General features: G+C 42.9%; 3 protein-coding genes across 3 annotated transcripts; 2 read left to right on the top strand and 1 right to left on the bottom strand.

Annotated features, from left to right (window-relative positions):
• Positions 1-1,207: 1,207 nt before the first annotated feature.
• On the top strand, positions 1,208-4,884 carry sult5a1 (sulfotransferase family 5A, member 1). The gene is made up of 6 exons (XM_035417221.1): positions 1,208-1,439; positions 2,903-3,111; positions 3,568-3,694; positions 3,812-3,909; positions 4,095-4,275; positions 4,494-4,884. The coding sequence occupies exons 1-6, from the start codon at positions 1,301-1,303 to the stop codon at positions 4,676-4,678; spliced, it is 939 nt and encodes a 312-aa protein (XP_035273112.1). The 5' UTR covers positions 1,208-1,300; the 3' UTR covers positions 4,679-4,884.
• A 24,850-nt stretch (positions 4,885-29,734) lies between these two features.
• hp (haptoglobin) lies at positions 29,735-32,284 on the bottom strand. The gene is made up of 4 exons (XM_035416948.1): positions 32,156-32,284; positions 31,923-31,978; positions 31,105-31,379; positions 29,735-30,614 (listed from the first exon to the last, which is right to left on the bottom strand). Exons 1-4 carry the CDS (start codon positions 32,158-32,160, stop codon positions 30,042-30,044), a joined length of 909 nt encoding a protein of 302 aa, XP_035272839.1. The 5' UTR covers positions 32,161-32,284; the 3' UTR covers positions 29,735-30,041.
• A 9,711-nt stretch (positions 32,285-41,995) lies between these two features.
• LOC118227204 (beta-2 adrenergic receptor-like) lies at positions 41,996-57,511 on the top strand. Its single transcript, XM_035417408.1, has 3 exons — positions 41,996-42,396; positions 52,782-53,187; positions 55,057-57,511. Exons 2-3 carry the CDS (start codon positions 52,896-52,898, stop codon positions 55,929-55,931), a joined length of 1,167 nt encoding a protein of 388 aa, XP_035273299.1. The 5' UTR covers positions 41,996-42,396; positions 52,782-52,895; the 3' UTR covers positions 55,932-57,511.
• The last annotated feature ends 14,578 nt before the right edge of the window (positions 57,512-72,089 follow it).

Raw genomic sequence — 72,089 nt, 5'->3', positions numbered from 1 at the left:
CGGAGCCGCAATGTCAAGGCCAAGAGACGCCACCTCCCACCCAGTAACCACAGATTGTACCCCCTACTGTAGCTCAGTCCTCCGCAGTAATCCGGAAGTGACGCAAGCTGTACCTCATTGGTCCAGAACAAATATTGGCACTGTGCCCAAATGACGCAATAAATCATGAAATCGACCCATGGACAGTCATAAGACGAATAAAATACACCTATTATGACTATTTGTTCTTGTGAGAAAAAATTATTGACTTTGTATTTTGATCGCATTTGTACCGTAGACTTACATGGAAACCGGATATGAAAACACCTATACTGGAGCCATCCGTAGTGGCGCTAGTGAGCAACCAGGAACTACAACACCAGGAAATGAGCTTCAAAAACGAAGTCTGGTTTTGGCCGCTTGGTAGCAGTCAGTAAAGGATGTTATCTTTAGCAGGAAAAACCATATTGAGTCGTCCGTCATAGAGGAAGGAAGGAGAGTGCAGACAGCAGAGGGTCGCCACAATGGCCATATTTTTAACTTTTATACTTCCTATAAATCGACACGTAGCCATTGTAAAATTAGCCATGAACTCATCCCTTTCTAAATGTCCCGTGATTTCACTCCCTTCAGACAGACTGAACTCCAGTTTTATTGTCATTGGAATAATAATTATGCAGAGACCCTATGCAAGCATACATATAGAAATGATAAAAGTGTCAAATAAAAATGAAGCGTTGTATAGCATCCTCTGTAGGGATAAAATGCACAAAAGAAACCTGATCTTTCATCACAATACAATGGTTCACAATTTCTATGCCGACATTTTTTATATTTCATGGGACTATTGATAATGCTAACAGACTGTTGGAAACTATTGTAAAGTATGCTATTTGTTAAACTGAAGTATGCTAAAGGCTTTCCGTTGTTGGGGAGACAAATAACTTTGTAAGAATGGCTTAGTGATGACTGGGTGGATAATGTCACTCCAAGGTCAAAAATATGTTTATTTGTGTAAAATGAGCCGTGTTGTGCCCTTACTGTAAAAGTGAATTCCCACTGAATTCTACTGAAAGGAAACAATGAAAATTATTTTAGGGGAATTACTGTCAGAGACTGAATACTTTATTGTATTTATGAGAAAAATTTGCCTGTGGAGGCGTGCACACACACACGCACACACACACACGCACGCATGCATCTAAAGGGCACGGGGTGGCCCCATGAAAACACCCACATCCTCTTCATCGTATTTAAACCTTAGGCCATTCCTCTTTTAACCACAGTTTCCTCCCCCTGCGAGCTTGCCGCGCCATCAGCCATGGCCAGACTGGATGTCACCGAGACCTTCCGCCAGATCACCTTTCCTGGGCACCTGCACACCCAGGAGTCCCTGCGCTATGCCACGGACTTCCAGTTCCAGGACACAGACACACTCGTCGTCACCTACCCCAAATCCGGTAAGTCACGGGTGGTTAAAAAAAAAAAAAAAAGAAAAAAGAAAAAAAGGAGGGAGCCGGTTGAGACCATTCTCAAGTCGTCGGGTGCTCTGCCCTTTCCTTTCCAGAATTTTCAAAAGAGTCGGATTATTTTATGTCGGTCAGCACTTGATCTTCCCAGAGACTGTTCAGCAGGGAGCTGGCTGTGTGTGAGTCGTGACGTGCAGGTCCCGTCCTGTTTCTCGCGCAGTCAAGATGACAAATAACCAGAGGTTGCCTTTACAGACAAGCTAAATGGAGAATGACCTGGAAGAAAAAAAATAATTCTTGTAAACAGCGCAAAAAGTAATGACATCACATTGGATGCTGATGAGTAAGAGAGGGATTGGCTGCTGAATGTGATAAAAAGTGTCATTTTGGTTGTTTTTCCCATGTGAAAAAGTCATAAATGTGTATAGATTTCACCTGTGCGGTTAAAAAAAAAACTGCCTTTTGAAGCGAAGTCAGGTCCTCTCTCTCTTTCATACTCTCTGATGTCTCTCTTCACAGAGTGCCCCGAAATTACATCTTCCTGCTTTCAAGTCTCTTTCTCTCTCTGTGATGAAAAAGCGAATATGAAGACGCGTCTTAAAATGATCTCCCTCTGTGCAAAAAATACAACGTTTTTTTTTCTTCACACTGTGTTGTGTACATGAATAGGTTGACATGCTGTGTCACAGTAGAGGCAGAGACGGTTGAGGTTAATTGGTACTATTATTTAATATAAGGTTGAATGCTTTCAGTACTGTAGGGTATAATGGACACTTCTTGTCACCAGTGTAAGAGGGGAGTCAAACTGGGACCCAGAAAAGGCTGGCATTTGAACGAGCCTGCATGCTGGGACTCATCCTGTACTTCAAAGGACCCGAGAGCCTTGTGATAAAACAATAGGTTACTCGGACTTCCTCTGGATGAGCAGGCCAACATCTCCGGTTTTGAATCACACCAGCCAAGGGAAAACACCCGGCGCCTTCCGCTCCAGCTACAAACCCTCATCGGTCTAGCTGTGAGGTGTTTACACCAGGAAGGATATAAGTGAAACTGTGTCTTTTAAATAAGTCATACAACACAGTTACCATGGCTGCGTACCAAAGTATGCAGAAGGAAAATAAGGACTTGCAATCCACTTCACATAAGAGTTAGACATCCCCAAAAAGGAAAGAATGCTGGTATAAAAACATACACATCCCTTTATCCATGCAGTAGAGGGATGAAATAAATAATATTGTACCACTTGGTGTTGTGCGAACATTGTGCTAATGTGCAAAGATAAAAACGTTTCCATCATATATTACCTTTTTTGGTACTTTTCAGAAATTGAAAATGTGAATGCGTGCTATTTCATAATAAAGGCAGCTAGGTAATTCAAAATCAATAAGAGGTTATTGGATTCTGGTCATCAAACGTTTCTCTCTCGTCCTGTGTGTGTGTGTGTGTGTGTGCAGGGACAACCTGGATGCAGCAGGCCCTTACATTGCTGATGAACCGGGGGGATGCTACCCTGGCTCAGACTGTACCCAACTGGGCCCGTGCCCCCTGGCTGGAACAGTACTACTGCCCCGAGGTGCTGAAGGGCTCCCAGGGACCCCGAATCATCACCACCCACCTGCCTTACCACCTGCTGGCCCCCGCCCTCCAGGGCTCCAAGGCCAAGGTGAGACCCCGCACCAGGACAGGAGACCCCTGTGGATGAGCAGAACTCATCTGAATCATATTCTCCTCCGTGCCCCTGCTAAGCTCAAAGGGTCTGAATATGCTTGCATTTATACATTTCATTCCTTGCATACTTTGGAGATTTAAAAAAAAGAAGTGGTGACTGGTTTACACATGCTTGGCAATACTGTGATCCCTGCAATTGTGTGGTAGTTATACAGTAAATTGCCACATCTTGTGTGGATCTGTGATGCAATGATGGCATGACAATGTAAATAGAGCAGTACAGCTGTATAGCCTTGCAGTGCTTGGTATATTTTGGGTGAAAGAGTCACAGAGTCATAAAAAGACTCGTAAAACCTTAGGAATGCCCTTTTATTTTATTTATTTATGTATTTATTTATGTATTCATTTATTTATTTATTTTGTGTGTTCAACACTATTTCTCCTTTCTCAGATAATCTACGTGGCCAGAAACCCAAAGGATGTCGCTGTGTCATATTACTACTTCCACAAAATGGCCAACTTCCTTCCCCAACCCGGCACCTTTGACGAGTTTCTCAATAACTTCCTGGATGGAACGCGTAGGTGGACTCATTTCTAAATGTTTTGTGTGACGTAGTTTTTGATTCCTGGTGATTCACTCTGTGCTGAGATAAAACCCAAGGAATTTGAGCTTAACACTCACGTCTCTTCTGCAGTGCATTATGGGTCTTGGTTTGATCACGTGAGAGGATGGACCAGTCAAGCAGAAGACAATTTGAACTTTTTTTACATTACCTATGAGGACATGTGGCAGGTGAGACATTTCAGTAGTACACACTTACAGTTTCTATATGGGTCTTCTTTCAGAACAGGTAGCCTTGGGAGACAGAGCTTAGCTTTGACTGTGGAACATATCCTTGACTTGAGATGTATTTATATAACACGGGACAGTGTAAAATGCTCTTTGTTTTTTTGTTGTTGTTGTTTTTTCCTGCAAAGGACCTGAGAGGCTCGCTGGAGAGGATCAGTGCTTTCCTACAGTGCCCCCTGCAGGCGGAAGAGTTAAACAGCACCCAGAGGCACTGCACTTTCAGCAGAATGAAGGAGAACGCCATGGTCAACTACACTCAGATTCCAGATGAGATCATGGACCACAGCAAGGGCCAGTTCATGAGAAAAGGTGAGGCAGCGCTCTGTTTGCCTTGGGGAGAAGTGCTCAGGTAACTGGGTCTGTGACCAGAAGACTTCAGGTGCAAATTCTGGGTGGTACAGTGTTTCTTGTCTTTAAGAGTTTTTTTTAAGCTTGTGTAAAGATGAAGATGTTCTTGTTTTTCTTCTAAAAAGAAGCCCCACAGAACCTGTCCAACTCATGAACATCTCTGTGTGTGTGAATTTCAGGTAAAATTGGGGACTGGAAGAACATGTTCACGGAGGAGCAAAGCCAGCGTTTTGACCAAGTCTTTGAGTCCGAGATGCAGAGTTCACAGCTGAGGTTTGTGTGGGAGTGTCTGGGGGACTTTGTGCCTGTTGAGCCCCTGGAAACAAGGACAACCGCGGAGAAACCCGTCCTCTCAGTAGCCTGATCCTCCTGCTGCATCTCACTTTCCACCATTTTGTTTCTGTTTGCATCCATGTAAAACAGCAAATAATTTTTTTATTGTATTTTTCTCCTAGTTTTTTTCATTATATTTTTTGTAAAATACCTTCTATAATACTTGTATAATTTTGTATGCTGTCGTTTATTCTCTGTTGAAATATGGTCCAGTAAATGTTTGATAAAATGATAAAACACACCTACTTGTAATTTTAATTTTACATTTTGTCACATATTGACTATTTATGACTGTTTGACTGTAAGTATGTAATAAATAAGATTTTAAAAAAATAGAATTTAAAAACACGTTGAATTTAATAAATATGACATTTTTAACTGTGAAATTAATATACAGCTATCAGAGGAGGCGGGGGTTAGGTCCCAGGAGTGTAAAACACAGGAAACTCAAAAGGAAAGTTCAAACAAAGACTCCAAAACAGGGGGCAAAAACCAGGAAACCAAAAACGAGGCCACACAGGGCAACTCTCAAAAATACGAAAATACCTGAGAACAGAAAACAGAAGAAAATTTAAAAATCCAAAAACAGGGCAGGGCAGAACTCACAGGCAGATATTCACAGGCGGAAACACAAGGAACCAGCACCCGAGTCAGGGAAACAAAGAACTCAAATAGACACGAAGGCAACAAGACACTTCTCAAACCAGAGAAGGAAAGGAAAACAAGACACGAACAAAAGCACTGATTAAATAATTTAAAACAATAATGCAATTAAACACCAAAGAGGGAGAAAGAACTGAAACACAAAACCGAAGTGCCGCCAGCAAAACAAAGGAAAAACAGAAATAAAGGCAGAATCCTGACAACAGTATTTGAATTGTTTAACTGACACATTGAGCAGCTCTCTAATGTTAAAAAGCAAGGCATAACAGGTGAGTGCAGTCAGTTGTATTTTTGAGCACTTTTGTAGCTAGTCAGGAAAGTTTCCTTGTCTATCAGTCAATTGCTAGAATGAACACTAGCTAGCTACTTTTGCTATGCTGGTTTAACCCCTCAACCCCCACTTAAAATTGAGGGCTTGTTGTAAGAAGGGGCTGAGGTGAAGGAGCAACGGTTTTGTATTTTTATTGGGGTAAAAAAGATTGACTCTGTTTTAACTTTTGAGTCAATTTGTGTAGTATTTGCATGGCCCAGAAGTTGTGGATATACTTTTATGGATTATACCACCATACCATCCCCACCGACATACATTTATTATATGGCTCCATTCTCTCGAATGTTGCCTACGTTTTAAAAAATTTTAATTCCTTTTTATTTAAGCAACCTTAACCTAGTTTTGCTTTACTAGTGTTTGAGAGTCAGGTACATTTGAAAAATATTTGAAAATAATCAAAATAATGTAATAATGTAAACATTAAGCCAATACCTTGTCATCCCCAAGGCGTATTACTCAACTCATGAAAACATTTATTTTAATATTTCATAGAAGAAGCTGTCATTTATATAACATAATACCTACATGCACCGCATAAAAAGCACACACAAATGGCAAGGTTGTTGTGTTTGGAGAATGAAAACAGACCTTCATAATCCATGTCATAATTACAATAGTCCAAAGCCTTATCTGGTGTCACAGTCTTGTGTTATATATTTCTCACATTCTCTGGGCACTTAGGTATATTGATTTTAAGAGATTTTCATTTTTCCATCTATCACAGAATCAGCTTATAATTATTATACAGGGACATGGCCAGAGCCTTTCCACAGCATGCACTGGGCGAGAGGCAGGAATACACCATGGACAGGTCTCCAGTCCATCGCAGGACACACACATCCTTCACTATGGACAATTATGAACCTCCAATTAGCCCGACCTGCATGTCTTTGGACTGTGGAGAACGCACAGGCACGGGAAGAACAATCCCTCAGCAGGGGGTTGAACCTGGGACCTCCTTGCTGTGAGCTGATAGCCCTATTTACTGCACCACTGTGCTGCTGCATTTTGATTTTGAATACTGGAAAAGGAGGCTACAAACTAATAGACAGCTGACCCACACTGTTCTAAGCCCCCCCCCAATGTGGTTATTTATTTATATGTATATATACACTCACCGGCCACTTCATTAGGTGACAGGAGTGTCACCCGGTGTGGTCTTCTGCTGCTGTAGCCCAACTGCTTCAAGGTACGACGTGTTGTGCATTCAGAGATGCTCTTCTGCATACTTCGGTTGTAATGAGTGGTTATTGTATAGTGAGTTACTGTTGCCTTTCTATCAGCTTGAACTAGTCTGGCCATTCTCCTCTGACCTCTGCCATCAACAAGGCATTTTTGCCCAGAGAACTGCCACTCACTGGATATTTTCTCTTTTTCAGACCATTCTCTGTAAACCCTAGATATGGTAGTGTGTGAAAATTCCAGTAGATTAGCAGTTTCTGAAATACTCAAACCAGCTCGTCTGGCACCAACAACCATGCCACGTTCAAAGTCACTTAAATCACCTTTCTTTCCCATTCTGATGCTTGGTTTGAACTTCAGCAGATCGTCTTGACCATGTCTACATGCCTAAACACATTGAGTTGCTGCCACGTGATTGGCTGATGAGATATTTGCGTTCACGGGTGCAGTTTGCAGTTGAACAGGTGTATCTAATGAAGTGACCGGTGAGTGTATATATCAGTTCTAGGCCATATCACCCAGAACTTCCATCCCCCCTGATTAAAATTCCATCCATCTTACATTTTGTGTAAAGTGTGGCATGACCTGCTCCATCATTTTCAGTCGTTTTGACCCAGAAACACATATGGCTGTGAAGTAAATCTCAGCTTACTTATGACATTAATAATGTCTTTCTACTCCAATTTTTCAGTGAAAAATGCTCATTTATATCATAACTGTCACCAAACTGTTTTAGAGAAAAAAGGCTCCACAGTCCAACTGTCCATGTCTGATTCTCGACAAAAATGACATTTTTGTCCAAACAAACCATTGCGACCCACGATTCGAAATGATTGAATATTTTACCTCATAACAAAGATTGAAACATTGCAGACACTGTCATCACTGATTATAGAACGCGATGGGATTTCACCTGCCACCTGGCGCATCCCGTCACCGTTCTGATTAGTGGTTGGCAATGGCAACAAGCCAAGTGCCCCTGCGTGTGATAGTCCAGGTCACAGAGCCCATGTGTGTGCTGTCTGGCTACCATCTCTTTCTCTCTCACACACTCTCTCTCTCTCTCTCTCTCTTTCTCTCTCTCACACTCTCTCTCTCTCTCTGCTCTTTCTCCAGTTATCAGAGGGCTGTGTTGTACTGCCAAATAAGTAATTTTCAAGTTTTAATCGCCTGTTCCCCACCCCCCGCCTTGTTTATCATATGGTTGTGGCACCTCTTCCTCTTTTGACGTCCCCGTGAAACCGTGTCATGTCTGGTTGGCATGACTTATTTTTGACACTTCTTCATGCCGCTTCCTCATGTCTGGTCTCATGCAGCTGTTTTGACAGTTGCATAGCAATATTAGCTCCCAGTGGGGACGACACGGTCCCATCATGCTTGACCGAGTCTCAGTGGCCGAGATTAAGAGGTACGTGATGTCACCGCCTCTGTGTGAGATGGCAGCTGGCCACGCACTTGACATCGCTTTGCTGCTCCCTCCCATTCTTTTCGACTTTCATGACAGGGTTTATTTTGTAAGTAAGATCAAAATCAGATTTTTATCATGCCATCTACTGCATGGAACATGAGTACCTCAGACCTGGATTGTTCGGTATGGTCGACTGAACACTTTCATCACAAATGAACCGAGCTGCAGTGGTGATTTTCTTATATATACTTTACAGGTACATCGAAATTTTATCACACAAGAATATTGGATAGTTCTACCATGTTTCAGATCTTGTTTCTCCAAACAGCTGGGACATCGATTTGGGAAGCTTGTCTGACTTTTTTGTTTTTGTTCCTCTGTCCTCATACATTGCAGCTACTATATCACTATATTACATTCACTTCCCACACTATATAGTGTGGGAAGTGAAACTTGTTAACAATGGCTAAATAATCTGAGTGTCAAAAGGTCAATGACTCACTAAAACATGTGAAGTCAGCACATACACAGAAGATGATTGTACCACATGTTTAAGTTTTTTTACAGTTATCTATAAATATCCAAAACACACCTTATCCACTCCCTTACACAAAAAAGATAATTTTAATGCATCAAGACTGTTCCGGGATCCCTGAAATGAACTGTAGCATTTTTTGAGTAGTGTTTCATTGAATTTCGTGAAAAAAATGACACTGGGAAATGAATAGTTCATTCATGTACAGAAAAGAACTCCCTTGCACATTCACATCACAGATTCCCCAATAGGCAGTTTTCAGGAATCCGCCGCAAAGCTTCACTTTCCTGTGAATCGAGTCACTGACACTTTTTTTGCAGCGCAAGTGGAAGGACTAGACTGATGGGTGAGAATCAGGACTGAGGATTATGTGTGTCAGATGCTTCCTGAGGATCCTCTCCCGTTGATTTTGAGTGCTTGGCGCTGTGTTGCCTGAAGGGGCCGCAGGTAAAGGTGCTTCACCTTCACAGCGCCGTGACAAAGTGTTTGCCCCCTTCCTGATTTCCTCCATTACTGTGTACGTCTCACGCTGAACGGTTTCAGACCTTTTTTATTTTATTTTTATATTTGACAAAAGGGAACCTGAGTGAACAAAAAAAATAAAGCATTTTTAAAATTATTATTTATAAGCCATTTATTTAATTTATTCAATGAAAAAAGGCACCGCGTGTACAGATTGATGGAACGCAGCCACACACCACCACCGAATGAATATTTGTACATTGAACACGTAATCAAATTTTCCGTCGAAGGCGAATTTCTAATAGTGACGCTTTGGCTATTGGACGCCATAGTCTTTTTCACAGATTTGGCTGGGGGGGCAGATTCGTTCATGAGCCTGAATTCTGAAGAAACTGACGAAAGGAAGAATTGTGAGTCACTGAGTGGCTTGCTCCCGTAAGCGGACCTGGAAATGAGACGTCGCGGCGCCCCGATGACGCCATGAAACGTGCGGCTTCCTCTTTTCAGACGCGCGTAATTCCCAGACGCGTTAGTAGCGTCCGCGTCACTCCTCCCCTCCTCATCCCCTTTTCATTCATTCATGAGCCTTTGTATTTTCCCAGCCTTGTTTTGATCAGATTTCAAAGGATTATCAGTCTTTTGTCTTTAAAAAAATATATATGTATGTATATATATATATTTTTTTTTTAAAATGCTGGCACGTGCTGAAGTTGCAGAAGCTGGCATCACCCTGCCTTTCAACACCGAGACGCTGACCTCATTTGAGCTCCACAATAATTTATGTTTCACCAGAGAACCTCCAAGAACATGAGTGGAAAGGGTGAGGTGGGGGTGTGGTGGGGGGAGGGGGGGCACACTTTTATGATGAAAGAAGAGGTGTGATGAAAGACAGTCCAGGCACTGATGTCCTGTTTTATGTGTGTGTGACTCGTACACACATCCCCCTCCCCCTGGCTTTGAAACTCCTGGTCTCGTCGTGACAACCAAGTCCACATGGCGCGTACATACTTGTGTCTTCACAGAGATGCCCCAATACGTAAATGCTAAGCACTTTTGGGCATACCTTATAAACATATAGGGTAAAAAAAATGTGTCTGATGTTGCATTCTTGACCACGAGCCAAAATGACCTTACAGTATGTCAAGGCACTCCGATTAGTTCTTTTTAAAATAGTGTAGGTCAAAAATAAGAATTACTTGACATTTATTATTGTCACAACAGTTAAAATAAAATGCATTCACTTCCAGACCAAAGTGGTATAATGCAGAAGCAATTATGGCAAAGGGAAATGAATTCAGATTTTTTCTATTTATTTATTATTTATTTTTAAATAGCTGCTTAAAATGAGTTGGATTTATTTACATTTTGTTACAACAAGGTCTGCCAAAAAAAAAAAAAAAAAAAAAAATCTTGGTGTAGTCCTGGATAATAAACTGTCCTCTCACGGAGAACATCACAACAGTTAAGATCCCCACAGTTGGTCAGGACCCCGCTGACCTGCTGTAGCAACGGCGCTGTTTGCGTAAGCTTTGCCTGCGCTATAGCACGTTTGCTTTCGTGCAATGGAACGGTGACGTAGGAAATGCAGCAACGCGGTGAGTCACACTCCCTTGTGCAACGAGGTACTGCAGCTGACAGTCGCCGACTGTGCTGAGCTCATGAGAGGAGCTCATGAGTGTCACGCTTTGAGTGTGTGTGTGTGTGTGTGTGTGCGCGTGTGTGCGTGTGTGCGTGTGTGGGGTTTTTTTTATAGCCAAAATCAAGTGCTGAGAGTGTTGTAATGGTCCTGAATCGTAGGATGGCGGCAGTGAGTGAAAAAAGGCCGGGGGCGGGGGGGGGGGGGACTTGTTTACCGGGCAAAACGAGAGAGCTCCTTGTCAGAGAGAAGGGAAGGAAAAAGAGAGAACGGAGGAGAATAAACAAAATTTGCTGAGGAGCCCAGAGGGAGGGAGAGAGGGCTTGCGAATGGGGTGGTGGACAGTGGAAGGCGTGAACTGTCAGGCGGGAACGCCTACCCTTTGCTCACCTATACCCCCTTAAACACCCAGCCATCACTCCTAAAGCTCAAGCTGACACAAGCCAAGGAGAGCCCTGCCGTGATTGGCTACTGCTGCAGAGGGAGGCCTGCCGTGATTGGCTACTGCTGCAGAGGGAGGCCTGCCGTGATTGGCTACTGCCGGAGAGGGAGGCCTGCCGTGAGACATGTGGAATTCTCATGGCTTTTTAAATGCTGCCCCCTCTTGTTCGTGATCGTTTGCAAAAACAATGAGTCACTCGCTCTGTCAGAACCTGAAAAAGCACTTAGCCCCATGATAGACCCAATAAGTGGCGTGTGTTTTGAGCACACATCAGCCCTGCCTGTGCGCTGTTTTCTGAATGGATCCTTTCCCCCCGTGGCAGTTCGTCGGCGTGGAAGATATTTTTTAAAATTAAAGTGGCCGTGGCTCACCAGTAATGGAGAGAATTGGATGCGTGCCGCGTGAGCTGAGCTGATGTGTCAGCGTGCACACATGGCAGGCCCAGTCCTGTCCAATATGTGTCTCAGCGATGGACGGGGGGGGAAGGCTCTCTCTCTCTCTCCCACGCACGTGGCTCCCCATGTGAATGCAAGAGTGTCCTTTTGGTGCTTAGGCCCGGAAGATCATTAAAATATTCATCGCAGGCTTCCTGATACACACACACACACACACACAGATGTCCAATGGACACCCCTCATCCTCCGACACATTCGCACTTGCACAAATGTACACACACAGCACTGCCCCCTAAGTACACATACCCACAAAAAAAATGTTGTGCAAAAACACACATGTGTGTGGATGCACACACAAATACCGCCCACAAACACTACAACTAAAAAAAAAGAAAACAGTATGTATCGTAGTCAAAGGCGGAACTGGTCTTTTTTTTTTTTTTTTTTTTTTCCAGGTAACCTCATAGCTATATATCATATATCACTGCGGTATCACTGCGGTATCTCACTTCTGCTCTTAACTGTGTATCCAGCACTCTGGCAGCACTGGTTGAACATGAAACCTGATTGACAGGCAGGTAGGCAAGCCTCCTTGTGGAGAGGCTGTCCTGATTGGCTGTTAAGATTCAGACGATTCAGGCAATTTAATGCGGCTGATTTCAGATCACGGGGCAGTCATAAAGACCAGATTTTTTTTTCTTTGAGCTTATCTTTTATTTATATCTGTCGGTACGTGAAGGACATTTGACCAAATATGAACAAAAGCGTTCTAAAAAAAACATAGATACTGCACTTTTAAATCTCTATAAAAGGGGAAACTGAATTATGCATCATAATCTCCGAAGGCCAATTTCCAAGAGCTGTTTTATTTTTTCCAGGAGCATACACTGGGATAATTTTTCAACAAAAGAAATAAACCTGCTAGCATTCCCTTTGACAAACGCACACTCTCACAGGCTTACCTTTGTTCAGTGACAAACATTTCTGAGGATGAAATGCAGCTTGTGGAAAGAGGAGAACAAAATAAAGGTTCAGCATGTTTGCAAACATTTTTTTTTCACCAGAGACAAGAATGAAGAGTAAAACATTTCGGTTGAAAAATTGTCTTCAGTGCTGAAATCACGCTATGCCATTTTTAATACCTGAACTATAAACCAGTACAGGTGAACAGGTGAAATAGTGGGATGCTTTGTTCTTGCCATACTAATTCTGGCCGAGGCATAAAAACAGCGTGTGGATCTGGATTAAATCCAAACCATTTTGTGGCGTAATTATTCTCAATTTCCTGCTCCTTCAGTGACCTTCCTCTCGTGTGCGTGGCAACCGCATTTCCTCACCTAAGGAAGGAAGCGGGCAGGCCTCTGTTCTGACAGCAGAGCAAGCTGGGCAGATGGCCTGTGTCTGTACACAGCACGGTGGAGACTGGACATCGCTCTTTCCACAGCCAGGCTAACCTCAGGAGGCACAAAATCATTTGTTCGTTTCCATTTGTGGAAGAACCGAAGGGCCGTTTCCCCCCCTTGCTGTACGAGGCATCAATCTCAGCTCTGCGGTCAGAAGCTGTCTTTGTCGACTTTTTTTTTTTTTTTCCCTCTGAAATTGCATTGGAAATCTAGAACTGCGAAACAGGTTTGCCATCACTGCTCATTTTAATATAGTGAATGCACGCATATTTATCCTATGTTGTAAGTTGCGCTTTATAAGAACGTCTTCTACATTGATGTCATGTAATGTAAGCTAGCCTGAACCTGAAAAAACAATGCTTAAACAGGAGGAAAAAGCTTTTATCTACACTTATACATTATCTGTTTTTTTTTGCCTGAAAATATAATAATACAATGTGATGCACAATGTTGAAGAAATAAAACATTACATTCATTATGTCAGAAATAGCTGTGTGTGCCACGAATAGATTTTCCATATTCACATCAGATTAACTAATGCTTTCATCTATTGTGCCGTATGGGAAATGTTTCCACGGTAGATGGTGTTGAGTAATGGGAAATGTAGTTTCTGAATTAGCCAAATAGTTCCCCAGGGTTCCCCTGTGTTTCACACACACACACACACACACACACACACCTGCGCACACAGACACTCCCACACACACACTCAAACAAATATTTACACACGCAAACTCACACACACACACACACACACACACACACACACACACACACGCTACATTTTAAAATTTTACTTATTGACTGACAAGTGAAATGACAATAAATAGCAATATGTAATTCGCTATAAGTGCTATAAACGTGAACATCTGACCTCTGAAAGAAAACTGTAGAAAATGAGGTTCAAAGCAAAACCAAAACAGATTGCAACGAGCCAAACGTGCGATACGTTTAGCAGAATTCGTAATGGAAGATCATAAGCATATTTTCAACAGCCTCATCAAAAAAACCAGCACACACAGGGGAGCCCCAGGGCTGAGATTGCGAACCTCTGCATTTACGGACTAAGCACTGCTATCAGCCGAAATGTAATCAGTCAACATCTAGGCACAGATGACACGGTAGAGGTGAGACAAATTGCGAAAAAATCATTCTCTTAAAATTCATATGCACGTTTGTTTCATGTCTACGTGTTTGAATGTGCGCTCAGTCTGCATGCCGGTTGTTGTAAGATTAAACTTGTGTACACAGCGGCGTACAGTGTGCTATCTCTCTTGCCCACAGAACCAGGCCTGATAACTGACTGTCACACGTGTGGAATGACTCTAACTCCCGCCTTATGTGAGTGAATAACAACGTTTATAAGATGCATCAAAACACACATTTATTGTCATTGACTGGCAAGGTGTGGACTTTTCTCAGATCCTCTTCCCAGTGTCCTGTTCAGACAAAACTCATATTAACTTCATGTTAAGACAGAAGCAAAAATATCAAGTTTTGGGCTGAAAAGATGGAAAGAGCGGTTGCATCTTGTAAAGCTGCATTTCACAATTTTTTTATTTATTTAACCTTTCTTTACCCAGGGTAGGTTCACTGAGCACAGATGCTCTTTTGCAGGAACTCCCTGCTTCACACCTGGGAGCTGCCCAGTACCACAATCCTCTATCGTTGGCCAATGAGCAGCTCCACAGCTCCATTTTGATTCCAGATTCACAGAATTGGCGTGTCTTTAATTTTCTCAAGTGTTTTTAACAAATGACCAAAACTACACTTGAGCCACTCAGTCATCCTGAGAAAAGCAGCTACTAATAATTTCACGCAATTTCCCTGACATCTGTTAATTCCTAACATTTGGTGTTTTTTCTTTTTTCTTTAAAAAAAAAAAATCAAATCTATTGAAAGCGGCCAACTACCAGTTCTCCGGTGTTACCAACCGAAAATAAACAGCAATGATAGCTTACGCTGGTGGAGTGTATATTTATTAGATAGGTCAATGATCAATATTAATGTGACAGATGTTCCAGCTCAGCTGATTTGTGATGGGTGCAGGGGGGAAGGTGGGGGCGGGGGGGTGGGGGGTACGGGCAGTGTGCAGCCCCCAAAGCCTAGCTCTTGTACAAGCTATTCAAGCATAATTGAGTACCCATAGTCACCATTCACTGAGCTCCTTACCTTTGGATTAGTAACAAAAACACAATCAGTCTGCTGACAGCCACATTCAATGTGTAAGGGTGCAAATCTCTATGGAAAGCACTTTGTATAGAGCACCTGGATCCCTCTTTTTTCAGTCTGCTGCATAATGTGGGAAAAAGCACAGTTGCTGTGACCCATTCTCTATATATAAATCTTTGACTAGTGTACGTTTTTTTTCACCCGTGTGAGATCCTCCACCCTGATCAGTCAGTTGTGCGTCATGTGAAAATGACCTCAACAGACTTTGAGGTCATTTTCAGTATGCTTAGCTGGAGTTTAAACATCAGGTTTAAACCCCCTAAGACCACAGAACTGCATTAGAACTGGAACGGCTACTCCTGATTTCACAGATTTGTAGAGCTGCTCCATTTGCTATGCAAATCTGTGCTCCAGGGGTTTAAACTGCTAAGCAACAATTGGCCCATGGAATGTTTCAGGAGAGAGTAGTGCATTGCAGATGCACTGATGCGGGGTGGAGCATCTTCATTTGAAATGTGATGCTGAACACGGCTGCCTTCCACCAATAGGGGGATCTGTTCATTTGTACCCTGCAAACTGTCATTCTGCTGGCTGTGTCCTACCCAGTGGCACAAATTCAGCTTCCAATAGCCACAAAAAAAAAAAAAAAGAGAACAAAGGGTTTTCAGAAATTTTGTCAAACATCTTCAACTGTCTTGGAGAGCAGGACTATGCCACACGTTATTCTTTTTCATACGGGTATTGTTACCACTTTTTTCAGTTTTCAAGTTAGATGAACATTAATTAATGAACATTAGCTGGATTAACATTCATTAATTACAAGGTGGGCGGCACGGTGGCGCAAGAAGGTCGTGGGTTCGAATCTCAGCTTGGGGCCTTTCTGTGTGGAGTTTGCATGTTTGAGGTTCTTGACAGAGCCTCAGCAGGTATGCCTCGTCGTGTGATGCTAATACACAGCTTTAATTGAAGCCCCTTTTCTCTGCCATTTTCTCCCCAGTCATTATACCAATTCCCTGTGTGTATCACGGTCCTGGTCGATGCGCTATCCTTCTGTTGGTCTAGGGAGGGTGTAGACTACCACATGCCTCCTCCGATACATGTGGAGTCGCCAGCCGCTTCTTTTTCACCTGACAGCGAGGAGTTTCACTGGGAGAGCGTAACGCGTGCGGAGGTTCACGCTATCTCCCCCAGATCCCCTCCCTGCTGAACAGCCTCTGCGGTGGTAGGCGAGTGCTTTTGCCTCTTACACTACCCAGATGAGCCCTAAGCCCCTTTACTCTTTGTAGTTTTATTTGGCAACCCGCTTCAGAAGACACCAGATACAAAGCGTTTCCTTGGCAGACCAGCTTCCCCTGCTTCCAGGCGCTGGAACAGAGACAGAGATTGCGCTCATCTGTTGCCATGCTGAATTACAAATGCATGAGCTTTTCCGACGAAGCTCCCGAACGTACCTCCGAGCGGTCGCGCGCAACGAGAAGGCGCGCTGCCACGCTCTTCTGCGCCGGCAGCGAAATCAATTGGTCTTGGTTTCGAGGATCCAAATCACGCTTAGGGCAGGATTCAAAACTGACTGCGCTGACTGGCGTCATTTCTTTTCATCCTCGGTCGTGAACACACAGATTCATTTCCCAGAGGCAAAGTAAGTTCCTGGAAAGCCGCAGCTCTGACGATTTCGATTCGCCCTTCCCCTGGTCCCGATCTCGCCATTTATGTCTTCACATAATTGAATGTCATGGAGAAGATGCGGACGAGATGTACATCCGCAGCAGTATTAGGCAAAAACATGTGTTTTCCTGTGATAGCGCAAATGTCAAATATATATTCTGAGATGACTGGCTACATGCGTGTGGATATTAATTACAAAAACACTCATTATCAAAGAGGCACCAGGGGAAATCAGTATTTGTTGCGCTTAAGAAATGATCCATCCTCATATTTTCAAATCAATCTTGTATATTCATCTTTTCGCTGATGAACTTTACAGAAAAGTAAACAATAAAAAAGCAGTTTGGTGTTCAATCCCACAAATCAGTACAAAGTCAGAGACCTTTTGGAGGAAAAAGCCCAGCATTGCAGCCAGTGCACCAGGTTACCAGATCAATTTTAACATGGCATAATCAAAATTCTAAAGTAGCAAAAACCCTGATAACTGCCAAAATAACTGCCTGTTTCCCTCTAATGATCATATAATAGCATAATTAGCGCTGCTAATGAGCAAATTCATAGTTTTTAAATTGCAAATGCATGTTTTAGATGACAGAAAAACATTACAGAGAATAAACAAACAGCGCTGTCAATTACAATTCATCCAATTTGTCTCTGACAACTAAATGTACCATACTAATAAAAATCAGGAAATCGTTTCAGTCAAAACATGCACCGGAATAAAGAGTAGCCGATGCGATAAGAGTAGCCAACGATCTATTTCAGGTGTGGTTAAATTAGAAATTATAAATAGAATATAATTCTGTTTAGAGATTTCATTGCAGGTAATCCCTATGGCAAGCTTCCCCTCACCAATTTTAATTTATCCAAATGTTCTTGTTGTGGAAGTCCTACCCTCGAACAAATGCTCAGGTTTGGCCCTTTTGCTCTTGCTCTGGCGGCACGGGGTGGGCAGTTCGAGCGCGTCGAACGTGTGGAATTTTTGAAAACGCCCCCGTCAGGAGTGACAGGGTTCCATGAGCCTCAGCGTGCGGCTCACCTGGAGACAGCCCGGCTTCCCCCGGCGCCACACTTCCTGGAAAGTGTTTGCGCGACGGGACTGCGCGACAATGCCAGCGTGCTCTCGGAAAACCTCCGTGGACTGTCACCCTGTCACCCTGTCACCCTGCCACCCTGTCACCCTGTCACTCTGCCACCCTGCCACCCTGCCGCTGCCTGAAGTGACACATTCCCGAAGACGCTGACAGATGGTGTTGAGTAATGGGAAATGTAGTTTCTGAATTAGCCGAATAGTTCCCCAGGGTTCCCCTGTGTTTCACACACACACACACACACACACACCTGCGCACACAGACACTCCCACACACACACACTCGAACAAATATTTACACACGCAAACGCACACACACACACACACACACACGCACACACACACACACACGCAGATTCACATATACACACACACTCACAAACACACACACACACTCACAAACACATGCACGCACGCACACACACACACATGCAGATTCACATATTAATTCTTTATTTAGGTCCACATTTATAAAATACATCATATATATATATATATATATATATATATATATATATATATTTATATAAATATATTTCAGTTGCTGTCTGATGTCCTTCACTTGAATAGCAGAAAGCATACCAGTAGGGATAAAGCAAACAAAATGCAGGTTAGACATTTGAATCTCAATTACACTGACAGAAAAAATTATGGGTACAAGAAGCATCTTCTCCTCCATATACTGCGACTGCCCATAATGGAAGAAACTGAGCAATATTTTGCTAGTCGCTTTGCTCTCAATTTTACCAGCCCCATTATCCTAAGACCTCTGACCACAAGCCTGCGGACATGGCCAAGGCTTCCAAATATAAAAACTAGAAGTTGACACCTATTGTCAGGGTTCTGTGTTTTTTCCCTCTGTCTTTCCGGGTTGGGCCGCCAGATGGCGGCACCTCTGTTTTGTGTCCTGTTTAATTGTATTATTGTTTTAAATTATCCTATTATTGGTTGCTGGTTGTCTCGTTTTTCCTTCCCTCTCTGTGGCCTGATTGTTCATTGTGCCCTCCTGTGTCTCGTCTGCGTCGTGTCTATTTAAGTCTCCCTTCTCCCTGACTCAGGTGCTGGATCCTTGCCTGCTTGCTTGCTGTTGGTGTTAGTTTGTTTGATCGTGGTTCCGACTGTGTTTCTGCCTGAGTGTTCCTGCCCCTGTTTCTGCCTGAGTGTTCCTGCCCCTGTTTGTAGGGACTTTTGTATTTTCTTGTTTCCCGTGTTTTTTGAAGTTTTTCTTTGTGTTTGTTATAGCCGCCCTGCGAGGCTTTCTGTTCCCTTTGTTCCCCTTTTTGCAAGTAAAGTCTTTGTTTTGCCTATTTTTGGAGTTTTGTGTTTTTCCCCGCACTCTGCGTTTGGGTCCATTCTCTCACCCTCCGTGACACTTATACCCTAGTTCTGTTATGGCTTGTAATAATGGCTGGTATTTTAACTGTTTAGTAAGAAATGCTTCTTCTAGACTTGCATCGAAGGCACAGCCTACTTCCAGTAGGAACACCTCACTGTGGTCCTCATCAATCACAGTAAGATCAGGTTTGTTTGCACTTACATTTGAAAATTGATAGAGATTATTATCACAAACACACGCACGCACACACGCACACATACGCATGCACGCGCGGGCACACACACACACACACACACACACAAACACATGCACGCACACACATTGATGTCCACCTGGGACCTACATATTTTGATCTGTAAGGTAGACGCATAAAAAACAGAGGGTGAATGGGTGATAAGGGCTGAAGAGGAAGATAAAAGGTGGGTAAACACATAAAAGATACAGGATGTGTGCAGGCTGACCTGTCTGCACAGAGGTTAAATACACAGCGTAGACCACGGCAAGGTAGGGAACACAAACATAGTAAACACAGGTAAATACAGCATTAGCACGGAAGAAAACAGGTATATGCGAGGTACTCTCAATGTAAACACAGGTAAAACAGGATAAAGAAATAAATAAAACAAGGTGAATGATGTGAGCGCCCTGTGTTCGACTGGTGACCTGTCCAGGGTGTGTTCCTGCTTCCACAGCCAGTGCATGCTGGGATAGGCCCCAGCCTCCTCAACGACCCCGACCAGAAATAAGAAGGTTTTGAGGGTTAACAAGGTAACGTCAGAATAAATATTGATTAAGTATTTGGTAGAAACACTGCACGTGCAGCATAAATGTAGAATAAACAAAGGTGTAATACAATAGACCAGATATATTGAAAACACATGGAAACCTGGGTCATGTACAGCAATAAGACAGTGTAACAAAACAGACCCCAGTCGCATGGTAATTCTCACTGTTTCCCACGCTGGTTCATTTCTGCTTTTAGTTCAGGACAAATGAATTTAGCAAACCAATCAGAAGATAGTACTTGTAGCCGACATTGCTTTGATCACCACGCCTTTGGTATTCAATCGCGAATGAAAACTTGAACTGAACATGAGAGCTGTGGCCTCTCAAATTACCATGAGATAAAGCCCAGCACAGAATGCATTGTTACGAACAAAGAACAAACAGGACCTGAAAGTGCTCAGTAACCATAGCCGCGTTTCCACCGCAGGAACTATACCCCGCAACTAGGAACCTTTTGAGGAACTCGGTGCGTTTCCACCGCAGGAACTAGGGTCTAAATTTAGTTCCGGGGGCTTTGTTTTACCCCCCAAAAGGTTCCTGCTCGGGGGGTAGTACTTTCCGAAAGTACAGGAACCTTTTGGGTGGAGCTTGCAGCGCTGAACATTTCTGATTGGTCGAGTACTCGCAGCATTTTTTTGTGTCTATTGTCAGGCGCCATGTTTGAAAATATGCAGGCGCAAACCAATTTATTTTCATAATAACTTCAAATCAAACTTGTATGTTATGCGGCGCAGTAGCCTACTTTTGGTTATAGCCTGCCAACGTCTTGGAATTATAACGTGTGCTCTTCTGTTCTTTTCTTGCTTTAGTATTCGTTTTATAAAATGCTAAGCATTCGTGCTGGGACAGCATATTACGTACTAAAACATTCAAACGGATTAATTCGGTTGCTGAATATTTTCTTCCGGATTTTCTTTGTTAGCCCGTTGTAATTGACTCAAAACGTTTGATACAGTTATGTGAGGTATGCGGTAGTTCTGCGTAGTTCACATTGGTGATACAGTAAAAGCAAACTGGAAATCACCTTCCGCACTTTTTGTCAGGGTAAATTAATTCTAGTAATCATACCTTTAGCTTTTTCAGACTGCGGTAATTTTACTCTGCCATTCTTCAATTCCACAAAAAGACCAGGAAGACTATGGACTAATTTATGGTGCATGGTTTGCATCTGGAGGGCACACTTCGCTGCTCGGCTAGCAGTAACTTCGAAGGAAAACAAACGGTGGCTGTAACACTACTAATTTAAATTTTCACGCAAGTCCGAGTTTTCGTTCTATTCTTGTCATTTTGCGATTAGCCTATATAGAATTGACGATGAGAAAGTAATCAAACAGTAAATTGTTTACAACGTGTGCATGTTTTCTGCTGTTGTTGCCAGTTATATTGGAAATGTGAATGCATTCTGTCGCTTTGGATGTCAAGACATGAAAGCGAATGTTCGCATAAAAACATAATGAATGTGTTTGAGAGGATATATAAAACAGTTACAATCTGACTATTGGTCTGTTATATCCTATTTGTTGCATAACGGTCCAAGTTCAACTACCAACGACAGTTTTGCTTGACAACGGTAAAATATGCCCAAACGGCTGCAGAAGAATATTTCAATTCCATGTGATTAAATCGATAAAAATCAATAAATACAAAAGTAACCATATATAGTCATTGTTGGTAACCCGTTGTATATAAGTGGAATAAACCCCTCCGGGCTGTCCCGGTTATTAGAAAATAATGTAGGCTACTTCGGTGGTAGGTTACAGAAGAAATCATAGGACAGATGGACCGACAACAACGTCACTTTTTCATACGTCAGTGGGCTAATTTGCCTAATCTTCGCGGGACTTTAGACCCCGGTGGAAACGCAGACAACCATTGGCTGAAGGAACCTTTTAGTTCCTGGTAAAGTAGTTCCTGGGACTGAAAGTTCCGGGTAATTTTGGTGGAAACGCGGCTAAAGACTGAAAAATGGAAGTGCAAGACTTCAGCTGCAAGAAAAGACAGATACCCTACACACTAGTGCACAGAGCCCCAAATAAGTATGGTCAACAGTTGATGGGCAGAGGATAAAACAGCACTGGTACAGTCAAAACAATTTACAAAACGAATGAAATGGATTTCGGTTCATTAAAATTGACAATCCTTGAGTACCAATTTGGTTAAGTGAAAGTGCATGCAAGCCAAGGTACAAGGAATGACGTGAAAGGCTTGAATTTATTAAAAAGATTGTATTAGTGTCCGCCTGATCTCTTACCTTCAGCTAAACAGATCTGTTCTTCGGATGAGCCACTGAAGTGTAATTAATTCCACTTTAGCAAAGCTCCATAATTATAGCTACAGTAACAGGAAAGGCTATTATTTCTTGACAGGAGCATTTGCATTTTTAGCTGAGATTGGAGGTTACCGGGAGAGGCACGGCTGACTTAACTAGGGGACCTCCCTGCCCTTTTCTGGGTTGAAAGCCAGAAACAATTCTGTTTCAATGTTTAAATAAGCATTCCACATCGGGACGGATTGTTCCAGCTGGCAAGAAAAAAGATTTCTCCCTAGCCTAACCATAAATTTAACATGAGCCCTACACCTAATGTTAGCCTTAACCCAACTCCCAAACCTAGGGTTGGGGTTTAATTAAGCAATGTGTCCGTGCGTCATTGTGCAATCGTGATCTACGTGCTCGCTGTCCGGTCAATAGGACATCCACCGTCTGGCTTCAGAGGCTGCACTTCAGGTGACCTCCTTCAACTTCCTGTCTGTGCCAGGTTTACATGGCGGCCCGTGGGGTGGAAACGAAGCAGTGGCTTGCCGTCATGAGTGCGGGAGGAGAGGGTCAACATGTCTGCACTATCCCGAACTGACGAGGTCGCTATGGTGAGCAGGAATACCCAGCAAAATTTAGGAGTACTATCGTGAAAAAAATCACAAGAACATAAAGTCATAAATTTGAGTAATTCAGTTGACAACAAAAGAACACGTCACTCCTTACAGTATGTATATGTATAAATAACATCTCATTTCTAGGCTGTCCAATTGCTGCAAATTGTCCGTCAATGGCAGAGGAGGCACTTTAGGATAGGGGACTATATACGCAGTCACTTGAAGCTCACGACTGCTTGTTTTCGTTCTTTCTGTTTCACAACAGGTACTACAGGGCTTAGTCCCTCTCTGCCCCCCTGGGCTATGAGGTGACTAATTATGTGAGTGAGCGCAGGTGGAAGTCACCTCTCATCGGGGTGCAGGGCTAGCGGGCGGCCCAACTGTCAGGCCATGCTCCATGTTCCTCAGTACTCAGCCATGGGAAAAATGTATGGTTTTGCTTTGAACTAACAGCTTACCTGGATAGATTGTGTATATGCTACCTTTACGACTCAGGTGTTTCTCTGATGATGGCAGTGCTAGCACATTAGCTGCTATGCCACTGCCTCTCATTTTCTTGGCGTGAACAATGAATTTTTTTTTTGTCCGAAATGTGTTGACTGACACAGAGTCTATTCACACACAAGGGCTAGGCTGTACTTTGTAGTTTACTTGTTAACTTTTTTTTTTTTATCTTGTTATCTTTCACTTTTTTGGCAACGGCGTTGCATTTGACTGATAGCACTGTGTGTGTCACTCTGGCTTCCCACTGGCTGATGAATAAGAGCGACCGGTGACAGCAAGCTGACAGGAAGAGCTCTGGAAGCACACAATGTCACAGATGGCCCCGCAAGGTGCTCTCGCCATCTTCGATCTCCCGGCGCGCACGCGCACACAAGGCCGATCTCATCTTCCTGGTCCGCAAAACCGTCAACAGCGCGAAAATCAGAAGCAAGAGCCGGTTCCCTTGGCGATGCTGCGCGCGCACGTACGAGGGTGCGATGGGGTGAACGCGACACCCCGCCCTTGTTTCCTCGTTAGTTTGTGCTGTGCACACAGGGGCGTGTGAACTGCGTTCCAGTGGGCGGGGCGATGGGCTCGTAGCCCGTGAGTCACAGGTTTCGGGTTCCCGGTAGCCAGGTTGTCACTGTGGCTTTGGGCAAGGTAAACAAATGTTGAAATGTTGAAATTCTGCAGAAGACGTCCTGCTGTGCATGTGGAAATGTGGGAAGTGGTTTGTGTAAATTCATGTGAATTTACACAAAAATAAATAAATAAATAAATAAAAATTATATATATATATATATATATATATATATATATATATATATATATATATATATATGCCAGCGTGACGGTGTGCTGTCAGGCAAGGTCAGGTGTGCCGTGTGAAAAATCGTTTAAAAAAAATTTTAATGTTCAAATGACTTAAAAAATTTCTGTCGGCGTGGTGTGCCATGAGATTCTGTAAATTTAGAAAGTGTGCCGCGGAAGGAAAAAGGTTGGGAAACGCTGACATATGCAACCAATACCCAGATAACAAGCGACTTCGGGCCAGAGTCTGGCCTGGCAGTTCTGACTTCAGGTCACGATTGGCCTAGATCCGGCCAGGGAGTCGCATGCTGCCGGGGCATATGCTAAATAATGTGATGTTGCAAATGTCTATGAGCCAAAGTAACTCTCAAGGTGGAACGTTTTCATTTTACCTTTACATGTCAGTTTACATTAGCACTATCAGCTAATGTGGGTGTCAAAAATTTATACATCCATGAACAGAGGTGGGTAACCCGGCTCCAAAGAGTAAAAAGAATGACCATGAATTTGCCCAACCAACATGCACTAAACCAGCTGATTACAATAATTAGTTCTCCTACCATGGTGAAGAGTTATGCTAATTAGAATCAGCTGGTTTAGTGCATGGTGGTGGAGCAAATACATGGTCAGTCTTTTTACTCTTTGAAGTCGGGTTACCCACCTCTGTCCATGAAGTATGAGAAAGACCGGAAACTTTGAAGGACTGTTATGAAAACATTTTGACCTTGAGTCTGTTTGTTATCCTCCTTCTTTATGTAGTCATTATTCCATACGCCTTCAGGGATATGCAGGATTCTATTGTTCTTTAAACAGATAATCCAATTATCATTATGATTATGTATTATGAAGATAATCGTTCTTTTAAGTAGTAGCGGCATCAATTATAATAATTATAATAATGATAATAGTCATAATCATCATCATCATCATCAGCATCACCATAATCTTAATATTTCTATTGCTCCTAATGTACAAAGCATGGATTGCGAAGTCTTTCACAGGCTCAAAATGAAAGACAAAATAAATACTGCGCAAAAACTTTCCAATAAAAAGATGCAGGTCAGCACTTCGGTGCACACGGAATCCCGGAGAAGTTTCCTTCTCCTCTGAGCAACCCCGTACCAACCAGCCGCTCGACGAAGGAAGAACTGGCCACGTGTGATTGGCTGAGTTATGTAACAGCTTCCTGTCAGCCTTCGGGACCTTCGCTTATACCGCTGAGTGACATAAACCTACAGGTATGGACCGAATAACGACATGTACAGCCCTTTTGCCGCTGACAGCACGCTAAATAATTTAACATTAGAACGGCAGCCGGTGTAATGGTTTTATCTGTTCAAATCAGCATGTGGTGGGTTTCCCCCCCTTTATTTATGGTGCTAATTAAGTTTCAAATACACATTTAAATTGCGTGACCACTGCTTCATTTTACTGACGCCTTACTCTGATGAACCCGATCGATGTGGTGCTGTTTTTAGAGCAGTTTCGACGATGTTTAATATTAAGGAGTAAAATACGTTCAACAACCTTCTGTCCAAGGCCATGTGCACCATTGAAACGCAATTCAATGCACACAATTCCCCATTTTGCTCTGAATCCTTCATCTCTCACTCGGGGTTTCTGACTGAGGCTTAGCCACATGCCACATGGAGCCTTGCAATTAAGGAGAAGAATTATAAATGCTTAAACGCAATACTTTCTCAGCTGGTATATATGTCATTTCTCAGAGCTCCTGCTGAGCACTGTGTATTGGAGGGTTGCTGAGATCCCATAATGATGTAATAAACTGCGAGCACAACCTGCATGTCTCCCTTTGCAATATCACACAGACATAAAAAAATCCTTTTAGCGCTGGGCATTTTTAAAATTTTTTAATTTTTTAATACACTCTTGGAAATGAGCAGAGCAGATAATATTTTTCCTGAAAAAGGGCTCAAAATTTTTTTTTTTTTTGGTCATTTATTTTTTCGATGCGTAGTCCTGCAGACCTGGTGCTCCTCTAGGTGAACCGTGTTTCCAGAGCTAATTTCGCAGGCGCAGAGATGACGACAAAGTGAAAGCTTTTCTCTGTGCGAAGCGGGGACCCGGTGCTCAAAAAATCAGCCAATGAGTCATCGCTCTTCTGTACAGAGTCCCTGAGGAACCCCGACCCTCTGCAGTGGATCCTAGTGATTGAGACTGGAGGGGAAAGCACTCTATTCCCTTCCCTCCTTCTTTCATGCGGGCACACAGTGGATTATGGAATGCCAACCGGATTGCAGGCGGAAGGTTCGATCAAATCATCAATCAGATTTTATTTGTATAGCGTATTTTACAGCAGTTATCACAATACGCTTTACAGACAACCCTGGCCTAGACCCCCACAGGAGCAAGCCTAAGGCAACAGTGGCGAGGAAAAACTCCCTGCGGCAGTTGGGAAGAAACCTCGGAAGGAACCAGGCTCAAGGGGGAAACCCATCCTCCTCTGGGGTGCCGACTGGTGACCAACATGTCAGTCAGTTTTACAGAGTTTATGATGTGGCTCAGATGATGGGCGGGGCCGGGTGGCGGTGGTGGGGGAGCAGCAGGTGGAGACAGATGTGGGCAGGGTGGAGGCGATGACGAAAGAGGGGCTGGACCGCAGTGGTGGGGGAGACCAGACGACTCTCAAAGCACTGTTGATGTGTGACCCAACATAAATCTATGAAAAAATGTATTCTACATATTTCATATAAAAATACCTGTCATTGCCACGGCTCACTCGTCTTAATGCATGTGATTACTGTGGAATACACTACATTATATTTATATAAAAGTACAAAAGTAGAGAAATTTTATTTATGTATTGCTGTAGGAGTAAAATAAATAAATAAATTTTTATTCAAATAAAATCAAAATAATACAATTCAGTTCTCCCTACTTCCTTTTCCAATCTAGTTGACCTCCTCCAATCAGGTCTTTTAACTTTAGTTCCAGTTCTGAATTATTTCAACAAACACAATTCAAATCTGATGATTTTGCATCACAAACCACTCAATTCTATTAGGAAAATAGGACGACCAATTCATTGCAAATTCTATACTTCATGAGATAAGAAATGAAACAGCCCAATGAATTACAAATTAAATATACCATGTATTTACTGATATCTGCATTGGAATCAGTTCCATCTTTAAGTCAGTCAATTCATGAAATGAATTCAGATTAAATGTGGAAAATTGCGGACAGAAATGATAAAGCTCATTGTGGAGATTAATTGATACCTTGACTGTTTTGTGACACATATTAGTACAAAAATGTTGGATTGTTTTGCAGAATGCTGCAGCAACCAACAAACTTACTTTCCACATGAATCAAAACTAAGTCTGTGTTTGTTTTGCCAGCCGTGAACTCTGGGTCATGTTTACATGTTTCACAAACCAGTTCAAGTTCACCTGCAGCATTTATGATTAACCGTTAGTTACACTCATTTCTAGAACAGACGAGAATTTCATTTTTCAGCTCAGAGTTCAGTTCAGGTTTTTAGGTTGGTTCATGAGAACTGGGTGGATCTCTCATCCAGTCGGTAGTGGCATGAACAGGAAAAAAACACACTGTACTCGTGTGCTCGACAAGATGAAGGTAATTATTCCAGCATAAACTCTCACACCTTGACAAGCTGCTCTACGTGTAATGAAGAGAATGTCAAGCTATAAAAGAAAAAAAGAAAAAACATTCAGTCTCTTGAGATGCGATAAAAACACGGCAATAAGAAAATAAAAGGAAATTTTGAGTTTTTCAATAAAATGTGTGAGACCGTAGCATCGTTTGTTCATCTGGACATGATCATTGGCTCTGACTGTGATTCATTTTGATTGGTTTTTGAGTCCGTTCCCTGCCCAGGTGGTACTGGGGATGGACATAATATTGACTCATTAAAAAATCAAGCAGATGGCCATGACATTGCAGTGAATGATGCAATATATTATTATAATATATTGTATATATAAAATATATATATATATAATATATATTGTATATATGTAAAATATATATATATATATTTTTTGAATATCCAACATAGCAGTATTTTAAAGATATGACAAGGGGCTTCCTTCAGGGGTGTACAAGAACACACACGCACAGCACTGAGCCAATCACAGTGCAACACTGACTGTTATAACCATTCAAAACACGACAACTCACTGGTACATTAATGGCAGTAAATTCTAAAAATATATATGTATATTTTGACAGGCAAGGCCTGACTCATCTCTCCAATGATACATTCCACTAATTTGATCTATGAATTGAATGATATTTATTCCTGGGCCCTGTCAAAGTTTGATTACTCGGGGAATGTGGTGAGTACAATGTACCTAGCTGGCAAATCAAAAGAAGCCTTCTGAACACATCTCCATCCAAATGCAGCCTGTTCGCTTGGCAAAGATTTATTCATATCCGTTTCAGAACTGATTAATTTAAGTGTCCATCAGCTGGCCATATTCGGCGCATAGAAATTCATCATACTGCGACGGTATAACAACACATTCAGACAATTTTTTGCATGAGCAGATTCCAATGTGATATCCATGGCTTGGCCCTAATTTAAAAACCAGTGCTTTGTTAAGACATCAATAGGCATTACCTTGACAACCAGCACAAATGGGTATTCGGCTCTAGAGCAGCAACAGTACCTTGCTTTAAAAAGTAATAATAATAAAAAAAAGATTTACTCAAAGTTCTCTTGGGGAGCTGTTGTTATGTAGCCCAAAAGCAGGTGTCTGTTGATTCTAGTTTGCTGTGATGCAGCAGCCTGTTCATGTGAAATTCACATATTTGGCAAGTGTAAATCAAAATTACCATTACAACATTATGATTAATGTAATTCTCACGCATAATGAATTATAATGATGAAGATAATTATGATTGTGTTAGGATAATGATTTCTAATACAGTTATTACTATTGCTGAAGTGCTTCCCATCGAACACACAGAGAAATAGGCAACATTTGCTTGACTTGACTGGCAGGAATACACTGTGAATTATTGGTATTATAATTCAATGCCATGCAGATGAACTCCCCCATTGATTACATTGATTAGTGCTCACATCTCCGTCTATAAAATTCAAAAGTATTGATATGAGCATAAATATGGTAATAAAAAAATGTATTTTCTTTGGCCTTGTTTTGGCTTTCTTGGTTATGAATGGTGATTTGAATACCTGTGACATCCAGTACATATATATTTTTAGAGTTCAAAATTTAAATTGAAAAGACTGTTTAGATGAGTTATGGGAAAGCACAAGGACAAATCTCTCTCTCTGCCAGCTAAATCAAGATTATGAAAATAACTAATAATAAAGAAAAATCTAATATAAATATGAAATATAAAAATGAACATGCACAAGATTGTTGATTTCACATTTTATTGAAGTATGAAAAATCACAATAATTTTTGGCTTTCTCTAATACAGCAGAAATGTTGTTTACAACAACACGGGGATTTACCATTCAAAATGAAATTTCACCGAAAATCCAGTAATTCAAAAAACAAACAAAAAAATCAAACACTACGGTTATGACACACGTCAAAACAAACAAGGGCACGTCGGAGCTAGCAAATCACGACTCCCGTTCGTTTGGGGAACAGGGCGTTTACAAAAAAAAAAAAAAATTGGCGGGTGCAATCAACCCGCCCCCGTGCGGCTCCTGGCGCTGCGCCGCCACCGCCGCCGCCGCTGCCTCCTCCGCCGCGCGCGTTTTACACGCCCCCCAACATCTGGCGCATGGCGGAGGCGCGCAGCGCGTCGGAGTCGTCCGAGTCCCCCCTCATCACGCTGATGATCCAGGGCAAGTAGGCCGACACCTTGGTGTAGACGGCGTACTTCTCCACCTGGCAGTTCTTGTCGAAGGAGAGGATCCCGGCGGCGTACACCCTGTCGTCCGTCGGGTCCAGGACGGCCAGGGCGCCCCCCTCGTCCCCGAAACACACGTTCTCCTTCAGCTCGGTGGCGCCGGTGCAGAAGGTGCGGTCGTCCACCTGCGGTGTATCTCTCAGCACCCGCCCCCCCTGCTTGTACTCGGCCCGGCACAGCCCCCGATTCACCACGGGCACCACCAGGTACTTGAGCAACTCGGAGAAGGTGAAGGTGTTGCCCCACCCCCAGCCCGACACCACGCCCCGCGTTCCTTCCTTATCCTCCAGGTCCTGGCCGGCCCCGGGCAGCGGGATTGGCTGAACCTTCTCGCTGACGACCACCTGCTTCTTCAGCTTGATCAAGGCCAGGTTGTTGTCCCAGGTGGAGGCATTCTGGAAGTCTGGGTGCAAGAACACCTGCGCAGAATGACACTGAGTTATGAGTGAAATCCAAATGGCAAGCTCTCGGGTATATGGGTATGTATGGCGGCATCTGTAAAAGTATCGGTAGAATTCCTTCTCTGCGGAACGGTGAACAGCCTATGTTCAAGGCTCCAGTCATCAATGGTGCTAATTTGTATTCATGATTTATCATTTCATTTACATTTATTGTGATGTACAGATAGCAGGGAATTAATAAAATGTCTCTGAAATTATATCAGAGACAGCTGCGTGCTCTATCCCAGTCTAAAGCCATTTCACATATTATCATCAGCATCTTTACTGGATGCTACAGTACGTGTTACAGTAACACTTTTGTCCATGCACAGACTGCATGGCAGTTAAGACTTTGGTTTCGCACACTCATAAATTAATAATCTGGTGAGCTCCAGATTTGACTGATAAAGGGGGGGGGGGGGCGGGGGGTAGGGGGGGAGGGGAGCAGGGAGTGGACTTGGTGTTTCACCTTCTCCACTTCCACCGCCTGGGCCGGATCCAACGTCCTGCGGTTGGTGGTTCCCACGTACACCAGGGGAAGGTCTGTGGGCTCCCTCTTGGTCGGCTGGCCGGTCTTGTTGAGGAACAGATTCCGGCCGCTCGTCAGGATCCAGCGCTCGGAAATCAGAGCTCCGCCCCCAATCCCGCCGTCCAGAACGCTGTCCGAATACTGCAGCAGCACCTGCCAGGGGACGTTCCGGGTGAGGGACCCCCCCACCAAGCGCCGGGATCTGATCTGAGGCCCTGGGGAACAACGAAAATCACAGTCAATGCCAGGCTGCCGTTGGAACCAGCACCATAACTTTAATATGCAGACATATGCGGCCATTTTAGGGTTCCACTTTACTTGAACCCTTCGACACAAGGCTGACAGGACACTGTCATACACTTGACATAACTGCTGTCACATGCGTTATGACAAAATTACTACAGCTGATATTAGACATTTATATTTAGTCAGTATATTATTAAAATTGCTATATTACTCTATATATACTGTATAAGATATATAAATATACAGCAATATGATATTGTGCGAATTGGCAATTTTACTAACTGATTTTATGTACATATCACAATTATTATTATTATTATTATTATTATTATGTCAGCCTATGCTGGTTTGTATTTCCTATGCTATACTTCCATAGTAAAATGTTCATCTCACACATGAAAATAAAGCATCGTTGATTTGAACGGATCTGAAAAGTTTGCCACGGTTAGTTAAAATGTTCAGGGTTCTTTTTTTTCTTTTTATTTTTTCGGAATGTTGGAATAACAACATACCTGATGCATACGAGAGGCCCACACAAAAGGCAAGGAGCAATACAACCACAGGAGACCTGGAAAACAGCAAGAAACATCAACAATGGTCTCCATTGTACTGTTAACAATAGTCTCCATCATATCCTGAAAGGTTTGGGCACAATAAAATTCACCCCTGCCAGTTTTTACCCCCCGCCCCCCTTAGTCTATTCACTGTGGAAAATAAAATAAAAAATGAAAAAAGAAACACTTACTGCATTATGGCGAAGGTGGATGCTAAGGGTGGTGTTTTGGTTTCCGTGCTGGAGAGGCGCACTGACAGCTGAGGTCGGTTTGGGCTTTTATACCCGCTGGGGAGGCAAACCCTGACCTGCCTGGGATACGTGCTGTTCTGGGTGATTTCACCACTTTCCGATAACCAATAGAGGGGCGGTCCAGATATCCCGAAATGGCAGAAATTTCAGTGTCCTTGGCAGCGGCCAGTTTTTGGACGCAGGCCATCCGCATTCTGCTCAGTGTTAACCGAGCAGTGGGGCTAAATTATTTGAAAGACAGCTCGTCTTGTGGTAAGCCATTAAAATGCTAGAAAAAAACACAGCCATCAAGCTGCTTAATTCATGACATTGAAAAAACTGTATTAGAAGCACAGAAATTAGTTTAAATATATATGCATCAGTTGTTTGGTAACTATGTTGGCTTTATATATATTTTTTTTTTAAATTATTGATCAGTCTCATACTCTGTTAAAAGCATGCTTGTGTGTAATGTTATGTATTATTTAAAGTAATATCTGAAAAGCAGTATATATGTATACAGTATGTACCATATCAGGCAAAAAAACATTCAATTTATTAATAAACAAACATCGATATATGCCTATCATAATAGTTTCTGTTTGTACAGTCCTATAGGAATATGCCTCCATGATATTAATGGCTATGATAACATTTTATTTATCAACATTTATGAATTTCAGAGTTTTGTTAGATTGCCTGACCCTTTGTCAAGAAATGGGATTTTTTGATATTGGTGGAACTTCCAGAAACTTCCATTGCTCGCACTTCCCAAATCTTATCTCACATTGGAATTGGCGTAACAGGGCAAAAGAACATGTTACTCAATTGTCCACCAAATACTCAAATTGTGATTGCAATCCAGGTTGTCTATTATGTAATTATTGAGCAATTTGACTGTTTATCCAAGGATACTGGTTTTGATAGTGGAGCGATGGACTTTTTATTATGATGTAATTGACAAATGCCCTTAACTTGGGCAAATTATAAAATGCTAACATTTTACATAATAAGTAATGAAAATGGATATTTACTGAAATAGTTCAGCCAAAGAAAACCACTGCTTTGCACTGTGGATTCTATGTCACATACATGACAGTGGTAACACCATTCCACAACATGAGAACTTATGTACAGGTAGAACTGTTGCCAAAAAATTAATTGAAGCTTTATATTTTGAATGAACCGATGAATCAAAATAAAAAGAAAGAGTGCCTTTATTTTAGCTTCCAGTAAATTTTTCTTTAAGGAACAACGTGCTGTTGGCAGTTCAGCAGTGGGTCACTAAAACGAGTACAAGGGGTCCATACAACATTCAAAATTATGGGCATAAAATGGTTCCAAATAGTAAAAATTGTCAGAACTGTCAGTCCGTGGGGCGAGGCGGATCCACGTGCAGGGGAAACACACGAACGTGAAGAATTAAACACTAAACACCACTCTGTACGAAAACAAATAATACAGGAAAACCACAAGAGAACAGCTAACTAACGCGAGAGATAATTAACCAGGAATCTCACGCTAGAAATCAGGCTGAAGTCAGAAATACCTACGAAGGCAGTGAAAACCGAACTGAAAGACTGAACAAAGACAGCGCACCGAAATACAGAGAACAACCAGGTGAGACTAATGACACTCAGGTGAGGAAACCTAACCAACCAATAAAGCAATGATAGAAATACTAACAAGGGGTACAAGCGTAACAACCAGACACAAGGGAACACAACAGAGAACGTGAAGCTAAGCAGGGGATACATGGACAGGGCTGAGATGGGATGGGATGGGGGACCAACCGGCCTCTGGCGTCCAGGAACTGTGAGAGGGTGACAATGTGAACAATGTCTGGACACTGGGATGTCCTCCTATAATGCAGTATCCCCATCACAACACTGGACAGTGGCATCAGCCCAAGCCAAGGATTTTATAGCATCACTTAAGACCATTCTGCTAAAAGAAAACATAAAAGTCATTAAATGTCTTCAAATTAATGTGCTTTGGCATTTTTATGACTGGGTTTACACCCTTTCTCAGCTCAGAAAACAACAGAGTGAATGAAAAGGAACGGAGAAGAGTTTTGAAACTTCCCCCTGTGCATTTTTGAATATAATGTGATACGCCCTTTTGACAGGGGATCTGATTACATTGTGTTGCATAGAGCTATTTTTAGGCGGCCACGCCCCGACAGCGTATGTGGCTACGGAAGGCTGGTGACTGGGGTTTCATTTTTGAACAGCGGGTTTTAATTTTGGAGGAACAAAGCTTTTCAATCCCACAGACTGCCATTACAGGCTCGTGTTTTTTCAATGAGTGAACTGAATGAATGCGTGGAAAGCCTTTTCTTTTTTTTATTCTGACAAGATTGTGCTTCTGACCATAGCTTTTTACAGCGCTGTGGCTGCCTACTAACCTGACGACGGAAGTAAGAAAGATATTTTTCATCTTTATTTAAAGGACTTAAATTAAACATGACTCAGTGAGAAGTGCTTTACAAAGGTCCGTTTTTGAGGAACAAGGAGGAGGTTTGACCTTTCTCTGAACAATCAACCTTGCACAAAGTGCCGTGGTCTGTTCAAAGCAGTTACATAAAGCTCAGGATTCAGATGAGGGGAAGAGGATCACTTGTACAACTTGTATTGGTGTTCTTGCTTGACACTGTGTCCCAGAGAGGAGATTCATTTTGTGTCTAAATCATATCGCCAAAGTATCCGCAGGGCCCAGGGAAAGGATCCATTCGGCTCAGATATCTGGGATGGCTTCAGGAGTGCGCTACATACGCTTCCTCCCAGTCTTCCGGCTCTGCACAGACTGTAACACAGTACCAACCGCAAAGAGGACGTCACTGCTAATCTGCGTCACGCGTCCTTGAATCAGTCTCAGCCTTGGGCTCTGTAGCTTCATTACTGTGGCCACGTACGCACGTGCTCACACACACACGCATGCACACACACACACACACACATGTACACACACACACACGCACGCACACACACACACGTGTACACACACAGGTGTGCGCGCACACACGCACACGCACACACACACATGTACACACACGCGCACGCGCGCACACACACACGCACGCACGCGCACACACTCAAGTTTTAAATACTCACGTTTTAAGAGCCGTACTACAAAGAGAAACCAGCTGCGTTTTAATGGTTGTGATAATTAAAATAAAAAAATAACCCGCCTCAAATTGTTTTGTTTACAATTTGTTCCCTTTTGAACAAGACTGCTTTTGTTTGTGGAAAATCCCAGAATCCCCCCTGGGACGATATCGAGCGGTCCTATCAGGCGGCGCCATCAGTGCCCGTAATTTAAGCTGAAAAGGGCCCGGCGATCTCGAGGCACGAGCCTGTGTAAAAACCGTCTGCTGTCTCATCAGCCGACCTCCACTCATCCGGGTAATTGGACACGAGCGCAACGCCTCAGACAGCCGACGGACGAAATAGAAAAAATGCAAATGAGGTGTCTCCTGACGAATTACTGTGCAGAGGAATTCAACGGCTTCCTCCTCTCACGGGTGAACTGCGTGGAACTGGGTCCCGCCTGTTCTTGCGTCTTCCTGCCCGTCCAAGATTTTAAAAGTGACCAGAGACACTGTCTCTCAACTTCCCAACGCTTTCTCTTCTTCTTCTTTTTATTTTTTACTATAGCTCCTGTTATTGACTCATTGACCACATCACCACACTGATGGTACCGCAAGGGTATTTATGCATTGGCAATCGTATGGCCGTAAATACCAGGCCGTTTTATATTTACACAGGTGTGAGGAGGAGGTAATCACTGCTAATTTCCATAGAAATGTATTATTATTATTATTATTATTATTATTATTATTATTATTATTAATAATAATAATAATAATAATAATAATAATAATAATAATAATAATAATACATCTTTATTTATATAGCACTTACCCAAACTAAAGTTACAAAGTGCTTCACTAAGCAAACATTTAAAACAATGACCAAATAAAATAAAACATTAAGATTATTTAAGAGCATATAAGAAATGTAATAAACAATAATAATAATGAAATAAAACACCAAAGATAAATGCAAACAGAAGACAACAATATATTGATTGCACTCATGATAACGCCTATGTTACATACCAGGGAAATTTAAAGCTATTTAAAATCAAAATGAAATATATATATATAAGAACAAGAATTGGAGCTGCAGACCAGTATGGATACTTTGTGAAAAAACATGCAAAAGATGCTGCACATTGGTCCTGAAAGAACAAGCTCCCTGTTACACAGTCACAAAGGTTCATGGAGAATTACCCATTTGAAGAGTTGGTTTTTATGAATGCTTCTTTTAAAATTCTAAACCAGTATTCTAGAACTCTGTTGCTTTCCATTACCAGTGATTGTAACATCAGCATTAGAACGTTCAGCAAAGAACATTCTAATCACGTATTTGTGATCTTACACCACGATGGGTTAAATGTGTCCCTCATGGAGAAATGCTTGCTGAAATACAGTCCCACACATGACCTGCAGCCCCGCTCTCATTTACAGATGCATCCAGTATGCTGGTCTCCAGGGGTTACTGGCCAATCCTCTCTCTGTATTTGGGGAGGAGCTGATTCACGCACAGGCTTTTGAGTTGAAGTCATTGGGATGCACACCGCTGCACTGCAGGAAATGACACGTTTGCTTTTGTAACAAGAGCATCCTCCTGTATCCAGTCCCAAGGCTGTACTGCACGTACAGGAAAATGCTGGTCATTGTACAGGCATCTCTGAGGGCCGGCTGTTCTTTTGGTGGGAACGGAGGGAATTCAGATTTCTGTATCCTTTCACTACAAAAGAAAAAAAGAGATACAGTATCTGAATGTATTTTTTATTTTTTTTACCTCCAAGCCTATGACCTGAGGTAACCACCTGCACACGGCATCGTTATAGCAACAGCACACCCCCTGGCCGTCTGTGTGAAATCCAGATGGCGGCGTGGCGCTCATTCAGTGCAGGAAGGGAGGCTGCCTCGCGACTGTTCGGGTTCGGGGGAAAGATTGCGGCTTCTAGCCTGTTAAACAGGACGCGTATCCAAAATAAGCCGCCTTTGATGTAACATATTATTCAAGGTCCCTGTCTGTCCTCGGCTGTTCCTAAGCTTTACATGTATCTGCTGGCCAACAAAAGCTCCAGAATTCAGAATAAAAGAAATTAAAAAAATGATCAAGGTGAGTATGTTCACCATTGATTAACTCTCTTTCTGTGGTTTCAGGATGCATGTACACCACTGAGTAACTCCACTGAGTATCCTTTAGGTTTGATGTTCATTTCTAAAACCAATATGCAACACTGCCCCCCATTACACATAAAAACCTAATACATTAGAATACATAAAATAGACACACTTGTGTAAATGCTAAAACATATTGATGTTACTGAAAGACGTGAAACCAGCCATCCATCCATTTTCTAACCGCTCAGTCCAGATCAAGGTCGCGGCGGCAACAAGACAGACAGAGCAGCCCAGACGTCCCCCTCCCCAGCGACTTCCTCCAACCCAAGATGTTCCCAGCAGGTAGATATAATCCCCCCATTATGCCCTAGTTCTTCCCCTGGGTCTTCTCCCAGTGGCTGTGCCCAGAACACCTCCAGAGGGAGGTGCCCAGGAGGCATCCTTATCAGATGACTGAATCACCTCAACGGACTTCTTTCAATGAGGAGGAGCAGCGGCCCTGCTGTGAGGTCCTCCCGGACGGCTGAGCTCCTCAGCCTACCTCAGAGAGTAAAATGGACTGATAAATGGACTGCATTTATATAGCGCTTTTATCCAAAGCGCTTTACAATTGATGCCTCTCATTCGCCAGAGCAGTTAGGGGTTGGGTGTCTTGCTCAAGGACACTTCGACACGCCCAGGGCGGGGTTTGAATCGGCAACCCTCTGACTGCCAGACAATCGGTCTTACCTCCTGAGCTATGCCCTAGAGTAAGCCCTGCCACCCCGTGGAGAACCCCCACTTCAGCCGTTCGCACTTGCGATCTCACTTTTTTCGGTCACTGCCCACAGCTTGTCGCCGCAGGTGAGAGAAGGGATGGAGATTGACTGGTAGATCGAGAGCTTTGCCCTGTGGCTCTTTGGCTCCTTCTTCTGCACCACTGCCCGAAACAATGGCCACATCGGCCGCTGCACCCAGACGCCGGTCGATCTCCCGATCCCTTTTTCCCCTCACTCGTAAATAAGACCCCAAGGACACTTGAACCCCTAACGCCTGGGGCTGTTACTCCCACCTCACTTAAGGCGATCAAGCCGTCTTTTTCTGGGAGAGGACCACGGCCACAGGTTTTGAGGTGCTGATCCTCGTCCCGACCGCGCGACACTCAGCTGCAAAGCGTTCTAGCGCGCGTCAGAGGTCGCAGGACAACGAGGCAAAGAGGACGACATAAAATCCGCACACACCAGAAATGTCACCCCTATGTCTCCAAACCAGACACACCCTAGACCTCGGCCGCGCCTTGAGAGATCCTGTCCGTGAATACCGCGAACGGCAGAGGAAACAAGGTCCGACACCCACTTTGAACGAGCTTGACTCAGTGCCAAGAAAGCGAATGCAGCTCTCAGCGTACAGGGACCGAACGGCTGGCAATAGCGACTCCTGCACGCCGTACTCCCTCTGAGCCTCTCACAAAATACCCCGGGGGAACGCGGTCATACGCCCTTCTCCAAATCACACTTTCTGTTAGAGCGAAAAGAGAGGGTTGGGGAGGAATGCTGGGATTACATGCAAACGCAGAATACCGCTCACTGTCTCCTTCTCTCGGTAATTCGGCTGTGCCCTACCTGGCTGCATCCCTCAGCGCAAAGGCTGACTCACAGCTCCGGTCGGAGCGTCTGCACGCGTGTCACGCCATCCTGTCATGCTTTTTGCCCGTCAATGCAAGTCTCAGGAATCGTAGCTTCTCCTGCAGAGGGTCATGCTTTGTCCTTCATGACAAAGGGGTTAACATGTGCTCTGGAAGAGGGAAGGAAGTGCATGCACATGCGTGTGTGTGTGCGTGCGTGTGTGTGTGCTGTGTGTGTTTGGGTGTGTGAGTGTGCGTGTGTGTGTGTGTGTGTGCATGTGTGAGCATGTGCTGTGTGTGTGTGTGCTTGTGTGTGTGTGTAAATGTGCTGTGTGTACTTGTGCATGTTTGTGTATGTGCATATGTGTGTGTGTTTGTGCTGTGTGTGTGTAAGTGTGCTGTGTGTATGTGTGTGTGTTTGTGGATGTGCATATGTGTGTGTGTGTGCTGTGTATGTGCTGTGTGTATGCGTGTTTGTGTGTGTGTGTGTTTCTGTGAGCATGTGCACACGTGTATGTGTGTGTTTGTGTATGCATGTGTGTTTCTGTGTGCATGTGCATATGTGTGAGTGTGTGTGAGTGTGTGCATGTGCATGTGTATGTCCATGTGTGTGTTTGTGTGTGTGCCCAGAAATAAGCATTGTAACGCTTATTGTGCTGGTTTCACAAAAGCAAAATTCGAGCATTTTCCCTACCATCATTACTGTAGCTGTCAGCCTGGACTCTCATGGTATGCGCATCATAGAAACCAAAATGAACTGTGATCTACAAAACTAGTAATTTGTCTTTTAATTACTGCTACTAATTGCTCTTCCGTGGTGTAATTACGGTTTAGTTACTGTGGAAAGCTGTACAAACGTGGAACTTCATAGGATTACTGTGCTTGTCAAATTGGGAATTGTAAAAGCAAATGTGGGATTTCTCTCACACACTGGTTAATACCAGCTTGACAGCACACGGGTGATAATTTATTTAGGTAAACAGTTTTTATCAAACGCTTGACTTGGGATAATGCTGCGATAGTCTTGGGGTATCCTTGTAACTGTCTCACAATTTATTTAAAAAAAATTTGGCAATCGTTTTCACAAAAATATTAAGAATGTCAATATACTTGGGCACTTATAAATGCCTCAAAAAAATCCTTATATGAAATGAGCCCTTGGTTGGCATGTGCCAATGCACAGCTTTGCCTGTGCTTTCAGTGGGCTATTTGAGCAAATCACTGTCTTAACATGAATCTGCTGTCATACTAAATTGAAAGCAACAGGTCCCTGCGATGAGAATAAGTTCACTACTGGGCATGAGAATGCATTTGCACTTGCGTGCGTGTGTGCGTGTGTGTGTGTGTGTGTGTGTGTGTGTGCGTGTGTGTGTGTGTGTGTGTGTGTGTGTGCGCGTGCGTATGTCCTCTGTACCCTCGTGCGTGACGGAGAAAAATGAGAAAGCAAATTTAGAACTCAAATTATGCTTTCCTAAAGAGAGGGAGCACAAATAAAGGAATGGGTCGTGACGTCCCCGTTGCAGAGTGTGCCGTGTGACGTACCGTGTGACCCTGTACTCACAGCTGGGTAATAGTGGAGTATGACAGCCCTGTGTCAGGCTGTCTGGAAGTAAGGCACTCTGTGTACCCCCCCCGGACCTAACCCCCCCCCCCCCCCCCTTCCCGCGATACCCGGCACATGAGCCAGATAAGTGCAGCTGCACTGACTGTACCCAGGGGGGCATCTCTCCCCTGCAGCGGCCGAAATATACAGGGGTGGGGAAAGGAGACAGAGAGGGAGGGAGAGGGAAAGGGTGAGAGAGAGGGAGAGAGAGAGAGAGAGAGAGGAACTCTCACAAAAAATTCTAATTCTCCTGGGAGAGGAAAGATATACATACAGTTATGACTCTTATTGTTAATAAATTATAATTAATTGTCATTTGTTGTTTTATTAATTTAGTTCTTGTTTTTGCATGTACTTGTTTGGCGTTTTTTTATTATTTTGTTTTTTATAATTGATGACAGTACACTGTACACTATGTACATTGTAATGTGTTTTGTAAAGCTTTGGCAACGAGAGAGAAAGAGAGAGAGAGAGAGAGAGAGAGAGAGAGAGAGAGAGAGAGAGAATAGGGTTGGATATCCAGAACTGGCTCCAAATGGGAACTGGTTCCATTCGGAGCCATTTTAAGAACTCGCGGAGAATCAGAGGCGTTCGCAAAACGAGTGAAATGGCTGAGCAAAAAGAAGTCCGCAGAAAAGTTCAAGTCCACTGCCAGGGTCTGCTGCTCTGATTCCCCTGTCCCTGGTTGCATTTGTGCGTCATCACAACACGTAGGCTGTTGTTTACAACAAGAGTTGTGCTAAGCTTCACTGGAGAACGCAGCAATGCAGATAGGGAAAAATGTAATCGCTGTGGTAAAATTTAATTTAATGTAAGGGAGGAAGCACCTCCAGTGTGTCAAAACATTTACTGCAGCATGGTGTGAACCTTCAGTGTTGCACTGTTTTCGATGTCCCCTGTCCCAGTCCTAACAACCCAGATTCAGCTAGTGCTAGTAGCACCTCACACTCAGGGAACATACTGTACAACAATGCACACAGCAGCGTACATCCAACTTTAATATGACAAGATAGAGAATGATATTTATGCTTCTCTTAGACACTGTACCCAACCCTAGAGAGGGGAGTGAGAGACAGAGAGAGAGAGAGAGAGAGAGAGAGAGAGAGAGAGAGAGAGAGGGAGAGGGAGAGATGGAAGCGGGGAAAACAGTTGGGGGGGCAAAAATAAAACAGAGAAATAGGAAAATGAGAGGGACAGAGATAGAGATAGAAAGAGAGTGATAGTGAGATGGATAGAAAGAGACAGAGAGAGAGAAATAGAGAGAGGGTGGGTTGCAGCCTGAGGAGACTTCAGCTGGCAGCTGTGACTACAAAGCGTGAGGGCGAGTGAGAGAGAGAGAGAGAGAATACTAGAGGCAGCAAGTAAGCAATAGGGAGAGAGAGAGAGAGAGTGTGCTAGAGAGCGAGGGAGAGAGGAAGGGAGAGAGAGAGCCTGCAAACGGCAGTGACCCCACCGAGCGGAATCAAGTGCTGGAGGAGAGCGGGAAAGAGAAAGCCAGAGAAAGAGAAAGAGAGAGAGAGTGTGTGAAAGAGAGAGAGAGAGAGAGCGAGAGAGACAGAGAGAAAGAAAGAGCGCATGTGGAAGGAAGTGGATTCTCTCTCAGTTGATTTTACGACCATCTTATCTATGATGCATCCACTGCGATGCCAGTGCTGGGATTCACACCTTTTTCCAGCGCGACTGGACGTCCCGCGCAGGAACTTTCTCTGAGGAGGGACACCCCCCACCCCCCCGTCCCACCACCGGAATTAAGAGCGCGCTCCCCATTCATTCCATCCATCCATCCTGACATGAAGGTGAGTCATCCCTCCCCATCCCTCCCTTCCCCCCTGTAAATGACTAAACTTAGGGTTGTAACTAGGCAGCTGTTTCATAGGTGACTTAGTTGATGCGCCTGTCTTAACGACTACTTGTATTTTTATTTATTTTTATTTTTCCATAGATTGCGTTGTTGCCGTTCTCGTTGTTAGTGTTAATCAGTTAACCATCAGGGTCCAAGTTGAACTATGCGGTTGTTCCCTGTACTTGGACCGGTACTTCTCTCTAGGGGTTTCGTCATACTTGTTCCTGGTTATGGTTATACACTTTGTTGTACGTCGCTCTGGATAAGAGCGTCTGCCAAATGCCTGTAATGTAAATGTAAATGTAATGTGAGTGGCTCCTCTGCCTGCATGTGCGCTGCTACATCAGGCTTCTGTGTATACGCTGATATTAAAGTACGGCAAGTTGTAACAGTGTTTTCAGCTGGGGGAGCTTTCTAAGATTAACCCATCCATTTGTTTTTTTTCCTCTAAATCCTAAAATTTGGAACAGCATTTGAAAAATCATTTTAAATTCCCCATTTAATCCATGAATGCTGCAGTTTTGCGGATATATGAAATGTGCAGCCGGAAGCATTTTGCACTGCGTGCATTTTGTACAGACCTCATTCTCTGAAGATAGCCTTGGTACAGCACTATTCTGAGATTTTGCTCATGATTCACGGATTGTAAGGGATTGTCCATTTCGCAAGTTGATTACAGTGAGGAGGAAAGAGTTTACAATACTCTACTCCTGGGTTTTATTGTGCTTGTTTCAAATCTTTATCAAGGGTGGCTCATGGTAAGACTTTAAGCTTCCCATATGGCAGTGAATTGCTCAATGTTAATGTTTAGTGCTTAAGGATGATGCATAGGTGGAGGCAGCGAACGTTATTGCTGCTGTGGGTTTGCCCTGAAAGCCAGGACACATTGAAAGCCACTGTTTAGGAACAGATCTCCAGTGGAGCAGCCTGATGATAATGAGCATGGGAAGCAGCAACAGGCTGCTGGACAGTAAGAAACGGACACACACACACACACACACACACACACACGCACACACACACACACATGCAGGCACACACACAGGCACGCACACACGCACACGCACGCACACACATGCACACTCCTCTCTCAAATGTATACTCTCATCATTTGGACATACACTCCCACCCATCCTCTTTCTGTACATTTTTTTATTAAACAAAGATTGTAAACCCGATTTTATAGACCTGTGTGGCAAGTACAGTTATACAAATATCCACACTCGCTTATACAAATATTCTCTCAAATGAATGCATGCTCTTTCCTGCCTTTTCTATATACACTGAGCGTGTGTGTGTAAAAAAGAGAGAGAGATAGAAAGCGTTAAGGTCCTACCGTATCTGCACTACAGTGTGTCTCCTCTACCTGCACATCACGCTTTGGTCATTCATTCATAACCATTTGTATGATTACACATTAGCACCCAAAAATCATTACAAACCAGACTGTGGAAAACCGTGCTTATTATTTCACTCTAGCTGAGATCCAAGGCTGGTCATTTGCAAGTTTACTGGCTTATAATAGCCTAGATTGACACACAGTGTAACTCTAATTAGGAAGATGAAGTCCAGATTGTAAGTGGATAATTGGATCTGTGCCATAGCCAGGGCCTTTACAGTAAATACTGTTACCCAGGAAACATTATGGGTTCATTGCTTATTAGGATGAGCGCGCCTGCTATATTTAATGAGGATCACACCTCCCCACCCCACCACCCCCCCCAAAAAAGAAAACCAAAAAAAAAAAAACCTGTATACCTAGTGCGTGAAATCATTAAGGAACCCCTGAGAGTGTGATGGCATCTACATCAGTGAGGGATAACAGTTTGCCTCCCATGGCTAGCTCCTCTCAACATTGTTCACGCATAACACAGGGAAGTGACAAAGCCTTGGAATTCAGAGAGAAAGAGAGCGAGAGATGAGAGGTGAGAGAGAGAGAGAGAGTGGAAGAGAGAGAGAGAGAGAGAGTGAAAGAGAGAGAGAGAGAGAGAGAGAGAGAAAGAGAGAGAGAGTGAAAGAGAGAGGGAGAGGGAGAGAGAGAGAGAGTGAAAGAGAGAGAGAGAGAGGGAGAGAGAGAGAGTGAAAGAGAGAGAGGGAGAGGGAGAGAGAGAGAGAGTGAAAGAGAGAGAGGGAGAGGGAGAGAGAGAGAGTGAAAGAGAGAGAGAGATGGAAGAGGGGCGATTTTCTTTTTCCCTCGTCGGAACGTGGCTGTGCTCACGTGTCGGCCACATTACAGCGGGAATGATTCCTTCCGCAGGACACAGCCTGTGATTGTAATTCCTGATGACTGCCCCCCCCCCCCCACAGTTGGGAATCACCCCCCAAGCCCACAGCTCATTCCCGATCTCCTTCCCTCTTCCCCGGCGGAACAGCGTCTGGCACACAGCCCGCTAAACCTTTGTTTGGTGAAGCCCCTTAAGCAGCACCGCCTTCTTTTTACACAAGCCAGAGAAAATGACACACCCAAAACAAAATGGGTACTGCCCTTGAACCCTTCTGACTACATGCATAATCCTGGTCTCTTCTGAACTGGCGGTTTGTTTTTTTTCAAGAGTCAGAATTAATCTAAATATTACTGAAGCAAAGTCACAGAAGCTCAAACATTTTTCCAGAGAAGATACAGATGCTTGTTGTGGTTGTGCCTGGTGCGGTTAGAAACACAATGCAGACACCACCACAACACTGGATAAATCCTGGTTCAAATTTGATGACATTACAACCAAAAGTGAGTACTCTGCATTGGTTTTTTTTATGAGCTATGTCTAGGCAGGTTTCCAAAAATGCCATTTGGAGACTCCAAAAGGACCAGTGGTAACCAAATGATGTGATTGGTCTTTAGAGGTGTAAAACTATATATTGTATACTACTATGCTCGTGGAACAAGTATGCTTAAAAGTAGCTTGCTTTCCCCCTGCCTGTCACCCTCTCCCTCCCTCTCCATCTACCTCTCACCCCCTCTTCTGCTCACGCTCCTTGCAGCCTCTAGCAGCAGCAGGTCTGGAAGATTGTAGAAAATACATCAGCTATCTAGTCTAATAATCCATTGATTGAAGTTTTCACCAAAAACCCCACCCCCACCAACATGTCTAAATATTCTCACTTCTCAATATTCTCTAATGTTTTCCATTATTATTATTCGGTATGCCTACTCCTTATTTTCAGAAGTACTGAATAATAAGAAAAATGTTGCGAGAATGTATTGAAATGCTCACTGATGTAAAATGGGATCAAGTCCTTCAATGAAAATGCCCTCTGCTGTGGATTCAAAGCTGTTTTCACTATCCTCCTCAGAAATATTCACTCAGATGAGCGATTTCTTCCAAGGCCTCCAAATGCCGAGTCTTCTGTTTAGACTTGGCCATTGAAAAATGAGTTTTTATAGTAAAACAACCTTTGTATGGACTTTTTATGCATAAAGGCTCAAAAATGTTGAGACTCATGCACAACATTTTCAGCATGCACACTGAAAAAGTTATGGTTTGTTCAAGGCATACTATTTTTTATATATATATAAAAAATATTACAAAATAAATATGCTAAGGCATATCTATGATGCACTGGCAATCTCAGTCTTTACACACTTTAGCCAAATTTGCGCACCTTTTACCTGTATCTGTTATTCCACAATTTGTTTGAGACGTTTCTAGGCGTGGCGCTCTTTTCTGTGTGGGGAGCGGTGGGCATGGGTGCAGAGCCTGTGGTTTGGGATCAGAGTCCAACAAAGTGTTTTGTTGCTAGTCAGCTGCTGCAATGGCAGATGCTAAGAAGCCTGGATACAGCAAAGCAAAAAGACAAGCCGCCAGTGCTCCTTCAAAAACTTGAGTCAACCTTGGAATTACTTTTCTTTGGTGGCCGTCAGCTAAAGCTCACCAAGTGGATGAAAAACGACAGGGAGTTGGCCTGTTTTCTGTTGGACCTGTAAGTAATGTTACTTTTAGCTGGTTACCTTACGCAGCTAGATCCCCGGTGTTGGGTAGCTTTTGTTTCGAATTCTGTTCTTCCATCACGATGCCTTCTCCCCCATTGGGAACAGCTGTTACTGTTTATGGTTGCAACTTATCTAGCTTGGTAATTCACCTGCATTTACTTCAGTCAGGAGAAATGAATTTGATACATCATGCATGCTATCTAGCTAATGTTACGTGAAGCCAACTTCATTAACAAAGCTAACAAAGTTGCTAACAACTTTGAAAAGGCTACAGATAACTTTATGAAAAATTCATTGGGCCTCATTCACAACAGTTTTTTTAAAATTATTCTTATTTTTGTTCTTAAAAATTTTCCTATGAAAAACCAATAGGGGATTCATGACGCATGTACAGACCTTTGTTTTTGTGCATATCCCAGATGTGTGAGATGATGAATGCTGACTGTTTGTAAATTTTATGTGAAATCCTATTCATGTGATTAGCATGAAGAAACCGCCACAAACAAATATGAATAAGAAAAACAAGCGCAAATCTGCAATAGCAGCGACCACACACGCGTATTCATCCATGTGTGCATACATCCACGCACACACCCTCACACAAACACGTGACCTCTTCTTTGGCTCATGACCAACCTTTCCACAAAATCGTGTGCAATTCTGTGCATCCATTCTGGAGTTATGCACCTTTTTGTGATAGGCCCCCTCTACGCCCCCTCTTGGTCAATCGGCCTGAAAGTTACTCAGCTCTACCTTCGGTCATGACCAACCTCCATGCCAAATTTCAGCCTCCTGGGGCAAAAACTGTGGCTGCTATGGGGTGGGACACTTTTGTGGACCAACCGACCAACCGACCAGCCAACCGACCGAACGACTGACAGAGCTATAGAGGTTCGGTCACAGTTAATAAAAAGATGAATGCCGAAATTTTCGTGGAAACGTTCTTACACGCAGTTTACGATCAAATATGATTGTATGAATGTTTTGTGAATGAGGCATTACATTACATTACATTTATTTGACAGACGCTTTTATCCAAAGTGACGTACAATAAGTGCATGTTCCATATTTTGGAGGGTTACAAGTTTTACAGCTAACTCAGCAATCCTGCTTCGTGAAACAGAGCCCAGAATAGCTAAATAAATTAAATAATAAAATAAAAAGTTGGAAAGCATATTTTCAGAATAAGGGAAGCAGCTGATATGGCCTGTTGTGCAAATGAGGGGATGCTCATGTGTAAGCGTCACCGGACAACTAAATTAGAATTTTAAATTTATTATTAAGTTTAGAAATTGAATTTGGTTACACCAACTATGCGTTTAATAATTTGGATTTGCATGTACTTTTAAAATTGAATGCTGGGATTGGAATCTGAAATTCAATAACACAAACTTTCATGGATCTCCTAGGAGTGGAGTTTTCCAGTATCCAGTTTCAGTTTCATTTGGAAACTTGCAAGCTCTATTCAACTCTCAGGGAGCCACAATTTTAAACGTGACTCCTCAGAAGCTTTCGACTTCCCGAAGGCTTTCAGCTTGTGAACATCCAGGCGCTTACAGGAATAGCAGCTGTTCACAGATGTCATCGATCCGTTGGGGCACATCGCTGGCTTCTCAACGGCCATTCCTGAGGACAAGAAGCTTTCTGCTCAGAGCCACAGCAAGCTGTCAAACTGTGGGTAACGTTGTGTACATAGTTAAAAGTTATCGAAATTAATTACCGTCATGCATTGCTCACGTTAGCGAATGTAAAACTGTCAGTAAATTTAGTTAGCTAAATTCTAATTCGGTTGGCACAGATTAACACCATAGATGCGCTACAGTATTTGTTCCCAAACTTTGTTCAGAGGAATCCATTGTGTGTGCTGGACTTTGTCACAACTAATTTCAATGAATCTCAGTTTCAATATATAAAAACAACAATAGATTTAGCCATTCATACATTACAGTGGATACTGCCTCAGTAGCATTTCTTCTGACTATACTATTAGTCAGACTAAACCCATTAGTCTGTGTAAAACAAATTATACAATGTAGAAAAAGAACAGAAGATAGTGAGGACATTAGTTATTATAATTAATATTTATAAGGCATACAATGAAGCAACCCCCCCCCCCCCCCGACTACTGAACCCTGAAACATTCATTCAACTACATTAGGACTTATGATTAAACTCGAAATTACAAATTCTTAACAACTTAAGTTCATTGCTACTCTTGTTTATCATGTTTTTACTGTTGCAAATTAAAACTTTTTGTTCAGGAGCTGCATATCAGAGTGATGTAACCAGGGAATTTGCAGTGAATACCACACACACACACACACACCGGTAAATTCTTCAGGAAGAAACTTGATTGCAAGCTTATTGACACTCACATTAAATTAAGATTTTTTTTTTCTCTCTCCAGTTGTATATGACCTTTTAAAAAATCTCCTTCATTTACATTTCCCACCACAGACATAATTGATCCTATCTAAACAGAAGTGCACTTGCTGTCGGTGCGGTAATTAAATTTGTTCCTCGCTAGTTTATTTTCTGACGTTAACCCTTTGCGCCTTTCTCTGCTTTTCCTCAGTCTGTTCTTCAGTATTACAGGGTAGCAACGAGAGTGTTGGGTAATGCAAATTTCAACAACAGTTTAACGTTGGGAACTATCATTTTTAAAAGTTATGCATTTCTAGAGCCTTTTATAGATAATGCCTTTGTCAACCTTTGTCAGTCAAAGTTGACAAAGGCATTATCTATAAAATGATCGTTGACATTGGAGGTTTTATTCTAAGCATTTTTAGTACTTTTTGTTTACTTTTTTTAACTGAGAAAGCAGATGAAACTTAACAATGGCTTATAATTTGCTTGATGCATCAAGACAGAGACTATTCATAATAATCACAGCTGTATAATTTGATGCTCAAGGCTAAAAGTAAAACTGATTCAAGGCAGTTTTGGCTTTTTTGGCGTGTCAAATAAATGTGCGTGGGAGTGTCTAATTGGTCAGTTATTTTATTTGTCAGGTTCGATCCTAGTTTGGCTTTATTGCACCCCTGTATCACCCACACCAGAGCATGGAGCACTAGAGCAAAAATGAGCACTACCCACTACTTCTGCAGTAGTGTCTTCCACACTACTGCACACCATTCAGTGCTACAAGGGAGCCAGCCAATCCGTGAAGCTCTCGACGATGTGGTAGATGTGTTAGATTTTTAAAAAAAAATGTTATTCAGAAATGTCTCCAGGGCATCCTCACGTCTGAGTTAGCAAACGTAGCGTGAAGCACACATCTGTTCCTGTGTCTGAAGCCCATGCATGTCTGTATTTCCCACTTGACCTTAAATCACCAGGGGTGTGCACATGGCTTGCAAGCAAATTGCTGCCATTTTGAAATATAGCTGTCGATGAAGGAACTTCACCGCAAAACAGGGAAAGAAAAAAAAAAGATTAAAAGAGAGTTGCTGAAAATGATGACTTGCCAATGGTTAACACCCTGGACAGATGTATGGTGAGAGAGGTTTAAAAAAAATGGACTGATCTGAAGATGAATGAAAAAAATAATGAGACACAGGGATCAGCTCATTTAAAAACAGCACATATGCTGTCAGAGGAAGGCTGGGTGTCCCTGCCCTGTCAGTGCTGCTAATGATACAAGCAGTAGTATTGGGAAGATGTCAGTGTCTGGCATTACCTCAGTCAGTTCCCAAGATCAATGCATCTTCCCCCTCATGCGCAATCCCTTTCCCGTCAGTCCAGATACAGTTTAATACACAAGTATCTGAGGCAGGTACAAATTTTTTTTGTTTCTTTGGCTTCTGTACTCCAGCACATTGGATTTAAAATGAAACAATGAATATGAGGTAAATGTGCAGACTGTCCGCTTTAATTTGAGGGCGTTTACATCTGTATCACATGATCATTGTAAGAATTATGCCACTTTTCTTTTGCATAGTCCCGCCATTTTGGGGGAGCAAAAGTACTGGGGCAAATGAACATAATCTGAAATAAAGTCATCATATTTAGTAGCGAATTGCAAATCCTTTTCATTCGATGACCGCTTGAAGTCTGCGACCCATAGGCAATGTCCTTAGCAAGTGAAACGCATGTTCAGCTGAGTTCAGGATGGGTGATTGACCTTGCCAGTCAAGAACATTCTGCCGATTGGCCCTGAAAAACTCCTTGGTCGCCTTAGCAGTATGTTCTGGGTTATTGTCCCGTTGCAAGGTGAAGCACCAGCATCCAATGAGTATTGAGGCATTTGTCAGGATCTGAGAAGATAAGATGTTTCTGTACCCTTCAGAATTCATCCTGCTGCTGCCATCTGCAGTCACGTCATCGATAAAGACAAGTGATCCAGTTCCAGTGGTAGCCATAAAGTCATAAAGCTACCTCCACCATTTCACAGATGAGGGGGGTGCTTTGGATTATGAGTTCCATTAGATCGTTACAGTTCTTTCTCCACACTTTCTCCGTTCTATCACTTTGGTCCAGGTGAATACTCGACTCATCTGTCCATAAGACAGACACATCTATGCCTACATCCTGAAGAGTGTTCTTGATCTGTTTGACAGTTGAAAAGGGGTCTTTCTTGAAAGCTTTCTTTGGTCATCCACTACAGTGGTCTTTCACGATCTAGCAAGTCATTTGCTATTGCTGAACTCAGCAGTACAGCTCAGCAAGCCAACTGCCACCAGAACCATTACTCCTACATCCTATGATTTCCTGCCTTCTCTGAATAACGAGCAGATTTTCAGGTGTGTCCACTGTCCATTGGCACTTGGCGACTGGGTTTGATGGTGGTATAGGAACCTCACACTTCAAGAGCTGTATTGCTGGCAATACTGTTTAATTATACAGCTGAGCGCGCCTTCTCAGTTTTTGACAGGATGTTTCCACCCCCCTGCTGCACCCAGGCCAATGCGTTCAAAATAAATCATTTTTCATGATTGGACAAGTTGAATGTGTACTCTTGGGTAGTAGCAACCAGGGGCAGCAGTCACTGGCAAAAGATGATAAACTCCATTGCCAGTGGACACGGGGGGGAGTTAGTCTATCGGGTAGCATGGCAGGGAGATTAATGACTTTTCACACATTTGTGACGTGTGTTTGCTCAAACCAGTGATCCCTCATGCAAAAAATTTAGTACAGTGCAAAATACGCTATTATGTCAGCAGTGTATCATTTTTTATATATATAGAAACTGACTTTTTTTTTTTTTTTTTAGAGAAACTCACGCTTTTCTCTTTCATCTGAAAATGACATTTCTGTGTGCTTGTAAATTTGTGGGAGCACTGGGAATGCATTAGTTGACGCAGCAATCACTGTGAGTACCTTTGATTTTGAAACAATATAGGCAATGCTACAGTATTAATCCAAAAATAGGTTATTTTGAATGATGTTCTGCAGTTCTTTTTTTAAGAAAAAACTTATTTTCAACTTCATTGGCTATGAAGGAGAGGACTGGAATCAGAGACCAATCCATGTAAATTCTTATAGTTTTTTTCATTGGTTTCCAAGACCAGAGAGGCCCAGATACCAGATGATGCAATGCCACTTTCTTGCTGCCAATTGTGTATATGGACGGTCAGAAGCAACTGTGAATATTTACACTCTGATGCATGTTCATGTTAATATTGAATATTAATATTAGAAAGCTGTATACATACATTATATAATCAAATCTGACTGTATGATTTTTACATTTTGTTCTATTTTTTAAAAGTCCATTCAATGTGCTTAAATGCAAACATCCACTTCTACAACTGCAACAGATTTAACGTATAAAGCACCATGAGCGTTGCTGGTGATTAAATTCATCGCGTTGCACCGGGTTCGAAGGACCGAGCTCACAGAGTAAATCTCCAGAGGGAAGAAAAGATAAACATCTGTGTGGGGAGCTAAATATTAAAATAAAATTTAAAAATCTGACTAGATTAAAACTGCTGGAAGCCAACATGGTATCATGCTGAAATTAAATTCAGTTCACCACATGACAACGCACCAGCCTTCCACTGACCACTAGGACACAGGGAACTTCAGTCTTGGAATAATAGGGTCACAGCAAAAAAAAAACAACAGTATAATAATACACTTATCTGATAAAACTCATTACATTACAGTTATATTACTATTTGTTATTCGGTTCATGTTCTTATCCAGACCAATGTATAGTATTTATTCCATACACACATGTAGTTATAGCATGAACTACACTGGGCTATATGGCTACATGCATATAGTACACTATATATAATTATAATATATTATATATTAGTGCTAACAGAATATTATGTTTTCCCAGGGAGATGTATGGGAAGCACCAAACAGAGCCTTGTCCTCTATACTCAATGCTCACTGTCGTACTCATTTTGATCTCAGCTAAGTCCTGTCTGTCCTGTGTCTTTCTGTTCCTGTCTGTACAGGAAGGAGCCTTTGATCACAGCACAAGCCCCTGGAGGGGAGAGTCCTAGAGCCCCGCCCACCCCCCCAACCCCACAGCGCACCCCCATCACAGAGTGACTCATGTCCCCATCATCATGTCCTCCCCCCTGGGAAACATGAGCTCGGCCCGGGGGTGGGGGATCTTCCCGGGGGCCACGGTGAGCGCCAATCTGACTGGGGGGGTGGCGGTGGCCCCGCCCGGGCAGGGCGGCGGGGGCGCCTCCCCGGCCCCGCCCTGCGTCTCCTGCTGCTGCGGCCTGCTCGGCCACACGCTGGCCGTGGTCTTCATGGTCAGCCTGGCCTTCGCCATCGTCGTGGGCAACGTGGTCACGCTGATCGTGTTCATGCAGACGCGCCAGTGCCGCACGCCTCAGGGGTATCTGAAAGGTACGCGCCGCCGCCGCCGCCGCCGCCGCCGCCTCGTCCTCGAAGCCGCCACCGACGACCGCGCTGTTAGCCGCGGCGATCGATAGCACGCAGTCAAAGGAATGTGATTGGTTCACTGACGTAGGACAAATGGAAGACACCGTAGCCGCAAGAGAAACGTGTCTTTCAACCAGGCAGACGTGCCAGATCTCACCCAGGATGGGCCAGGGAGAGTGAAGGGTGTCATCATACCTTGGCTCTTAAGCTCCTGACTCTTGACTGAAGACCGTGATTAGTATTTTAGTTGCAGGAGGTGTCACAGTGATGGACAAGAATAAAATGAACACTGATGGTTCTCGGATAAGACTGGGAACGCCTTGTCAACTAATGCGCCATTATTCTTGATTGCTTCACAAATGGCTTCAGAAAATCCTGCGAGACAGGAAAAACTCATAGCTCTCTACCTGTGAGAGAGCTGGTCCTTGCAGTACCACAGTCGCACACAGGGGGTCAGTAATTCAACCTGATGAAAATAATTCATTTGTAGGACTTGAGTTTGACAACTGTGCTTGAATAAAAACAATGTAGATGAATAACAGATAATTAGACATGTTGTGTGGACCGGTATACTTCACATTCAACCCAAAATCACTAACATTAGAGGTTATTAGCAGTAATTCAAAAATAATTTCCATTGCACGTAATAATAATGATAAAAATAATAGCTAAAGAAAACAATGTATTAGCATAAAGTAAACATAGTAGCATACTCAATGAAGGAATTTTTAAAAAATAGTGGAAAAATTAGGTATTTAAAAATACTAAATATGCTGTACTGTACTTGCACAGCTTGATATATAACAGAATTGCCTTCTTGTCAAATATCATATATACAATAAATACAGATTACATACTCAAATTTATGAATTCAATGCTTGATTTCAGAGAGGCCATCTGTTTCAGTGGAATGCCCCTGACATATTCCTGCCAGTGCTTTGCCCTTTAAACGTAATTAAGCATTCAAACAGGGGCTAAACGTATGCAATGCGGAGCAGATGCAGCAGCTTAAGCGCTTGATTAGGTACCTGTGCATGTGCATATTAATGGCTTACTGTCCACTGCAGTCAACGGATCTTAACCTCTTTTCGATTATTTTTTGGTATTCTGCTGGCAATCAATTCATGGCCTTGGGTTAGTTATTAACTTTAAATATCCCCTATGATACAAATTTTAAAGGCCAGCAGACTAGCGTGGTAAAGGACCGCAGCTTGGTCATGTAGTTTTAAAAAATAATTTTTTTTATATTAAACGAAAAAATTAATTTAATACAAAAATCCAATGTCGTGCTGCTAGCTTGAATGAAAACTCCTAATCTGTAAAGTTGTGATCACTTTTAAATGACAGCTCATGTCCTGTTGCTTCATTATCAGATAAATTATTCAGACTTAATTAATTAAGCAAGAGATATTTACCACTTCCGAGGCAGACTAACAGCATATGAGGGTCCTAAAAAAAAAAATTCAGAATGTAGTGGCTTTTTTATCAAGAAGCAAAATTAATCATGCAAGCACTTATCTGGTGTTGGGGTGGAAAGTTTTAAAGGGAGCCCATTAGAATAACAGATTGTAAGGGAAGAGGAAAACGGCAATGATTAAAAGAACCTTTCCACAGACCACCGAGTGCTCGGACCATTGAGGCCTCCCATTTTAAAACAAAACATTTTTTTTAAAAAGAAAGAAAAAGAAAAACTTTAGTTTTGGCAAAAAAGAAAGGAAACAAAAGCCTAATGCTATCTTCCAGATATGACCAATATAAAGCAATTGACCTTTGACCCTGCTTAAGGGAGCCTTTTGTCTGGTGTAAGTAAAAGCGTTTTATTGTCTCCCGCAGTGTCCCTGGCGATGGCCGACATGATGGTGGGCGTGCTGGTGGTGCCGTTCTCCGTCTACACCGAAATCTCCCTGATGGTGACCAGCGCGCCCCCGGCGTGGTACCAGGGGGGGCCCCTGCTCTCGGCGGGAGGGCTGGGGGGCCCCTGGCAGCCCTGCAAGCTGATCGGCCCCGTGTTCGCCGGCTGCACCTTCGTCTCCATCAGCACCATCTTCCTGATGACGGTGGAGCGGAGCGTGGCGGTCCTGCGGCCGCTGCACAAGGACTCCCTGGTGACGCGGCGTCGTGTCCTCCTCCTCATCCTCCTCTCCTGGGCCGGCAGCTTCCTGCTGGCCCTGGCGCCGCTCACCCTCGGCCCCGGCTTCACCCTGGAGTACAACGAGTGCAGCCGAATGTGCAACTACGTTCCAGTGTGGGACGGGGCGGAGCCGCCGCCCGGCGGGAAGGTGCTCCTGCTCTTCCCCGTCTTCGACTTCACGCTGCTGGGCGGGACGCTGGCGGTCAACATCCTGTCCTTCACCCGAATCCGCCGCTACACCCGCAAGCGCAAGCTGCTCTCTGAGGTGGGCGGGGGCGGGGACGGGGGCGGGGGCGGGCCCTCCCAGAGGCCCTCCTTCTCGGACATCAAGGCGGCCAAGACGATCGGCATCCTGACGTTCGCCTTCACGGCCTCCTTCTCGCCCATCGCCGTGTTCGTGCTGGGCAACGTGGTGGGACACACCTGGTGCAGGTTCTCCTTCTTCGCCTTCTGGATGCTGACGGCCAACAGCTGCTGCAACGTGATCATCTACAGCGTGCGGGACCGGCGCTTCAGGAAGGGCGTGGCCATCCTGTTTCAGAGGAACCAGACGCCCCCGCTGGAGGAGAAGAGCTGAGACCGCCAGGTCCGCTGTCCGTCATCTCAGTCGGTCACGCCCACCGCAGACATCGCTGTAGACCAGATGGTCGGCTCCTTATTCCCAAAAACCTGAAGTTCTGGCGGTCTTCCGTTGATACCGGAACATTGCAGTTTGATGTGTCTTCTGAGAACTCCTGACCAAGTGCACCATTCAGCGGATGTTCGGAAGCACAGGAACCTCTCGCTATTGACCGGAGCGCTCCCGTAGTTCATAAAGAGGGAGGGCGGAAGTAACATCTGGTTCTTCTCTAATATCAGTGGCTCTGTTTGACACCACAAGCCACAAGCTCCAAGCGGCTCTTCACCGAGCGGCTCGGGGACAGGGCAGACTGTGATCCTCTTCAGCATGTCTTGTCAAGGGGCAGTTGTGTCGTAGTGTGCCCGTTGTTTTCGTTGTGCATGTCGCTAACCTTGGGCTGCCGGGTGCTCGTGGGGTTTTCGGCCTATGCATGGCTTCCCTCCCAGGGACGGCCTGACAACGACACCCCTGTCTTGTGTTTGAGAGACGGCTCCAAGGGGTTTTTTGTCACGACCGATATTTCGTCACGGAGAACACAAAACGTGCGATTGATTTTTCTTGTGCAGGTCCGATTGACTGAACTGTATTTACGATTTTTAAAAAAAACGCAAAATCAAATATTGTATTCATTACTCAGAAATGATAATTACATTCTAAAAAGAGGATTTTATTTCTACTTGCCTGATGCAGTTGATGGCAGCACCTGAATCCCATACAGAAGCAAATGCATTGCCAAATGGGGCCGTATACAGGACAGACTGTATGGCAGAGCTTGGCACAGAAAAAAATGCCTTACATATTTTATACCAGCAGGACATAGCTCAGGAGGTAAGAGCGGTTGTCTGGCAGTCGGGGGGTTGCTGGTTCGATCCCCCGCCCTGGGCATGTCGAAGTGTCCCTGAGCAAGACACCTAACCACCAATTGCTCTGGTGAATGAGAGGCATCAATTGTAAAGCGCTTTGGATAAAAGCGCTATATAAATGCAGTCCATTTACCAAGGACACATGATGTCGTGGACATCATGACAGCAGGTCATCAGGTCATTTCCCTGTTAGCTGTGGTTTGGTTTTTTTTTTTTCAAACCATGAGCTATTCAGAGGCTAACATGCTCAGAAATAAATTTTGCTCCTTCAGAATGATGCTTACTTCCGTGGATTGCTCATTGTATTATTTGTAATCTTCTCCACAGCGCATGCACACAGTACTGTATGTTTCGTTTTTCCAAATTTCTTGCTTAGAAGGTCATTCAGTTGACCGTTGTGTCAAGAAATTATTTGTCTACTTTGTAATCACGGAAAAGAAATCAAGATTAAAATGATTACTACCCTCAAAATTAGTTCACGTGAATCATCTCAAACTTTAAATGACAGCATCATGCAAGTTTCTGTTCCCCACATCACCCCTAACATGGAAGAGGTTGGGTTTCAGTGTGTGTCCTCATTTGAATATTGCTGTGGTTGATATTTTTGACACTGTGCATTGCATTATCGGTATTGCATAATTGAAGAGATGGTGACTTGAGATTTTTTTTTTTTAAATAAAGACATTCACAACTGTCGTCCTCTCGTATGTGGTGGCTACTCACTGAGCGTAATCTGATTGGACAGGGCTGGTAACCTCCCATTCCTGTAATCAGACATGCATTTCAACAGGAAGATAAGCAGGCCTGCAGCACCACCATATCAACATAAAATAAACTGTGCACATGGTTACTCACCTACACTGAGTGGAGGACCACAGTAACCTCTGTCTAACCAAAGAAAATAAGAGCAAACTAATCGACGATTTGTAATTTACCGAGTACTGTGTTCTTGGACTAATACCCCCATTCGGAATAAAAACCCAGGTCTTGAATGGTAGCTTCTTTTTCTCACTCACTCCCGGAGAGGTGCTTATTGTGACTTCGGCTGTAGGATTACCGCTGAGGCGGGAATTGGGGGTGACACAACCGCTCGAAATCAGCGACTCCTCGCGCTGTTCAAAAGAAAGGCGAAAGGTGCTAAAAGCGCGACTCTCTTCCAGCGCATTAAGCAAACGCGTCAGACAGAAGCGCGGAGATCATGTGGCACGAGTTCCGAGCATCGCCAAACGAGCAGTTATTCCCCAACGGAGAATTCGCGCGAGGATAAGATTCGCTGTATTGCATTCTTTTTACCCACAAGAACGTGCATGTTTCTGTCGATACACTCATTTCCTCCTAGATATTGAAGTAGGCGGTAGTCATTTAGGTTGTCAACATATTTGCAGTGTTCAGTGTGGGAAATCTATATACATTATCTCCACACGCATCTCCACAGTGCGCTGGAAATGCATATTCAAGAGTTCTTTTGTGAAATGCAGTCACGACACCAGTCTGTCTGTTGCTAAAAAAAAAAAAACTGCCAAAGTTTCTTTTTTTTGACATATCATTTTCTCATCTGGAGATTCTACAAAGTGTAAAGAAGACTGACATCGTTTTTCCTGCCAAAAAGACTAGAAAATATTTCCCTGTTTAAGAGCAGCTTGCAGTTACGTTGTGAGTGACGTCCGCACTCTGAAAGCGTACCATCACGTGATAGCGCGCGCGGCTGAATAGTCACTGGTCGTTCAAACGGAATGTTCTGTTACTCCCAGATAAGAGGGACAATCGTTCAATCGAGGCATTACAATCGAGAGAACCGACTGTCTTATGTCATGTTCCCAACTTTTTTATGCGGACATTTTCATCTTGTTATGCATGAGCAAAAACCCTAATAACAAGAATACCACTCGGCTCAGACAGCCGCGGCTGACCTGACACTGAAATCACACGTTAAGAAAAAGTGGGAAATATAAAGCTACTGCATGGAGAATTTTTTTTTTTTTTTTTTTTAGAATTAGATGTGCCCTACGTTCAGTACTGTCCAGAAGTACAAAAGCTGCACGAACTGCAGCAACTAAACCTGCTAAAAACTTGCCTGTCCATTTTATAAGCCTCAAACAGCAAATTCTGAATTTTAACACAGTTAAACCCCATCCCCAAATCTTTTAGCAGTGAATTGTATTACAGAATAGCAGTTAACAATTGGCCATCTTTCTGCTTGTACTGACTTCTGACTTTAAAAGCAAAAACAAGAACATGTTAAGGCAAACAATGTTAATGGCTTTTCACTTTTTGAAAACACTCAAAATAATAGAATCAGACCGTATTGTATAAATGGCTCTGCCATTTAAACGTAGGCATTTATGTTAAGTTCTTTTGTGCAGTTTGCAAAAAAAAAAAAAAAAAAAAAACTACTAATGGAGTTTACTTTTACATTACAATCAAAACACACTGCAAACAATTTTTTTTGTCCTTATGCTGGATACATATAATGGATTTGGGGTTTGAAATTCATTACACATCTTGTCTAAAGAAGCCCATGGAAGGGTAAGTATGTATGTAAATAAATAAATAAATAAATACTGCTACACAGGATAAATTTCTATTTAACAACACACATATGCAAAATAAATAATGCACTATTCATCCATTATCTGACCTTGTCAGGGATGCAGGGCCACTCTTCAGCATATCCTTACAATACAAGCCCTGGAACTGCATCATCATATTGTTGCAATTTTGTCTTTAATTTCAATTTAATATTTATTTATATATATATTTTTTATTATAGGTTATATAGCACTGCCAGCCTACTAGCGTTGAATCTTATGATTTCATTGCTTCTTCCATTCATCAAAACTAACTTTCCCCAGATTGATATGATCAATAAAATTTCTTCAAGCTGCTAGGTTTATACATATATCCATCGAGCTAGCTAATGTTCAACTGTTATGTAGTAATGTAGCCACAACCCTGGAGAAATCCTGGTTCAAATTCGATGATAATACCAGCAAACAAACGCCTTTTGCATTGTTTTTTCTGAGCTATACTTACAAGTAGCTTGCCTTCCCACTGCAAGTGGAACTGAAAATTTCACCATAAAAACAACGGAATGAATGCAAATACATGTGCTCTGGCCCGGCTTAGGGGGTTAATGTGCTGCAGGTGTGACAACACTGCTGCTCCTGGATTTCGATGACTCAGTCCCTCCCCAACCGCCAAATCGAACTGTCACTCTCAGAAGGTGGGGGGACTCTCTAAATTGACAGATAGTGTTATTTAATGGGACTATCATTCATCCACATCAGCTTTTTTTTTTTTTTTGAGTGACAACGGATGCCCGGTCTTTCTCCCAAGCAACTGCCTCCCCGCAATCAATCAATTTGTTAATCCGACATTCTGATCTCCCCTGTCAGCATGTGGTAGTGCCTGTTAACACGCTACAGCGCTGCCTCTCGTGACGTATTGCTTAAATGCGTCTCAAATTCCGATGACTCAGAAACGAACAAAGCAAAAAAAAAAAAAAAAAAAACACACAAAAAACAACAGTAATCATATGTGCAACTCAGCCTGCTTTAAAATGGATGACTAATATTTCTAGTCATCACAGAATGCTTCAGAAAAGCTCTCCCTCCACTCTCCAGGGCGCTGTGTCCCCCTGTCACACACATCACTCAGTAAAATATTTCAAACTCGTTGCCTAGAAACAAAATTCTCCCTGAAAAGTTTTGTTTCTTTGTTGCTATGGGTACTGTTGTTACGAAATTATGGATATAAATAAACTCGTATATGAAGAGTCAGCCATTTGAGTCCTTTAATTACGTAGCATTTGCTACTGTTTGTTGAGTCAGAGCTAAATAATTAATTAGGCTGTTTAATTAAATTTTCAGTGATGCAGTTTTTCCCCATCTCTAGTTGGAAATATTTAACCCTGACCTGTATTTTTGTCAAATTAAAACACTTTCTACACACTATGTACAGAATGAACTTCATCCAATCTGATTGACTGGGACTGCACAGAATAAGGTATAACGTATATCAAATGTATATCTTTTCAATTCATGGTTATAATTTACTTTATTTAGATTCGGATTTTAACCTCATTCTCTTGATTTCCTGAGACACATTTTCTACCTTGAAAATGCTTGCAGGGATTGTTGTGACTCACCTGACCCATTTAACATGACCCTTTTTAACTCTGGTAATATCCGAAAGAAAGACCAATTACTGATCGAGCAATCGAGCATGGACACACATGCACACACACACACACACACACACACACACACACACGCATATATATATATTCAGGGCTGGGGGTGGCCACTGATCATGTGGTGAACAGACAGAAAAACACAAACAATAGAAATAGAAATTGGCTTACCATCAAAGAAACCTAAAAAAAGAGAAACCAAAACCACAAAAAAAAAAAAAAAAAAAATCCACCACACTGTGCATAGCCGCCAAACGCCCTCAACACACTCCCCCTTATGCCCACAATGGACCACAGCTGATGTAATTGCAATGAACCACAGCTGTGACCGTACCTGTCTGTAGAGCAGGTAGGGGTGGGGGGGGGGGGGTGCACCCCAATTCCCTTCCAGGCATCACAATATATATACAGATGGGTGACAAATTAAAGAAAAAACCAACATCTTAGTAAGGTCTTGGGCCACCACGAACTGCCAGAACAGCTTCAAGGCAGCCTGGCATAGACTCTACAAGCCTCTGGAACTCTACCAGAGGGATGGAACACCATTCTTCCAAAAATTACTCCCTCATTTGATGTTATAATGATGCTGGCGGACAGCGCTCCCTAACACGGTCCTATGGGCTCTCAGCTGGGTAGCGATCTGGTGCCAGTTGAGCAGTCTTTGTGACTGAAGCTTTTGCCATCCATGCCCCAATAATGAACACTCTTCCACAAAGTCACTCAGATCTTTTCTTCTTGCCATCTTGATCCAAAACCGAGGTCAACTGAGCCTGCTGAGCACTTTTATACATGCCACAGAACATGATAGGATGGTGATTGCTTAATTGTATCATGCAGTACACCTGTAAGGAAGTATATGCATTCATTATGATTCTCCACTAATTTATTCAAGTTGTCTTTTCATTTATCACCCATCTATATTATTATTATTATTGTTGTTGTTGTTGTTGTTAGGCAAAGGTTGAACAGTAAATCGTGCTGGGGTTAAACCCTCTGGCAAAATTTCTAGGGCGAATGTGTCTTGAATCTCATCTCTTTCGTATAGTAGACATTTGGAGGAATCCATTTCACCCTAGCTTTACTGTGTTAGAATCCGTGTCTTTTGCAAGGAGAGCACTATTTGTGATCCCCAATATGAAAATAAGGGTGGACGGACAGCAGTTAAAACCCAGCCACAACTCCTAGGAAGAACACATTATCTGAAACACACCTGATCTATATTGTACACCATCTGAGAAATACATTCCACCTGACTTTCACTGGGCTATAATCCTTTGCTTTTGCAGGGGAAACAGATTTGCATGGATATTTGTATTGCCTTATATTCAAATCTCCTCACGGTAGTCTGTCAGTGTAATAATTATGTCCCAGCAACTATTTTTATAAGACAGTGACACTCACCTGATTTAGAAACTATATATGTAGAATAATCAGATTCATCACACCCCTATTTTTTAAATCTGTGTGTTGGTGTTTTGTTTTTGTAATAAGATTTTGAATTCCCCATAGTCTATAAGCACATATGGAAGTTACATTGTGTTACATTGTAGTATTATAGTAATTAATACCACAGGCTGTGCCTGTCTGCTCCTGCCCTTAAAACAATGTGGAAACAATTCTGAATATTTCATTTTTTAAAATAGATTAATCATTAAAAAAAGTAATATAAATTACATTAATTCATTATATTCGTGAAGTTTCAAAAAAGTTTAACTAGTTTTGATAACTCTTACATGGCATCTGATCAGAATTTAACGTGTTTAATTCCTAGGCACCGCTTGGCAGCGATACAGTGATTACATACACTTCTAGCGCCTGCACATTAATCCAAATTTGCCTGTTTGTTCGGCGTGACGCAAGTAGCCAAAAAAAAAAAAAACAAAAGAAAATACTGGATGGCTCTCCTTGTAATATTTCAGCCTTCTGATATCTGAGCAGCAGTGTAGCAGGAAGAATAAGACAAGCAGCTTTGTATCTAGGAGCATGGGAGCATCCCGAGACAGCGCTGAAAACACTTTAGCAAAAGTACTTCATCAGAACGCTTCCGCGAATTTTCCAGCCGTCAAAAATTGCCGTAGAAATAAACAAGTCATAAATTGCTGAGGACCTTGCTCGAGTTAAGTACCTCGCTGCTTCTGTGAATTTCTAATCACCGGAGCGAATTAAGCACAATGGAAAATCTGAAGACTCTCTGCGAAAAAAAGGCCAGAATTCAATTTCTGTTATGCAAGTCACTTGTACATTGTACATGTAGTTTTTTTGCTCATGTATTTGAAGAGGTTTACATGCACACAGACCAGGGCCGAATACGTATTTGACCCAGGTCTGCATGCACTTGTCCCCTTCATCTATTTTTATTAAAGCAGCTCAGCAGACGATGGTTCTGATACATCAATCGCTGTTATGAGACCAGTACACTTCTGCTGCTTCACCCCACACTTCACCCTCATACCCAAACTCCACAAGCTCTCGAGCCTTATCTCCACAATTCCCCTCCATACCCCATTAAAAGGATGTGATATTATCACCACCTTCACAGAACAGCGTGGATTAAATCAATTTGACTTCCAGATTTTTTGCGTCAGTCTCTCATGTTTTTGATGGAGGTCTCTGACACATTGTCAAGATTTCCTTTGATTGAGACAAAAAAAAAAAAAAAAAACAATTTCCAGCACAGCCAGTGAAGAAATGAGGTTGTCAAAAATAATTGGGTGGCAGATAATGGATATCTCATATTTGAGAACTTCATGCACTGCTGTCTCTTGATAAGGGTATCCTGCCACATCTTATAAAATGTCTATCGGCAGTGCGTGTCCAATTAGCAAAGCTATTTTTGATTAACTGGTGTTTGTATCTTATTGATCCTCGACTGCTTACCAATGTACAAAATTTTACCAAATGTACAAAAAAAGGAAAGAAATTTAAGTGTGGAAAAATTGCAACACAAATATGAGCAAAAACGACCAGCACACCAATAAACATACGTACATACGGCTTAATAAAGGAAAACATTTTGTCCTAAGACTTGAAAGCATACTGTACAGAGGCCTATGCTAGACGTCTAGAACACTGAATAGAGAGAGAACATTTTGAAAGCTTTGTACAGCTTTGATGTCTGACAAGTTCCCTTTGCAATGCGCCTTATGATTTATTTAAAGGAGTTTTCTTTAATAAGTTAATTATAAGTTTTCTAAGAGTTTTATAAGAAGAATAAATGGAAAGTAATGACAGAAACTTGTTGACACCTGCATGAACATAAGTAGACTGTCCAGGCACAGAAAGAAGTAGGACTGGAAAACATTCAATAAGCAGAGGACAGTTAGTTTTTTTAACTTTTGGTCAGCAGGTTAGTGGCTATACCAATGACAGTCAGAGAGGTACTAACAGGTAAAGTATTTATATTTAAACCTGTTTGCTGTTTCACAGTTAGCTGTTTTTACCTGATTGCTTTATGTCTGCGTATTGTACGCTTTACGTAAAATAATTTTAGTTATAAAGAAATCAGGTATGCATTTCCCATATACTTGTCATAATTAGAATAATTCAATGGCACCCACTATCGTTCCTTCCGAAATAATTTAGATGAACCCCTTCTGTACCTTCTTTTTAAGCCTGAAAACGACATGCCCAAAATAAAATGGTTACGATTATTGAACCCTTCTGTCTACAGGCATAATCCTGGTCTCTTCTTAAAGGCAACCCTTGCGGGAGCTTGTTCTGCAGGAGTCACAATTAATCTGAATATTACTGAAATAAAGTAAGAGAAACTCAAACACAAGGGAAGCAGAAATTTTCTCACAAGATTTTTTTTGTTTTGTTTTTTTTGAGTGGATACAGCCGCTACCCTGAGAGGAGCATGTATGTGGTCGCTGTATGACGCAGGAGGTAAAAAAAAAAAAAAACAATAATAATGCCAATAATGCTCTTTGAATTGAAATACATTGTTACAACTGCATTATAATGTTCAGTTAAGAACATAAAGGGATGAAGGCACTCCAAACTTCTTTGCCACCTCTCCCGACATCACAGCTTTTTAATTGAGCCTTTGCAAATAATCAAATCGCTTTGTGCACAGGGCGGTTCTTGTACAAGGGCGGTTCTTGCACAAGGCATTCAAAATATGTGTTTAAAACGCGGCACAAAAACTGCATGTTTATTTAATTCCACCCACATCTTGGACAAAACATGCAACCGGTTACGCAATTACTCGGCAAATGGCTTAGGTATTGATTGCTTGTGGTAACTGTTAACAAATATGTAAATCAATAGCAAAGCTGAATGAAAATTAGGCAATTTATTTGCATCAGAGCTTTGGAATAAAAGTATCTTTTGAACGATAATGTCCAAATTGTATTCTTTGTGCGGCACTTCATCTGCCGTTTGCTCTTTTAATTAATCTTAACAAGTTTACTTTCAGGCCCCATTCTACCTTGTGGGCTGGAGGAGCAGTCCTCTTATTTTTCCACCAAATATTACCTCATAACCGTACAGTACCCTCCACCAACCTCAGGCAGCACAGACAAGGACTCACACGGAGCTCGGGCCAACTTAGGGCAGCACAGACAAGTACTCACATTGCACTGCCAATTTAGGGCAGCACAGACAAGGACTCACATTGCACTGCCAATTTAGGGCAGCACAGACAAGGACTCACACGGAGCTCAGCCAACTTAGGGCAGCACAGACAAGAAATTACGTTGAGCTCAACCAACTTAGGGCAGCACAGATAAGTACTCACATCGGGCTCACCCAACCTACAGTCACACACAAACAGTCATTGTGTTTGCGGAGTACATTTTGTGTACAGGGTACCACATTGGGGCAGTGTGGGCACCGTCGGGCAGTGTGTACCACTTTCGAAGCAAGGTTATCGGTTCGAATCCCAGCTGATGCCTTTCTGTGTGGAGTTTTCATGTTCTCCATTTGTCCACATGGGTTTGCACCAGGTACTCTGTTTTCCTCCCAGAGTACAAAGACATGCAAGTTAGGGTAATTGGAGAATCTAAATTAACTGTGTGTGAGTGAAAGGTGTGTGTGCTCCAGCACCCCCCAATAACCCAGACCAGGAATTAGATGACGGATAGACATTTTGTGTGCAGCCTGTAAACTGTAAATTCAGATTGGCTGGAGGTGATCTCTGGTATACAATGAGATGTGAACAAATGGGCAATTATGCACCACTCCAGGGGGGCTGCCAGCTGGATTCTCTATACATGTTGTCTGATATTTCATATTTTGAGGCATTTTTTAGGCAAATGCTCAGGACAGAGCTGTCTACATTCCAGATCAGATCCTTGCCTTGCCAGATGGTGTTCCTAGTGATGTTGTTATATCTATGACTGGGTCAACATTTGTTCTTTTGTTAATAAAGTTCTTTTTTTTAAATACATACAACAAAACATCATATAAATCCTGTTCCACAAATGGGTAATTGCAATACTGGTTAAATATCTTGCAGAAAGGCAGTGTCCCACCTGGGAATCAAACCTGCAACCACTGCTTTAAACCCAACCATCTTGCTTTCTCTAAATCACTGTTGTTTTTTTTGTTTTTTTCCAGAAAAAGAAACAGAAGAACGTATGATGCATATAGTAAATTTCAGCTTGGAAACTCAAAAGGTGAAGAAAAATGTTATTGGTCTCGAGGCAGCATGGCTGTATTGTACTAGATTCAACAAGTATACCAATACTAAGAGGTTTCACACCCATCCCAAGCAGCATACGCTAATGTAAGCTTGTGACTCAAAGGACTTAAAAAAAATTTAAATCCCAAATCTATTTCCAGTGGCTGAGATGTACCCTGAGAGCGGGACAGACGCACAGCACAGCACAAGATGTGTTTATGATAATGACCACCCCCATCATCATCATCATCATCATCATCATCATCATCACATCTTCCAAGAGGCACTTCCAGTAGGAGGACTTTGTATTAATTACAGCCCTGGGTTTGACAGCATTGTCGTACTATAGCTAATATTACACCTGATTTGCAGTCAGTGGTGCAGAAAATCATGCTGGGAGAAAGCCCGTTCTCTGGTACTTCACTGCTTCATGGAAGTGTGCCTCAGAATAATTCCCCCTATTTGGAGTGTGGGGAACCAGTCATATTTTAATGTCCAAGTTGGTGCATTAGTGTAATGTCATCTATCAAAGCACATACTGTGTACACACGTGAGAGAGCGTGTCTGTGTGTGAGAGAGAAAGAGAGAGTGAGAGAGAGAGAGAATGAGAGAGAAAATGAGAGAGAGAGAGAGAGAGAGGAAAAACTTTCAGAAGGGCCGACAGCCCCACAAGCAGCAAGATATGTAGCCACATGCCAAATGGTGAGGGCCACAACGAGGACACAGGCCACATGAAATATCTCTCTATTTGAGATGCTAATTTATTTAAAATAAGAGAGCCCATCAGACACGGTTGTACTGAGCATGCTGCCCACGCCGCTCACAGCTGCCACAGGCTGGGCACAGCAGTCGAGGCCTTCTGAAGGAGCCATCTGGACCCGGCAGTCCAGCTCAACAGCGGCAGCATTCTGGAACGTTCTGCTGCAGCGGCAGCATTCTGGAACGTTCTTCTAAAGCGGCAGCATTCTGGAACGTTCTGCTACAGCGGCAGCATTCTGGAATGTTCTGCTACAGCAGCAGCATTCTGGAACGTTCTGCTGCAGCGGCAGCATTCTGGAACGTTCTGCTACAGCGGCAGCATTCTGGAACGTTCTGCTACAGCGGCAGCATTCTGGAACGTTCTGCTGCAGCGGCAGCATTCTGGAACGTTCTGCTGCAGCGGCAGCATTCTGGAATGTTCTGCTACAGCGGCATCATTCTGGAACATTCTGCTACATTCCCAGCAGATTAAGTCTTCATCCCAGTGGTTTTAACGTTTCATTACGCACAGTGGATTAAGTCACACACGTCCATCAAACCCCTGTAACACCCGCTTCTACATCACAAGTTAAGAGGTTTTGAATTTTATTTAATTTTTTTAAAGAATAAAAATAGCAGAAAGCAGGGCTTTGAGAGAGTGTAACTCCAGAATTCTCCTACTCACAGAGCTGAAGTTGGACTTCGAGTGGGCTCCAGGGTCTCCACTTGAGACAACACGTACAAGCGCATGCACTGCGCGCGCAGACGTCGTGCACTCATCATGTAAAACCCCATTAATCGCAGTGAGATCAGAGACTGGGATAGCTACACGACTGAGAGAGTCACCATGCTAGTACCCTGTGGCACTTGATGGTAATTCTAGTCTCTGACAAAGCAAATACGCAAGCAAATGATGCTTCAGGAATTGAGTGGATGGTCGCGCCAGTGCTACAGGATGACTACTAAGTAGGCAGGAGGAAGCCTTTGAAGATTAAAAGTTTAGAGCTGATGAACAGTTTGGAGGAAAGGAGCTCATCCTTACGAGACTGCTTTGATCCGAGCTTCATTTTTTCCTCTTTGTGGTCACAGAAGAAGAGATTCATAATTACAAGTGACTGCCTCCACAAAGGCCCTGCAGTATCTCCCCAGCAAAGAGAGTTGCAATATTGTTGCTTTCTAAAAGAGCGTTAGTCTCAATTGCTGTTGTTTTGAGTACCTTTCCATTCCAACCTACTTGTGCTTGTGCTTGTGCTTAAAATGCAAGGCCAATCATGCAAGACCTGCTTTCATTTATATTTTCTTAGCATCTCTCTGTGAAGACTTTTAAAGCTTCATCAACGCGTGGTCCTTTGTTATCTATTAAGAGGCCATGCTAATTAGCCTGGTTATCGTTTTTTTGATTAGGAGCCACTCTTTTCAGGCAGGGGGTGTCAGGGATTGCTTGAAAGGTCAGTTGAAAAGAAACTATAAATTTCGGGTTCATTATCCTGCTCTATTCCAGTGATGTCCATGAAATGAGTTTCAGTGGTTCAAGGAAAATGTCATCCCCCCCCCCCCCCCCCCCCACAAAAAAAAAAGAAAATAAGCAAAAAGCCCATTTTTGTTTCTTCATTTTCCATACCCATCCCTCTCTACAGCCCCCGAAGGGCCAGCAGCTGCTCTGTGCGGTAAACAGCCCCTGCTGCTGTTTGCGTGGCTTTCAAGCAAATCAGTGAGCATGAGGGAGGAAGGGAGGGAGGGTGGAAAAGAGGCAGAAGGATCAAAAGAAGTTCCACAACTAAAACATTTTTAATTTGACTGGTTTTGTTCCCCCCCCCAGTTTTTGAATATCAAGTTCAGCAGTTTACTAAAACGAAGCAGTAGCTTTGTATAAACAGAACAGGAGCAGACCTTGAATAAACAGTGCTGCTCAGGGAGACAACGTAAGGGTAGCTGTACTGAATGCCCTTTAGAGTATGAGGGTTAGTAGGTTGCAAGTTATGCATGTGACAGCTATCTATGTTGACATTTACATTTCCTGTGAGCAATGCACATGTGAAAGGAAGTCGTCCCTAGAACGACGCCCGGGGAAAGACTAATTCCTCCACAGCTGGTTCGTCCTATTGTCTATTTCAAGATCATCAGCAGCCAGCCACAACGTAACATTTATAACACCCCCCTTTCAAAATAAGCAAAAAACAAAAAAAAAAGTTTGTACAGAGGGTCGACCAGGACTGTCCTAACAGACTGTGATTACCCACAATCCCCTCACTCCCCCACAGTCTCTTTTTTGAGGTGAGGGGAGCAGTGTTTGGCCAACCTGCAGAGCTCTGTTGAACACGCATTTTATACCACCCTTTAAAAACAAATTAATAAAGTTTGTTGACACACCAGGGAATGTGTTAGTGTGCCAATGCACAGTGATTACCCACAATCCCCTCCCACTCCCCAGCAGTCTCCCTGTTGCCCAGTTGATGAGGGGAGTTTTTGGGCAACCACCCACAGCTCTGCGATTGGCTGGTTTGACTCAGCGTGGGGGCTGGCTGTGATGTTTGGGGGTGTGGGAGTGGGGGTGGGGGTGGGGGGTCTCAGTTGGGGACGGTGTTCAGATGCAGGCAGGTAACATTTTCATATGCATGTGGGACCCTGTGCCTCCTCGGCCTTTGGGGATACAAGCCCTTGACCTGACCCTGCTTTCACATCCAGAAGCTTAGTCTAAATTCACAAAGCAGGAACGAGGAAGAGGGACCAGTTTTTTAGCAGATACACTTTTCTACGCTACAATTTTAACTTTTTATTTATACTTTCAACTGGCATGTGGCAATTCCCCATGTGTTGATTAAAGAGAATAACTACTACATGGATATACTGTACGAAAAGTGTTGGACATATACATATTACCTGGGTTGTTGAACAATCTCCTGGTCAGCAATACTGTGGGTTATTGGAAATGTTTCCTCCAGAAATTACCCCTAAATAAACAAGAAATAAGTAAGCATTGTCATCGTGGAAATTCTTAATTTATAAATATTTCCAAAATTAGTTACCATTAATTTGTCACAGGGAAAATGTTGGTAACATAGGTTCTGTGCTAAAAATGCTAAACAAATGCTATAATATAAAAGTTTGTTTCATAAACAAAAAGTTAAGTGAGGAAAAGGTTTACTCTGTCATAGTCAAAGTGCAGATCAACCTCCAAGTATGTTGGATATTGAAAATGAAGTCATATAACACATCAAGCATGCATACATAAATTTGATGGGCTTGCTATACTGTTTGTTCTGAACGTTATAAGAAACAATTGCAGCACCACCATGAGGCCACATTTATGTCTTATTGGCTGTGAACTATTCACACAGACCTGTACCAACCTAGGTTTCCTGAGCTCTTGAAAATGGCACAAATCTGTAGCTCCCTTTCCAAAATGACAGAAAGGGTTGTACTGTAGAAAAAGACACATGAATTAAGGAGCACAAGCTTCTCCCTGCCTCATTATAAAATTGCTTATTATTTTTATGCATTTTTGTAGTACCAATGCTCAAAATCATTAATCATCAAGCCTCCCATATCCAGTCCCTAAAGCCTGCACTCCAAAATAACCGTCACGTGACCGTCACCCTCCGGCCCCTTTCGCCCAATCAGTGGGGACACGCTGTGGAAATAAAGAGAAGCTTAGCAGAGCCAAAAGCACAATAAGACCTTGATGAAAAACAGGGTCTGAGAAACTGCTTCCAAATGAACCGCTCTGGCGGAGAGGTGGGAGGGAGATGCCGACAGCCTTCTGCACCCCCGCACACGTTCTGTGCCGCGTGTGTGTGTGTGTGTGTGTGGAACGGCACAGAACACTGGTCGATCTTGGGTTTTGTTCTGTAGCCCAGGTCGAAGACAGCCACCTTCTCTAAGGTTCAAAGGACACACTAGCTACAAAGCCAGTGTACTAGAACCACTGAGTTGTAGCTCTCGTGTGCATTTAGTGACTTTGAAATTTGAGCCAATCATAAAGTTTTCCCGCAGGGAATGAAGTCTTTCGATTGGTCGGTGGGAGTTTGTGATTAGCAGCTGAGGGTAGCTCATCCCTTTGTGAAGACCCCTCTCCTTCCCTAAATGAATCCCAGACTGGGCACAAATAATATCTCAACAATATTTGCAAGTGTTTTAACATTTCACATCGTTTTTGTCATCATTACTCAGAAAAAAAGAGCGCTGATGATTGGTCAATGCTAACTGGGTATAAAAATCAGGGAAAGCACTTAAAAAAAGAACTGGAAAAAAAATGACCAATCTGTTCAGTAAAGCCCTGTACAATGGTGGCGGAAGAGCAATGAAGAAATGCTTTGCAGTACATCACAGGTTATCTGGTCCTGAACAGATTTAAGGGATTAAACACAAACAGCACTATATTTCTGTATTAAATCTATCAGGTGCATGTAAATCCAGGCCCTGCACTTGAAATTATTTTAATTTGAAAAGTATGTAATCATGTGCTGGTAATGTCAATTTTTTTTTTTTTTTTTACCCAAAGTGACATTATGTTTAACGGGGTAGTGAAACTGAAAACCTACATTAATGCTGCCAAATGTCATTGTACTGACATTCAATCACAGTGACGTTCAATATCATATTCAATAATATTTCCTAATTGAGCTCAAATTAAACTGCCAAGTACCAATATGCTTGACAAGAGTCTCATATCACACTGAGGGCAAATGCCCTTAATTAAG

The sequence above is a fragment of the Anguilla anguilla genome, chromosome 5 (assembly GCF_013347855.1).
Source record: "Anguilla anguilla isolate fAngAng1 chromosome 5, fAngAng1.pri, whole genome shotgun sequence".
Lineage (NCBI taxonomy): Eukaryota > Metazoa > Chordata > Actinopteri > Anguilliformes > Anguillidae > Anguilla > Anguilla anguilla.
This window is presented reverse-complemented; position numbering and strand designations above follow the sequence as displayed.

What these genes read in the sequence shown, in the direction of transcription:
- sult5a1 (XM_035417221.1), top strand. Translation starts at nt 1,301, where the DNA reads ATGGCCAGACTGGATGTCACCGAGACCTTCCGCCAGATCACCTTTCCT. An exon ending in TCCAGGGCTCCAAGGCCAAG is followed by an intron (nt 3,112 to 3,567) that starts GTGAGACCCCGC and finishes CTCCTTTCTCAG; the next exon opens with ATAATCTACGTGGCCAGAAA. An exon ending in CCTATGAGGACATGTGGCAG is followed by an intron (nt 3,910 to 4,094) that starts GTGAGACATTTC and finishes TTTCCTGCAAAG; the next exon opens with GACCTGAGAGGCTCGCTGGA.
- hp (XM_035416948.1), bottom strand. An exon ending in GGGCCTCTCGTATGCATCAG is followed by an intron (nt 31,380 to 31,922) that starts GTATGTTGTTAT and finishes GTTGTTCCCCAG; the next exon opens with GGCCTCAGATCAGATCCCGG. An exon ending in AGGCGGTGGAAGTGGAGAAG is followed by an intron (nt 30,615 to 31,104) that starts GTGAAACACCAA and finishes CATTCTGCGCAG; the next exon opens with GTGTTCTTGCACCCAGACTT.
- LOC118227204 (XM_035417408.1), top strand. Translation starts at nt 52,896, where the DNA reads ATGTCCTCCCCCCTGGGAAACATGAGCTCGGCCCGGGGGTGGGGGATC. An exon ending in GCCTCAGGGGTATCTGAAAG is followed by an intron (nt 53,188 to 55,056) that starts GTACGCGCCGCC and finishes TGTCTCCCGCAG; the next exon opens with TGTCCCTGGCGATGGCCGAC.